Source organism: Dama dama, chromosome X (genome assembly GCF_033118175.1).
Source record: "Dama dama isolate Ldn47 chromosome X, ASM3311817v1, whole genome shotgun sequence".
In the NCBI taxonomy this organism is placed as follows: Eukaryota; Metazoa; Chordata; class Mammalia; order Artiodactyla; family Cervidae; genus Dama; species Dama dama.
In genome coordinates, this window is record NC_083714.1 from 88066943 (window position 1) to 88139031 (window position 72089).

At 35.7% G+C, this 72089-nt stretch overlaps 1 protein-coding gene across 2 annotated transcripts; it reads right to left on the reverse strand.

The window, feature by feature from the left end:
• Positions 1-6888: 6888 nt before the first annotated feature.
• Positions 6889-49298, reverse strand: CHIC1 (cysteine rich hydrophobic domain 1). 2 transcript variants are annotated; one of them, XM_061136089.1, is made up of 7 exons: positions 48911-49298; positions 36461-36515; positions 30627-30782; positions 14772-14828; positions 14470-14529; positions 14312-14360; positions 6889-13157 (listed from the first exon to the last, which is right to left on the reverse strand). In XM_061136089.1, exons 1-6 carry the CDS (start codon positions 49204-49206, stop codon positions 14334-14336), a joined length of 651 nt encoding a protein of 216 aa, XP_060992072.1. In that variant the 5' UTR covers positions 49207-49298; the 3' UTR covers positions 6889-13157; positions 14312-14333. The 2 variants fall into 2 exon arrangements, with proteins under 2 accessions (XP_060992072.1, XP_060992071.1); XM_061136088.1 differs by lacking the exon at positions 14312-14360 and having other exon boundaries at positions 48911-49296.
• Positions 49299-72089: the final 22791 nt, after the last annotated feature.

Here is a 72089-nt window from a genome sequence, read left to right on the forward strand (position 1 = left end):
AAAAAACTGGAAATAGAATTGCCATATGACCCAGTAATCCCACTGCTGGTATACACACCAAGGAAAGTAGAATTGAAAGAGACATATGTACCCCAATGTTCACTGCAGCACTGTTTACAACAGCTACAACATAGAAGCAACTTAGATGTCCATCAGATGGATAAGGAAGTAGTGGTAAATATACATGAGGGAATATTACTCAGCTATTAAAAAAAGAATGTATTTGAGACAATTCTAATGAGGTGGATGAAACTGGAGCCTTGTATACAGAGTGAAGTAAGCCAGAAAGAGAAACACCAATATAGTATATTAATGCATATATATATGGAATTTAGAAAGATGGTAACAACCACCTTACATGCAAGACAGCAAAAGAGACACGATGTAAAGAACAGACTTTTGGACTATTTGGGAGACGGCGAGGGTGGGACCAAGTGAGAGATAGCATTGAAAGATGTATATTACCATATGTAAATAGATGACCAGTGCAAGTTCGATGCATAAAGCAGGGCACTCAAAGCTGGTACTCTGGGACAACCCAGAGGGATAGGGTGGGGAGGGATGTGGGAGGGGGGGTTCAGGATGGTGGGACACTTGTACACCCATGTCCGATTCATGTCAATGTATGGCAAAAACCACCACAACATTGTAAAGTAATTAGCCTCCAATTAAAATAAATAAATTAATTAAAATAAAATATCTATGAAAACTTCAACTCCGAGTTTCCAGTTCAAGATAGTGGAGTAGAAGGACTTGTGCTAATCTCCTCATGAGAACACCAAAATCTCAACTAACTGTTGAATAGCTGTTGAAAGGAGGATGCTGGAACCACCAAAAAAAAAAAAAAAAAAAAAAAGCTACTCCAAGTCCGTTACAAAAAAGAAACTCTAATGGGATGGTAGGAGGGGGCACAGACATGATAAAATTAAAATTGGTTGCCTGGTGGGTGATCCACAGTCTGGAGAACAATAATACCAAGTAAGTTTTCCCACTGTTGTGAAGGTTCTGAACCCCCATGTCAGGCTTCCCAGCCTGGGAATCCAACAAAGGGACTGGGAATCCTCAGGAAATCTTACCTTGAAGACCAGACTTCCACACGACTGGGGGAAGCAAGAGACTCCACTACTGGAGGGCACATGCAAAACATTGTTCACACCAGGACCCAGGGGAAAGGAGCAATGACCCTACAGGAGATTGAGTTAGACGTACCTGTGAGTGTTGGAGGGTCTCCTACAAAGGTGTGGGTTGGCAGGTTTGATAGAGAAATCAAAAGCTTTCCAGGCAAGCAAAAGTTAACAGAATTTAGCATAACCAAACCAGCTTTACAAAAAATACTAAAGAAACTTCTCTGGGCAGGAAACACAAGAGAAGGAAAGACCCACACAAAATAAAAACAGAACATCTAAGAAAATGGTAATAGGATCATACATATCGATAATTACCTTAACTGCAAATAGATCAAACACACCAACCAAAAGAAATAGACTGGCTGGACAGATGAGAACATGTGCATATATGCACGTCCACTTACCATGTCACTCTACTTAACCCCCCAAATTGTATGTAATTATTTTATATTGTTAGGTTAATCATGTTTCCATTATAGTTTGCAATTGTAATTATTTTTTATCTTTTGTCTGGCTATTGACTGTGAAAACTGATAAACATCTTTTACTATTGTGATTATGTAACTATCATTCGCATACCATTGTAACATGATTGGTCAACAGAAAATAACAGAATTTTGTTTTCCAATTTCTCCATCTCTTTTGGTTGCTGTTGTTCTTACTCAAGCCTTTATCAAACATAGTAGAAAAGTTTTTGTATATATATATATATATATATATATATATGTAATGAATAATATATATTTTAATAAATTTATGAATTTTTGCCTAGCTAAAAAATTCATGACATTTTGATTCCACTTATTTGACTTAGTATGAATAGAATGCTAGATTTCTAATCTGTATTCACTGATAACTTTGATATAGTTTCATGTATTTTGGCATCTAGTATTACTGCTCAAAGTCTAAAAAATTTATTCTTAGTGATTTTAAAAAAATTTGAATGAGGCTTGAAACTTCTAATCCAATTCTGAAAACATAAAGAAATGCTATGTTGTAAAAAGAAAACCCCCAAATTAACAAGTGATACAGAATTATTAGGTACAAATTTGTTCCAATTGCACAAAATTTTGTTAGTGTCCATTATTTATTTTCATACCTTATTCAAGACTTTGCATTGTATTTAATTGCATTGAGCAGCTTCAGCTACATGCAACAAATTCTGGTAAATTTTTAAATTTTTATTCTATTACAAATATCTTCTAATTTTGTTTGTTATGTCTTTTTAGATACACCCATCATTTAAAAGTGGACATTTAATTTCCAATTATGGGATTTTGTTTAAAGTATCTTTAATGTTAATTTCTCATCTGGATACTAATTTCTCATTTAAATGCTTTCTTCTTCACAATCACCCTCCTTTTTTTTTTTCCAGTCTAACTTTATTTAGGCTTTCGATGGCTAAATTAAAGATCTCTCTTGGTAAATGGTACATTGCCCTTGAAAATGTGTGGGTTATTTTCAAATATCTTTTGATATTGATTTCTAACATAATTCCATAGTGATAAGAGAACAGACTGTATGATTTCAATATCTTTAGACCATTAAATTTTTGTATCTTGTTTTATGTCTTTAAATATGTTCCAGTGTCTCCTAGTTTATAGTCTATAGGAACTAGAATAGAATTTGTATCCTACTGTTGTGTGAAAATTGTATTAATCTTATTATGCTGAATTGGTTCACAGTGCTTTTTAGGTCTACTATATCCTTCTACTTCTCTGTATATTCATTCTATTAATTTTTGAGAGTTTGCTATTGAAACTCCAACTAAAAATCTGAATTTACTTAAAAAATAATTGCAATATATAGTGGAACTATATGTAACTGTATGTATTTTCCAAGTCTCCTGTAAATGTTATCATACTAACATAATTAAAAAAAAGACTTCAACCCTTTCACTCTATAATCCATTCATAAAAAAATATATCCAAAGGATCAGATTCAGGTAAAGATTTATGTATAAAGATACTCATGAAGTCATTATTTATAATACACAAACCACTGAAAACAGACTAAATACCAAACAAAGTGAAATTAATAAATTATGGGATATTCAGACATTGTTCTGTTATTAGTTTCAAAGAGCATATATTGATATGGGAAAATATTAAGGTGTAAAAGCAGCATACTTTGAAAAGTTTTAATTATATACACATATACATAAAAATGTAGTATATAGTAAAATTGTGGGAGATTTTAATTTTCTTCTTCATACTTCTATTTCATATATTTCCTAGTAGATGCAAGTATTTTTATAATAAAAACTAACCTTAATGGCCATATTTTCCATCCATCACACCCTAATACAGATCCTTATTTAAGCATAAACTGATTTAGTTCTGGTTGCATTATCTGAACATATTGAATCTAACTTACTCTTGAAATGTTTTTCTGAATTAAAAAAAAAATTAATATCATTTTGGTTCAACATAGTAAAAATGAGAAAAAAAAAATCAGTAGTCCTATCTAAACAAAACACAGGAGAGGTTTTATAGATTCTTACCTAGAATTCTTAACACGGTGGTATCACCTTAGGCAATGTTACTCTCAAGGATAACAAGGAAGGTACTGCATTGGGTGCATGACAAAACTTTGTTGAAAGCTACGAAGTAAAGATCAGTTCTAAAATAACGTGTTGGTCCTCCCTGCTTGTGGCTGTGTTTCACTAGATGAGGTCTTTGATGCTGTTGTTTGGAAGCCTGGTCAGTTTTATTAACACCAGCACTTCATCATCATAATCAGGCCCTCAAAGGCAAAATAATCTTAAATACACCTATGTCACAAAATCATCTCATGGACACTCAGAATGTCAGATTTAAATGAGGCTGTAACAATCATCTAGTTTATGGAATCATTAAATCAAGCGTCCATTATTACTAGGTAACTTCAATGAATGCAGTAGGTGTCAACTAAAAAAATGCACAACCTAATAGTTGAGAATTGTTTTATTTGCTGGACAAAATTGAGGCCTTAATCCCAGAAGACAGCCTCTCAGGTAGCTCTGAGGGACTGCTCTGAAAGGGAGCAGGAGTTTTGCAATAAAAACCAGGTAGCTGGAACTTTAAAAAAAAAAAAAATTAAAGAAAACCAGACATCTAAAGTTAATGAATTAGGTGCTTTTGTGTGTATGGGCTCATCAAAATCACTCTTTTGATATGCACCTTAACTCGTAGGGCCAGTATCCTGCTTTTCTCCATTGTGAATCACCTCAGGATGCACAGTTGGGGGTGGCTGCAGTGGCTGCTGGCTTGCAGGCTGCAACATCCTCCTTTGTTTACTGATATGGCAGGTGACATTTTTCATCCACATAGGTCATTAGTAAGAAAACACTTCCCTTCCACAAACAAGGCACTCTCTCCACACCTCCAACCAAATGAATATTAAATAATACAAGTAGCTACCATGGCCTGCATCTTCTCCTCAATTTTGAAAGAGATACGGGTTCAAGAAATATATTGCTTCCTTTTCAACTACATCGTAAGACAAAATAATCTGAGTTTCAGAGAGACAAGAGAGAATAGTATTACACTAGAAAAACAGAAAATAAATGCTCCAATCTCACACCAGTCAGAATGGCCATCATCAAAAAGTCTACAAAGAATAAACGCTGGAAAAGGTTTGGAGAAAAGGGAGCCCTCCTAAATTGTTGGCAGGAATGTAAACTGGTACAGCTACCATGGAGAACAGTATGGAGGTTCCTTAAAAAACTATAGAGTTACCATATGATCCAGCAATGCCACTCCTGGGCATATATCCAAAGAACATTCTACTTCAAAAAGACACATGCACCTCAATGTTCATAGCAGTACTATTTACAATAGCCAAGACATGGAAGCAATTTAAGTGTTCATTGATAGATGAATGGATAAAGATGTGGTAATATACATAGTTATAAAAAGAATGAAATAATGCTATTTGCAGCAACGTGGATGGACCTAGAGATTAACATACTAAGTAAAGTCAGACAAAGACAAAGATATCACTTATATGTGGAATCTAAAAAAATTATATAAATGAACTTATTTATAAAACAGAAACAGATTCACAGACATAGAAAACAAGCTTATGGTTACCAAAGGAGAAAGTGGGGGCGTGGGGGAGACATAAATTCAGAGCTTGAAATGAACATATACCCAACTATATATAAAACACCAAGTTCCTGTTGTATAGCACAGGGAATTATATCAATATCTTGTAATCTATAATGGAAAGGAATCTGAAAATGTATATATAATAAAAAAATAAAAAGTATACATGCATATAACTGAATCACTTTGCTGTACACCAGAAACTAATACCACATTGTAAACCAACTATACTTCAATTAAAAATAAAAGTCAAAACACAAATTGATAGCTTTGCATTGTGTAAATGTACCAAAATTTACTTACTTGGTCCCCCTTAATGGCTTTATTTTCCAAGTGTTCTGTTCTTATGCTGATGTCCATATTCTTATTGCACATGTATTTGCACAAATGCTCCCCACACCCATTTGTTGTCATTGTCTTTGCTTGTGGTATGTATAAAGATCAACTTTGCTTCAACTGTATGTGGTCAAGTTTATCAATCATTAAAAAAAGACAAAAAGAAAAAATGAATACTCCATCAAAAAGGGGCAGGTTGCTACTCAGCTCTTGCTGACTGTTCACATGTGGAATTTCTCATGAAGACAGAAATTTGGTTTTCTACATGAAACCACTTAAGTGCTGACAACTAATTCAAAATGTGTGAAAAAAAATTCTGCAGGTCAAAAAGACGTGTATCTGAGAACTGGTTATAGTTTAGTTTGCAACCTTGCTCTAACCCAACCTCCCACCTTGGGGATGATGGATAAAATCAGACTAAATGACCTGGTTTTTGCTAGAGGTCACTTGGGTGATAGAACAGGGATAACAACTCAGATTTACGGTAGTTATAACTAGAGAATTTTCTATCCCGCAGAGAATTTCCTACATTTAGGTAAGTGAAGTATCCCATAAACTGTTAAATATTATTTAATGGCAGATTTAAAGGCCTGGCTCTGCCCTCAATAATATAAAATGCAATGTAAAAGTATTTCTTACATAGCACATCCTATACCACATCCAAGAAATTATCAATGAAAAGTATAGATCTTTATCCACCCATATAGTAACATTTCAAAAAAGAATTTTAAAACAAACATGAAACTTCTCTGTAGGTTTAAGTGTGTCATCTTCAATTTAACATTTTGAAATTTATAGTCTTTGAAATGTTCAATACAATTGACAAAAATACTGGGAAACATTAAACAGTTTTTCTTGTTATGTTACATTTTGCTGTTTTGCTAAATTTGTAGAAGTTTGGAATGTTTTTAAAAATCTAGTATTATTGCATGTTAACCACCTTGAGTTAACACTTAGTGTCATATAGTCTGCTAACAAGAGTCAAAAGTTTTGCCAAGTAGCTTCACATTTCAACATTTCTTGCATTAAAACATTATGCTTAGTATGGTGAAAATCCACTTGTACTTTATTTTTATAATTAATAAATTCATAGGCATGCAAGGTGAATGCAAAGTTGTTTAGAAACAAATTCTTACTTAGTCAAATGCCAAACACTGGGCACAACAAAGGCCCACAAAACCAAGAGAGAGCATGAATTACTTAACAGAATTAGACATAACACTAGCAAATGTGGGAGGGGGCAATATGCAAAACAAACATTTTAAAAGGAATCCTTAGTTACCTTATAAGGATGAAAGGAGGGATGGAAGAAGGAAGATGCACCAAAGAATACACAATTCATTAACAGATTTGCACTTTATTGTAATTTTGCATCCTGAGATAATAAAATTTAATATCTGACAATTGAACAACGACAGAAGCAGCAGTGAAAGTTTCAGAGAGGCAGGTATCCTTCCTTTTGGCACAGCTGTATATAGGTTGAGTTTTTCCAGGAGAGTCACTCCGGAACTCAAGGGAGAAAAAATGATTCATTCCACAGGCTATACAACAATAAAAGATGCATGAAAGTTCTTGGCTTAAATGGACATGTTCACTTTTACCCTTTCCTAGTAAAACTGTCTCAACAGGAATCCTCTGCCCCAAAGTAGAAATCCTAGGTTTTTCAGACAGATATTTTGATCAGTGCCCACCTTCTAGCAGGATTTCCTGTTTTTGCAGCTGACTCGCATTTGTACATGGTTAGTTCAAGGATGGCAAACTAGCTTGTAGATCATATAATTTCAAACATTTGTAACTGGTTTCAAAGTCCAGGCATTAAATCAATTTCATACTATTTGCTTACTATAAAATGAAAAATTAAAAAATTAAGCAAAGATCAAAGCAAACAAAATAAGCAGGAATAAAAGAAACATTTGAGAAATTATTGCTTAAGGCAATAATTGACTTCATGTTGACTTTACACACAGAACTACTTTGAGACTCAGAAATTGGTGTTTACTCCAATGCTAGAAGACGACATTATAATGCTTTTCACACTTGCAATCCTGTATGTGTGTATATGTATGATTTACACATATACACCCAGATAAATTAGCTCAATTATATCATCCTGAATCAGAAAAAAACTGAAGGCAAGTTCTAACCTGAAGTTATATAGCTCAATCTAGCCAAAACACACACACATACTTTAGCATTTCATTATTTAGGGACTAGGTAAGCAACCTGTGGAGGTCAAATAATTTCGGTTCCTTTATGAAAGTGGCTCCCAACATTTCTGCCATAAAGATTCCTTTATTATTCTTTCCCCATATTTTCAAGTATTTTATTTATTAAATTGCATATAACAATAGGCTTTCTCATTTAAAAAAATAATTAAAAGCTTAACCACCATTCACAGTTTCTGATCAATATAGATAACCAGTGTTAGAATTGAAGAAATATAAACAAAATGTGTAAAAATTCTGTCTTAGTTGGCTTGTGCAGTAGGAATGTTATGGGTAAATGTATGATTTCTAGTATACTTTTTGAAATACTGAAAAAGGTTCAAGGATGACCCCACTGCTATTTTCATCTGCCCCACGTTGAGAACCACTGGTTTACATCCATGTGCTTTTCCTTCCCTAAACCAAGTATTATAACACAATATAACACAATTATAACACAATTATCCATGTTAACACGTAAGGGATTAATAACAAAATTACTACCAAAACTAGATTAATTGCAATACTCATTCTGTAAGGTTTGACTGAGAAAGGAAACATAACAACATAGATTTAAAGGACTCTATTTAGAAATTACAAAATCATGATATACAATACATCCTTCGGTCAATTTCAAAAGCACATTTATATATGAAAAAATCCTCAATTCCCCTGTGAGGTAGGTCCAGATTATTGTCCCCACTTTCACCATGAGGACATGAGGTACAGAAGAATTAAGCAGCAGAGCTAAGAATTAAACCAGAAGTGACTTGGGTTTGACTTCTATATCACTTTCCTTTCTAATATTAATTTGTTCCAACAGATGTTTTTGAGGATATGGAAATAATTAAGACACTGAAGCAGATATTGAATGGGATATAAAATTCTCTTTCACCTCAATGTCAAGGTGGGTCTTACCATACCTCCACAACTGTTGCAGCCATAATTCTTGCTCAGGTACCAACTGCATATATAGTCAGATTCCACATAGGTAAAGCCCATAGACCTCAGTCCTCAGTTCCTAGGGAAACTACAATCATTCTTATCACCAGGGAGGTGCTGAGATCTCACAGGCATCAGGTTCTTTGAGTCTGTATGATATGAACACATACCAGCTAGGTGCCTGTTGGCAAATAAAACTTTTATTGTGTGCAAGGCACTGTGAGAATTTCCATGAAGGGTAGTAGATTTGAGAAAAATCATTCTGAGATTCTGTAGAGTAAAAACTTCCTAAGGATTCCTAGTATCACAGAATGTCAGGTGACCTCTAATTTTCTGTACAGCTCTAGGTTCAATCTCATGATTTTACAGATGAAGAGACTGACATGTAATGTAAGTGACTTGCCTGGAGCACATTAGATCATTTCCTCATATAGTATGAATCTGACAAATTCCACAGAAAATGGAACATATTCCCAGGTTGCCATCATAAAAATGAAAAGGCTGGCTCAGAATCAGGAAAAGAGAAACTGGGGGTAATATAGGAAAATGTGTATATAACACACACACACACACACACACACACACACACACACATATATATATATTCCACATATTACATGGACAGGTATTATTAATAAAATCTATTCATTATTCACTTTCTATGGAAAATTTTCCAATAGTTCATCATTTAAAATAACCCAAAGGATTTAACAATTGTTACACAATGGATTAAAGTAGAATTTTATAAGCATAAGAGGACTTAATTTCAGTGAATCTGAGCATCTTATTATCAAATTAGCGAAAAGTATTCCCACTATGTGAAACTGTTCCAATTAAATGGGTGTATACAAATTTCTATATACCCTCTCAGGTCAATATAGTCAATTCTAATAAAAAAACTGTTTGGAGGCTTTAAGTAGTGAGGTCTGATTTTTTTGAGTGGTAATTTATAAACAAAATTAAAATGCTAATGATTTTTAAAGAGATTTTACATTTAAAAAAAACCCATTTGTTTGAAGGCTTACAAATGTTATGGAACTTCACTCAAACTATGATAAAATAAGAATAAATTTCATTAAAATGGTAGAGTGCTAAATAGTAACAGTTTGATTAACTGATCAGACATTAGTGTTTATAGGTCATGATAACATGAACAGTGTGTGTGTTAAATACTTTCGTAGGCTTTAGTAGAGCTTCAATCAAAGACTATTGTTTTTTCAGGACCATGCTAAATTACATGTTTACTAGCATTAGAATTATACTAGGTTTATAAGTGACTGATACTTCTGTTCTGTAATATTTTGTCACTAATACATCTCATGATTGGGGAAAACCCAGGAAATAGGCTTTAAATAAGAAATAGAAGAAATACAATATACTAATAAAATATTCTTATATTATACTTAGCTGAAAAGGATGGTTTTAATGTAATGATTTACCAATTCATTTGTTCTGCTTCCTTCAACATAAAATGTTATCTTTATTCAAAGACGACAAGGCACTTCTCCATCTACTTCTAACATTTGACTACAATGGTTTCTTCCTAGATTAACATAGAGGGTAGAAAGAGTCAAAGAATAGCTGAAAAATGTTAAAGCTTATTTCATTTTATACACAATTTATGGGGGTAGAGATGCATAATGGAAAGTCAGAGAAGGAACAGTTTTAACTTGTAACCTCAAAACTTTGTAAGATTTATATACTTCAGTAGATACATGTTATTTTCTCTGGAAACATCCATAGCAGGTTTCATAAATGAATATTATATAACAAAAAAACCCTCAAATTTGTTTCTTTAATCTAAAAACAACTAGCACAAAAATACTTCATTAACTTGATGTGTTCTATCCTGAGGATATAAGAAAAAAAGTCAGTGAGGGAGAAATTAATGTCCACAGTGTACTCTGTCATTTCAGCATGCACTGCTGCCAATATCACTGAAAAGAAAACAAATCTCTTGAAGGACTCAAAAATACTCAACTGCTAATCAGTCCCCTCCAAAGGAAAAGAGCTTGAAAAAGCAGTCATAGAAGAAAGAAAAAAATTTGGGTATTTTCTGAGTAGTTCAAGAAAATAAGTCAATCAGATTAATGAATAATAAGATAATAAATTTAAGAGTTATTAGAATAGGTTTTAAAATTAAGTTTACACATGCTGGTAAATGCTTTTTATGACAAATACTACTGTAACTTGAATTATATACTCTGTTACCTCCAGATGCACTCTATTCCTGTCTCAATATTAGTTTTATAGAAACAATTCACCACTTCCTGCTGTTCTCTGAGCAAAACAAGTGTGATCTACACATGGCAGAAAAAGTTACTATGACCATCATATGGCCAAATTCTAAGTTTACAGGAAAAAAATGAGATTTTAAGGGTTGACTCAAAGTAATTATTCTATCAGTGATAATTAGAAATTTTGTATTATGCTGGAAATCAATTTTGGTATTAAACTGTCACAAATTGAAACATAAACCTGATGATACTAGCTGGAACATAAACCACAGATACAATTTTTCCCCGAACTTATCTATAAAACAAGACATTTGGTATACATTTTCAGAGGTTTCCACTTTGTCTATAAAAATGCACCTTCAATTTTTCAGCAGACAGACAAATGATATTTGCAGGCACACACAATATATTAAAAGTTAGAGATTCTGGGTGGCATGGGGGTAACAGGGTTCTACAGAGAGAGGTGGAAAAGTTGTTCATGCAATTATAATCACATATCAAAAATCTCTTTTTTTCCCTTTTCTTTTACTCGTCCAGGACTGCAGATTTCAAATTAGGCATAAATTTTAAAAGTGGCTTTAAAAGGCCTTGTATAAAAAAATGATTGCTCTCTTCACTGGGATGAATATTTGCCTAAAAAAGCTAACTAATAGCAATAAGACTAAAATAATAAATAAAATATTATTCAGTCTCAGATACTTTTATTTTCAGCACTACAAATTACAAATAGTGTCTGCATACAGGCATAATTTGCAGTTGAACTAATGCAATGTAAAGTTTTCATTAAGTTAAAAACTCAAATTCTAGAAGAATTACGAGTGTCTGCTCTTATTCCGATGTGAAGAGAAATAGAGAAATATGCACATACCAATGAAAAGGCTGTATGTGTGGCTAATTTAGAAACTAAAATATTTTTGTTTAATTCTTGTCTTTCCTCATTAATAACATCCATACCTTTACAAAAGATCCCCAAAATGAGGATTAAGAATATTTAATCAATTATGAATCTGCCACTTTAGGTAGAGCTTTTCAATTAGCTCTCTCTCTTTCTCAAAGTGGATCATAACTCCAGAAACGGGTTAGCAGTGGCTTTCCTGGGGGTGGGGTCTAGATATTTCCTAAGACATCTGAAACTTGAGACAACCCTTAAAGGTCATAATCCTGTGTATTTCCAAGTGAAGAAAAGGATACATAAAGGGAAATAAATGAGGAGAGTGAGGCTGTGAAATGTGTCAGATGTCAAATGAATTCTTTTGTAAGTGGAGGACAAAATGGGACGTACTGAACTAAATGGAAAAAACAAGGTTCTTAGTTTCAGGTGCAATGCAGAAGGTCTCAGACAATGATTTAAATTTTAATCTTCTCATTACAAAGGGCCATCCTGCCCACACCTGAAATTTTTAACATACTTATTATGGCTTTGCCATAACACAGCATGTTAACAATCTATACATTCAAAAGGATGCTTGCAAACTTCATTCACATTAAAATTTATGCAGAATTGTTGGCAATACATTAAGAATAACAGTACATTCTGTAAACCATGGCATATCACATTTTTTTACTTTATGCAAAGAAACAATATTTACAGGTCTTTAGGAGTTTAAATATTTTATCCACTAACATAAGTGATAATTAAGCAAAGTGCAGGACAAAACCAGTGCTATTAATTGCATGTCCTTTAAAAGCAGGTAAGAGTAAAACCGTTTCTAAAAGCTACCAAAAGCTTATTTATGTATGTTCAGTAAAGGATTACAGAGCATTAAATAGCCTAGAAAAATGATGCATATTTAGAAACAGTAAGTATGAAAATTATAAGGCAGCATGCTCAGAACATGTTTTTGTTTTTTAAACACCTGCACTGATGTTATATTTAGTGGCAACTATATATATATATATATATACATATATACATATATACACACACACACATATGTGTGTGTATTTATTTAAAAATTGACAGTGCAAAATACAAGCCTCATTTAACAACAACATAAAGGATGTGCAAAATTTCTTCTTAAACCAACACAAATGAAAAGTGTGAGGAGAATATTCTACCATTATAAAGAATAAATGAACACAGCAAAGGAGACCATCTTCATTCCAAAATCATCTACAAGGCACTAAGGGTAGGAAATGACAGGTAAAACAGAAGTGACTGAATAAAATCCCTCAGTCAGGTCGGAATATGGGATATTTTGGTAAGAATTCTATTAGTATTACCTGTAAAATAAAAATAAACAAGAATATATTGACAAAATTTTCATTTACTGTAACTTATACATAACCCAAAAAGTCTATAATCATTTCTCACAGGACTATGTTTTGGTCTTATACTATAAAGCAAGTGAAATATATAAAACAGTTACAAAAGGAACTTACCACAAGTTATCATTAGATTGGCAATTAAACTGGAAAACATAATTACTTATTATAGCTAATAGTTTTTGTCTGATTTACAGTAACTGTTTAGTTAACAGAAAAGCAAACCCTATTATATTTTAATGTCTTTCCCATTCTCCCTTGGTTCCCTTTTCTGTAGCAAAGTGGAACGGATTAAATGGAAAGGATACAAATTTTATTAGAATTAGAATCTCTAACAAAAATTTATTAGGATTAGGATTAGAAAAAAATACCTTCACTTATATTACATTTATATAGTTTTCAATTAAAATAGCTGATATTGGTTGAGTATTACTATCTTTTAGAAGCTTTTTTTGTAAAAAATAGTGTTTAAATGGATTGATTAAAACATTTTAATTTAAAAAAGGTTTGGAAATAAAAACAATATATTTATAAAGCTACATAAAGTTACAATAGTTTATACAAGGTTTTACCTATAGAGAATTTTAGATTTGTGGTCATTTGCACATTATCCTCAAAACTATTCAAAGTGGAGAAAGATACATAATAATCCTTACTTATGAAATAGAAATGAAATGTTTATTATTAAATATATATCACATCAGCAACTTAAAGTTTGGATAAATTTCATATTCTTTTGTATGTTAATGATACTCAATTTGTCACATTGGCTATACATGACTTTATGCGTTGTGACTAAGATCACAGATCTTTCAGTTTAAAAAAATTAGAATCTATAGTTTCTTCACTGAAAGCTATTAATAAATACCAGCTAAGAAAAAAAAAATCCAGGAATATGAACCCAGAAGTCAATTCCTATTTTATGTAAGTTTTGACAAGATTACATTTAGAAATATTTGTTCATCTGTGCCCATCAACATGTGTTATGGTTTGCACCTGTGTTAAAAGATGATTAAGGTTTTTACCATGTTTTCATCTGAGCATACTAGCTAAAGTTTTTCTAAGATCTAAATAATTGTCAGCTTTCAAGATATTTTATGTTGGCTACAAACCTAAAAATGTGGAAGGAAACCTCTATGTTCCAAATGACAAAAGTTCAAGCTGAGAAGAAAAAAGGTAGAAAGAAGATGTGACAAATGATAAATACAGAAAAATGTAACATTCAGGATGGAATCCAAAAATATGCAATTAAAGATAACTGCATACTTACATACTCCATCATATTGCTAGTTTCACATTTCCTTTTAGTCAACTTCCAGTGCAAAGCAAGCTAAGAAGGTAAAGTTTGTTAAGAATTTTATCAACAATTTATACTAATTATTACCTACACATTTGAATAAACCACTGAACAACAATTGAGGAATAAGATACTTTTAAAAATACTTTGTAAAGAATAAATATTAAAAAGTGAGTATTCTCTAATCCATGCTTTTGTGGCCTGAAACTTTTCCATTTTTTTCAATTTATTAATGCAAATATGAATGGAATACTTATTTGCTTAAACTTTCTTACCTTGTGATACAATCTGTTATTTTCCCATTCTAACAACTTCTGAATTGATCTTCTGGTCTATGAGAAAGAATCAAGACTTTGTTACAAGATGAAGAGCTTTGTAAACCATGTGTATTCTGCTTACTTGCAAGATCCCATTATTTTCTCCTCTTGCTTTTTCTTTTCAAAACAAAATATGTACAAATTACTCTGTGTTGTGAGTCCATTAACTGGACTATATAAAAACATTACCAGTGCTGCTAGTAGTCCATTTATGAACCTAAATCTAGACTTTGGTATATCTTTTCACAAGGTTAGTTTTTTAATATACATATAATTTGCTAAGCTAATCTGATTACTCATCAAATGTTTTCCTATCAGAGTTCTTAGCACAATACCTGACAAATAGTAGTCAAGGTCTACAAGTTGAGTAAAACAAACCAACATATATCAGAATTTCCACTGAAAAGAAGTACAAAATCAGGAAGTTGAAAAATTTGTATTTAGAGGAAAAAATAAAAACAAGAGAAGCAGCACTGTCGTAAACAGGAGGACAGAGGCTGAGTTTCTCATTTGGAGTGCATGTATTTTGTAAGGAATAAGAAAAGTTTGCAAAATGTTCCAAAACATTTTAAGTATAAAATTTAAAGATTTAAGTATAAATTTAAGTATAAATTTAAATTTAAGTGTAAGTATAAATTTAAGTATAAAATTAAGTATAAATTTAAATTTAAATTTATACTAAAATTTAAAGTATAGGTATAAATTTAAATTTAAAGTTAAATTTAAAGTTAAATTTAAAATTTAAGTATAAATTTAAGTATAAATTTAAATTTAAATTTAAAATTTAAGTATAAATTTAAGTATAAGTATAAGCATAAATTTAAGTATAAAATTAAGTATAAATTTAAGTATAAATTTAAAGATTTAAGTATAAAATTAAAGACTGTTAGGCATTTTTGATTTTTAACTGAACTTGGGTCTCCTGCATTGCAGGTGGATTCTTTACTATCTGAGCCATCAGGGAATCACAATAAATGGAGAGAGACTAAATATTTTCCTCCTAAGATTAGGAACAAGACAAGGATGTCTCCTCCCGCTAGTTTTATCCAACAGCATATAGATGCTACAGCCAGGGCAACTAGACAAAAATAATAAAGGCTTCCAAATTGTAAAAGGAAACATGAAACCATCTTCATTTGCAGAGGACATGATCTTGTATAGAGAAAACCCTAAGGAATCTAAAACACTACTTGAACTAATAAATAAGAATTCTGGCCCCCATGATCTTCAATTCCTGGAGTTACACCTGTGACTGTTACACTACATTGCAAAAGGGACATTGCAATTGTAATTAAAGTTATTAATCATTTGGCTTTAAAATAGGGATATTATTCTAGATTATTTTGGCAGACCCAATGTAATTCCATGAGCCCATAAAAACAGAGAATTTTTTCCAGCTGATGGAAGAATAGCCAGAGGGGTCTGAAACACAAGAAGTACTTGAGCCATCATTACTGGCTTTGTATGACAAAACCCACTGCAATGTTGTGAAGTAATTAGCCTCCAACTAATAAAAAGAAAAAAAAAAAAAGATGGAAAGGTCACATAGAAAGTCTAAGGAGGAAATGATTTCTGAAATCTGAAAGAGCTTGGGTGTAAACTCTTTCCCAGAATCTCCAGAAAGGAATGAAGCTTTGCCAGCACCTTGATTTTGGCCTTGTAAGATTCTAATAAAAAAAATATGAAAGTGAAGTTGCTCAGTCGTGTCCGACTCTTTGTGAATAAGAGAACCCAAATAAGTCACACTGTACCTAGACTTCCGACTGTGAATTAATAAAATAGTGTTAAGTCATTAAGTTTATAGAAATTTGTTATGCTAGACAGAAAAGTAATACAAGGTTCTTACATATAGAAATCAATTTTATTTCTATATGCTATCAATGAACAATCTGAAAAAGAAAGTAAAAGATTAATTCCATTCACAATAGATTTTTCTTTTTATATATTAATCCCATCCTCCTAATTTATCCCTATTCACAACAGATTTAAGTATAAAATATTTAGGAGTAAATTTAACAGAAAAAGTATAAGATGTGTAAGGTGAAAACTAAAATACATTGCTAAAGGGAATTACCTGGTGGTCCAGGGAGCCTGGGTTGGATCCCTGGTTGTGAAACTAAGATCCTGTAAGCTGCACAGTGTGCCCAAATAAAAACTCCAAAGAACAAAAAACACAGCTAAAATAAATTTCAAAAGAGGTAAATAAATGGAAAATATCCCATATATATATTCATGAGTTATAAGACTCACATAATAGCATTTACAACATACAGATAGCCAAAAGAAAAAAGGATCCATATTTTACACTATGTACAAAATTAACTCAAAATGGATCAAAGACCAAGTCATAAGAAATGAAACATTAAAACAACTAGAAGAAAACACAGGAGTACATCTTTTAAATCTTGAGTTAGGCAAAGCCCTCTTAAAATATGATATAAAAGGTACAAGCAAGATTATTTTAAAAGATAAAATTGACTTAATCAAATTAAAAGTTTTTATGTGTCAAATATAACATCAAGATAGTAAGAGCCCACCCAGCATGTCAATGTGAGGACCTTAGAGAAACCTCTTCCCTGGAGAGACAACTATTAAGCTTATCAATATTACCAAGTACAATCATTCAAATGTTCTAGAGATTGATCAAAGGGTTTACAACAGATTGAGTAGTTATTCAACAAAATCTATGGAAAATAAGTAATAACAGTGGGAAGCCTTGGTACTGGAGCTAGAAACTATATTCATATCTGCCTTGTGGAAGAACTGCTTCAGTGTAAGGCAGTTTCCACATCTCCCAGATACCTGGAGTAGAACAGTTCTTCTGGTTAGTTTGGGCAGACAGTGAAAATAGGTAGATCCCATTTTCCATAGTTCTGTGCAATAAAAGGCCTAAATCAAGTGGGTGATGTCAGGAGAGCAGCACCTATTTCCCTACCCACAGCTTCTGAAAAATAGGCAGGATAGTTGGTAAAGAATGCAGTCCCTCTTTCTGGTACACATCTATGTTGTAGGCAAGCTGTTATAGTTGCTTTGACAAATGAGTGGCAGTTACTATCTTCCCAGTGTCCTATGGCAGACATATTCTGGGTAGATATGAGAGATGGGGAATATTAGCAGACCCCACTCTCCCTGACTTTAGGTTAAGAAAAACTCCACAACTAATATCATAGTAAATGGTGAAAGATTGAAAGCTTCTCCTCTAAGGCAGAAAAAAGACAATGATTGTCACTTCTATTCAACATATTACTGAAAATTCTAGACAGAGAAATTAAGCAAAAGAAATAAAAGGCATCCAAATCAAAGAGGAAGAAATAAAATTATCTTTCTTTGAAGGTGAAATTATATTATGTGTAGAATACCTTAAAGAATCCACAAAAAACCCTGTTAGAGCTAGCTAACAAATTCAGGAACATTTCAGAATATGAAATCAATCTGCAAAATTCAGATGCATTTCTATATAACAGTAGTAAACAATTCAAAAAAGGAATTAAGAAAACATAACATTTCCAATAGTATCAAAAGAAGAAAATACTTAATAAATTTCAGCAAGGAGGCAAAAGACTTGCACACATAAAATTATAAAATGATATTAAAAGAAATTAAAGACTTAAATAAATGTAAATAATCCCATGTTCATAAATTTGAAGACTTAATATTGTTAAGATGACAATATTATTCAAAATGATCACAGATTCAATGCAATCCTTATTAGAATCCCAGTGATTTTTTACATAGAAATAGAAAAATTCATCTTAAAATTCGCATGGAATCCCAGAAGACTCTTACTAGTCAAAAAATCTTGAAAATGAGAAACAAATATAAAGGACTCCCATTTCCTGATTTTAAAACTTATTACAAAGCAATAATAACCAAAAGAATATAGCATTGGCATAAAGATAGACATATAGACCAATGGAATAGAACAGAGAGCCTAGAAATAAACAGTCAACAGATTTCTGACAAGAGTGACAACTGTTCAATGGGGAAAAAGGACTTTTAAATAAATACTGCAAAAACCAGATATCCATATGTGTATGAATTAAGTTGAATTTTAAATTTATGCCATATGCAAAAATTAACTCAAAATGGATCAAAGAATTAAACATAGGAATGACAATCACAAAAGTCTTAGAAGAAAACAGAGGAGACAATGTTCACGACACTGAGTTTTGCAATTATTTCTTAGATATGACACTGAAGCACAGGCCAAAAGGATGGCAGAAAATATCTGCAAATCACATATCTGATAGGGAAAAATAATAACAAGAATATATATATATGTGTGTATATATACACATATATGTTATATATATATATATATACATATATATATATATATATATCCCACAACTCAACAACAAATAACTAAACAAGCTAGTTACAAAATGGGCAAAGTACCTAATATACAAATGGTCAATAAGCAAATATAAAAATGCTCAACACTACTAGTCATTAGGGAAATACAAATAAAAACCACAATTAGATATCACTTCACACTCATTATGGTGGCTATTATCAATAAAATGGAAAATAGTGAATGCTGGTGAAGATCTGGAGAAACTGGAAACCTTGTGCACAATTTACCAGAGTAGAAACACAGAAGAGGAAAACTCTGTGAGAACTAGGACTAGGATAGCAATTTTTGTTATTGCTGTTTGTTTGATATCAATACCTGAACTTTAATTGACAAACTGTTGGAAACTCAGTGGGGACAAGTTCGAGAGTTCAAAATTCCAAAGGGGTACAGTCTTGATGGAGACTCCCACACTTTTATGACTTTATTACCAGGAGACCTATCAGGTTCTCACAGTGATTGCAGAAAAATCCCCTCATCCTTCCAGCAGGAGAAAGGGAAGAACAGTTAGTCACATTTAAATATGCCCAGAACATTCTGTTCTTAGCAAAGCCTGCTCTCCAGAGAAACTATTGTACCAGCGCCTAATCTACTGAGATATTACTAGAGCCTAACCAATCTTGGAGAAGGCAATACACAACTCTAGCATCCTCTAGCTTTCCTGTCCCACCTAAAGGGGAAAACAAAACAATAAAAAATCTGAGAATACTTCTGTAGGGTACAGCCCAGGAGCACAGGCTCAATAAAAAAAAGTAAGCCTAGACATAATACTATAGAACATGGCCAGTCCCCCAACACCTTGTTTAGTCGTTAAGTTGTGTCCTACTCTTTGAAACCCCATGAACTGTAGCCCGCCAGGCTCCACTGTCCATCGGATTTCCCAGGCAGAAATACTGAAGTGGGTTGCCATTTCCTTGTACTTGGGATTTTCCCAACCCAGGGATTGAACCTGCATCTTCTGCATTGGCAGACGGATTATTTACCACTGAGCCACCAGGGAAGCCTCCTTCCCCAGCACCTTACCACTACATCAATAAGGCTTCTGTATTATAATACAAGGAATACAATTAAAAGAACTGTGCATCTCAGATGATATCTAAGAAGTCTGTAGGGAAATCCAAGGAAAATAGGCCAGAGAAAAACAAGGACACCAAGAAACGTTTAGCCTTCGATTTATAATAGCTATGTGCATGTGTGCTCATGTGTGTCGAACTCTTTGCAACCTCACAGACTGTATCTCTTCAGGCTCCAGTGTTCATAGAATTTTCCAGGTGAGAATAGTGGAGTGTACTGCTATTTCCTACTCTAGGGGATCTTTCCGACCCAGGGATCAAACTCATGTCTCCTGCATTGGCAGGCAGATTCTTTACCATTGCACCACCTGGGAAGCCCTCTAACAGCTACAGTAAACAGTAAACACAGTCAAACAAAAAAATAAAATCTCATTTTAAAGGCCTATTTATCTCAATTCCTTTTACCTAGGACATCATGTATAGCTTTCAAACAAAAATCAGAAGTCATACTAAAAGAAGTTTGAAAAGACAGAGCAAGCATTAGAATCAGGCTCAGAAATGGCAGTGATGTTGAAATGATCAGATCGGGAATATAAATCAACTATGAAAAATATACTACATGCTCTAGTGAAAAAAGTGGATAACATGAAAGAATAGATGGATAATGTTAGAAGAGAAATGGGAACTATAAGAAAAAAAATCAAAAGGAAATGGCAGAGAGCCAAAATATCATAACAGAAATGAAGAATGCCTTTGATGGGCTCATCAATGATTGGTAATGGCTGAAGAAACCACCAATGAAGACTGAAGGCATATCAGTAGAAACTTACAAAACTAGAAGAAAAAGAAAAGAAAAATAAAAACAACACAGAATATCCAAGAACTATGGGACAATTACAAAAGGAGCAATAGACCCATAATAGAAACTCTACTTCTGTGCCACCAGGGAAGCCCTACATAATAGAAATATCAGAAGGTAAAGAGAGAAAAGAGGAGACAAAATAGTTAAAGCAATAATGACAATAAAATTTCCCCGAATTAATGAAAGGCATCAAACTCATAGAGAAAGCTCAGAATACAAAGCTGGATGGTGGTGGTGGTTTAATCACTAAGTTGTGTCCCGACTCTTGTGACCCCATGGACTGTAGCCTGCCAGGTTCCTTTGTCCATAGGATTTTCCAGGCGAGAATACTGGAGTGGGTTGCCATTTCCTTCTCCAACAAAGCTAGATACATGCTCCAAAATCTATACCTAATAATCTCATATTCAAACTACAGAAAGTTAAGGAAAAATGTTCAAAGATGCCAGGGGAGAAAATATCTTACATATAAAGAAGCAAAGATAAGAGTCATATTAGACACCTCCTTAGAAACTATGCAAGCAAAGAAAAAAGTGGAATGAAATGTTTAACGTTTTAAAATAAAATACTACCAACCTAGAATTCCATCTGTGCCCAGCAAAACCGTCCTTCAAAGGTCAAAGAAAAATAAAGACTAAGACAAAAAATTAAGGGCCTCTTGCTACTAGACCCTCCTTGCAAAAAATGTTAAAATAAGTTATTTAGAAAGAAGTAAAATGCTACAAGTAAGAAATCTGGATCTACATAAAGAGTGTTAGAGAAGAAACAAATGGATGCAAAATAAAATCTTTTATTTCTTCTATTCTCAACTGATCTAATAGCAGTTTGTTAATAACAATAATGTATTCCATGATTATAGCTTATGGATAAGTAAAGTGAACGACAACAATGTTATAAGGGATAGGAGGGAAGAACTGGGAATTATTCTGTATAAGATAATTGTTTTACCTAGGAAGTGGTACTGTGTTATTTGAAAGGAGACCTGGATTGGTTTTATATGTATATATATTGCAAACTCTCTTTAGTGAGCAACCACTAAAAAGATTAAAAAGTAGGATTACTGATATAGTAAGGGAAGATGAATAATACTGTCATACAAAAATATTTAAACAGAAGGCAAAAAGACCGAAAGACAAAAATATAAACAAAGAACAAGGGTAATGAATAGAAAACAGTAACAAACATGGTAAATATTAGTCAAATTATAACAATAATCACTTTAAATAACCAAAGTCTAAATATATCCATTCAAAAAAAGAGACTGTCAGAAGGGATAAAGAAATAAAACAACTAAGTGCTGTTTACAAGACAACCACTTTAAATATGAAGACATACAGAGACTATAAGTAAAAAGATGGAGAAAGATATACCATAGCAATACTAATCAAAGGAAAGCTAGAGTCACTTCAGTAAACAAAGCAGACTTCAGAGTAAGGAAAATATTCAGACATAGAAATATTACAAAATGATAAAGGGTCAACTTTCTAAGACATAACAATTCTTAACTGAATTTAACTCAGATGACCATTATATCTACTACTGTGGGCAAGAGGCCCTTAGAAGAAATGGAGTAGCCATCATAGTCAACAAAAGAGCCTAAAATGCAGTACTTGGACGCAATCTCAAAAACAACAGAGTTCTCTGTTCGTTTCCAAGGCAAACCATTCAATATCATGGTAATCCAAGCCTATGCCCCGACCAATAACACTGAAGAAGCTGAAGGACCTTCTAGAGCTAACACCCCAAAAAGATGTCCTTTTCATTATAGGGGACTGGAATGCAAAAGTAGGAAGTCAAGAAACACCTGGAGAAACATGCAAATTTGGCTTTGGAGTACAGAACGAAGCAGGGCAAAGGCTAATAGAGTTCTGTCAAGAGAACGCACTGGTCATAGCAAACACCCTCTTCCAACAATACAAGAGAAGACTCTATGCATGGACATCACCAGATGGCCAACACCGAAATCAGATTGTTTATATTCTTTGCAGCCAAAGATGGAGAAGCTCTACACACTCAGCAAAAACAAGACCGGACGATGACTGTGGCTCAGATCATGAATTCCTTATTGCCAAATTCACACTTAAGTGAAAGTAAGGAAAGTAGGGAAAACCACTAGACCATTCAGGTATGACCTAAATCAAATCCCTAATGATTATACAGTGGAAGCGAGAAATAGATTTAAGGGACTAGGTCTGATAGACAGAGTGGCTGACGAACTATGGACAGAGGTTCATGACATTGTACAGAGACAGGGATCAAGACCATCCCCAGGAAAAAGAAATACAAAAAAGTAAAATGGCTGTCAGCAGAAGCCTTACAAATAGCTGTGAAAAGAAGAGAAGTGAAAGGCAAAGGAGAAAATGAAAGATATTCCCATCTGAATGCAGAGTTCCACAGAATAGCAAGGAGAGATAAGAGAGCCTTCCTCAGTGATCAATGCAAAGAAATAGAGGAAAGCAACAGAATGGGGAAGACTAGAGATCTCTTCAAGAAAATTAGACATTCCAAGGGAACATTTCATGCAAAGATGGGCTCGATAAAGAACAGAAATGGTATAGACCTAACAGAAGCAGAAGATATTAAGAAGAGGTGGCAAGAATACACAGAAGAACTATACAAAAAAGATCTTCATGACCCTGTGATCACTCACCTAGAGCCAGACATCCTGAAATGTGAAGTCAAGTGGGCCTTAGGAAGCATCATTATGAACAAAGCTAGTGGAGGTAATGGAATTCCAGTTGAGCTATTTCAAATCCTAAAAGATGATTCTGGTAAAGTGCTGCACTCAATATGCCATCAAATTTAGAAAACTCAGCAGTGGCCACAGGACTGGAAAAGGTCACTTTTCATTCCAAGCCCAAAGAAAGGCAATGTCAAAGAATGCTGAAACTACCACACAACTGCACTCATCTCAAACTCTAGTAAAGTAATGCTCAAAATTCTCCAAGCCAGCCTTCAACAGTATGTGAACCATGAAATTCCAGATGTTTAAGCTGGATTTAGAAAAGGCAGAGGAACCAGAGATCAAATTGCCAATATCTGCTGGATCACTGAAAAAGCAAGAGCGTTCCAGAAAAACATCTATTTCTGCTTTATTGACTATGCCAAAGCCTTTGACTATGTGGATCACAATAAGCTGTGGGAAATTCTGGAAGAGATGGGTATATCAGACCACCTGACCTGCCTCTTGAGAAATCAGTACGCAGGTCAGGTAGCAACAGTTAGAACTGGACATGGAACAACAGACTGGTTCCAAATAGGAAAAGGAGTACGTCAAGGCTGTATATTGTCACCCTGTTTATTTAACTTATATGCAGAGTACATCATGAGAAACGCTGGGCTGGATGAAGTACAAGCTGGAATCAAGATTGCCAGGAGAAATATCAATAACCTCAGATATGCAGATGACATCACCCTTATGGCAGAAAGTGAAGAAGAACTAAAGAGTCTCTTGATGAAAATGAAAGAGAAGGGTGAAAAAGTTGGCTTAAAGCTCAACATTCAGAAAACTAAAATCATGGCATCTGGTCCCATCACTTCATGGCAAATAGATGGGGAAACAGTGGAAACAGTGGCAGACTTTATTTTTTGGGGCTCCAAAATCACTGCAGATGGTGACTGCAGCCACGAAGTTAAAAGACGCTTACTCCTTGGAAGAAAAGTTATGATCAACCTAGACAGCATATTATAAAGTAGAGACATTATTTTGCCGTCTATTCAAGGCTATGGTTTTTCCAGTAGTCATGTATGGATGTGAGAGTTGGACTATAGAGAAAGCTGAGCGCCAAAGAATTGATGCTTTTGAACTGTGGTGTTGGTGAACACTCTTGAGAGTCCCTTGGACTGCAAGGAGATCCAACCAGCCCATCCTAAAGGAAATCAGTCCTGAATATTCATTGGAAGGACTGATGTTGAAGCTGAAACTCCAATACTTTGGCCACCTGATGTGAAGTACTGACTCATTTGAAAAGACCCTGATGCTGGGAAAGATTGAAGGCAGGAGGAGAAGGGGACGACAGAAGATGAGATGGTCAGATGACATCACTGACTCAAAGGGCATGAGTTTGAGTAAACTCTGGGAGTTGGTGATGGACAGGGAGTCCTGGTTGCTGCAGTCTATGGGGTCGTAAAGAGTCAGACATGACTGAGTGACTGAAGTGATACCTAACAAAAGACCATTAAACTACGTGAGGCAAAACACTGATAGAACTGCAAGGAGAAACAGAGGAGTCCCCTATTATAGCTGGCAACTTCAATAGCCCTCTATCAGAAACAGATCAAGTAGGCATAAAGTTGGTAAGGACAGAGGTGAACTGGATATATTTGACATCTACAGACTACTTCATCTAACAACAGCAAGTGATATAGATTATTCTCAAGCTGAGGTGGAACTTATACCAAGACAGACCACATTGTGGGTCATAAAACACATCTTTAGAGATTTCAAAAGAACAGAAATCATACAATATATGCTCTCAGATCACAATAGAAAGATAGTGGAAAATCCACAAACACTTGGAGATTAAACAGCACACTTCTAAGTAACACATGGCTAAGAAGAAATCTCAAGAGAAATTTTAAAATATTTTGAACTAAATATAAGTGAAAATAAAACTTATCAAAATCTGTGGGATGCAGTAAAAGCAGTAGCACTGAATGTATATATTAGGAAAGAAGAAATACCTTGAATCAACCCTATATGCTTGCACCTTAGGGGAAAAAATAGCAAACTAAAGTAAGAAGAAAAGAAACAAAAATTAGAGTAAAAATCAATGAAACTAATAATAGGATTTCAATAGAGAAAAGTCAACAAATAAATAACTGGCTCTTTGAAAAAGGAGTAAAATTAATATGTGTCTAGGCAGGTTAACTACAAAAAAAAGAAAGGAGACAAAAATGTTACAAAGTTTCAGAAACAAAATACAGGTTATCACTCCATGGACATTAGAAGGAAAATATAGGAACATTATTAACATATCTATGCCTATGAGTCTGAGAAGCTAGATGAAAAGGGCTGATTATGTGAAAGACACTGTCTACTAAAGCCCATGTAAGGAGAAATAGAAAATCTTGATAGGCTTATGTCTATTAAAGAAACCGAGTCAATAATTAATAACCTCCCCAAATAGAGAACATCATGCCCAGAGGGGTTCAAACATTTAAGGAAGAAATACCAGTGCTCTACTGTTGCAGCCTGGCAGAGCAGAGACCAGACTTGAGGGTGTGGCAAACTGCACCCTTGTGATTTGTCCTAGTAAGCATGCTGAACAGACATTCTTGGGGTGAGACCTGCTCTCTGCTCCACTTCAGTGCCTACCCCTGCATCCATCTCCATGGAAACAAAACAAGATATTCCTGATCAACAGCAGAGCCTATGCTAATCAAACTCTCCAGTATAGCTATTCCCTAATGAGCTCATGTGACTTCTGCCAATAAAAGTGCAGGCTGAAAGGAACCATTTTGTCTTCCTGACATGGAGAGCAGGAGGGCCCCCTGACTCCCTGCTTGCCAAATTATATGTGTCTATCTTTTCATTACGTGCTCAACCCCGTTTCAGGACTTTCTCACCTGTTGTGCTGGACGTGGCACTCTACAATCTCTTCTATAAAACAGAAGCAGAGAGAATATTTCCTAATTCATTCTACGAGGCCAGTATTACAGAACTAGACAAAGGTATTATATGAAAAGAAAACTGCAGACCCAATATTTCTCATGAACATAGATGCAAAAACCTGTACAAAACATTAGCAAAGAAATACAACAATATACACTACAATAAGTGGGTTTATCTCACATATGCAAATCTCATTCATCATTCAAAGATCAATTAATATGTAAGCCATCCTATCAACAGATTAAAAAAGAAAAATCACATAATCACATCAACAGAGGCAGAAAAAATATTTGACAAAATACAACACTCATTTATGATGAAAATTCTTGGCAAACTAGGAAGAGAGGAACTTCTTCAAGTTGATAAAGAACACCTTACCAAAAAACCTACAGTTAATATCATACTTGATGGTAAGAAACTCAAAGCTTTCCTACTAAGATCAGGAACAAGGCAAGGATATTCCTTCTTACCACTGCTCTTCAATATCATTCTAGAAGCCCTAGGTAATGCAATAAGATAAGAAAAAAGGTATACATATTGAGAAAGAAGAAATAAAAATTATCTTACTTCATAGATGACATGATTGTCTATGTAGAAAACCTGAAAAATCAACAAAACTCCTTGAATTAATATGCAATTATAGAAAGGATGCAGGATACAAGATTAACATACCAAAGTATATTGGTATACATGATGGGTACATATCATTATACATCGTCAAAACCCATGGAATGTACAACATCAAGAGTGAACTCTTACATAAACTATGGACTTCAGTTAGTAATAATAATGTGTCAATACTGGCTCATCAGTTTTAACAATTGTACTTCAATAGAGCAAGATGTTAATAACAGGGAAAATTGGGGGTTGAGTGAGTGCTGAACTCAATATGTCAGCAAATTTGGAAAACTCAGCAGTGGCCACAGGACTGGAAAAGGTCAGTTTTCATTCTAACCCCAAAGAAAGGGAATCCCAAAGAATGCTCAAACTACCGCACAATTGCAATATGACTAGTGTCCTTATAAAAAGAGATTTGGACACAGACATGTATAGAGGGAACCAGGTGAAGGCACATGAAGACCTAGGGAGAAAAACATCCATCTATAAGCCAAGGAGAGAAGATTCAGGAAGGAAAAAAAAAAAAGCATCAGCTTTCCAAAAATCTTGACTTCAGACTTAGAGCCTCTGGAACTGTGAGAAAATGCATTTCTGTTGTTTAAACCACCTAGTCTGTGGTACTTTATTAAGGCAGCCCTGGCAAACTAATACATTATGTTAATGACTCTAAATGCAAATAGATTAAACTCTCAATTAAAAGGGAGAGATCTGCAGCATGGATATAAAAATATGATCCATGAGTCTATAGGAAACTCAGTTTAGATTCAAGACACAAGTAGGTTGAAAGTGAGAGGACAGATAAAGACTTTCCACTGTAAATAGTAACCAAGAAAAAAAAAAAAAAAAGGGCTGGGGTAGATAGTACTGGGCAAAATAGATTTCAACTAAAGGAAAGTTACAAGAGAAAAAGATGCTCAGTATATGTCTTAATATACTCAGGCTACTATGACAAAAGACCATATTCTAGGTGGGTTAAACAATAGCTCTAAAGTATGGGAAGTCTTAGATAAGAGTATCAGCATGGTTGGTTGAGTTCTTATGGGAGCACTCTTCCTAGCTTATGGACAACTTCCTTTTTGCTGTATCCTCACACAGTAGAGAAAGAACAGCTCTCTGATCTTTTCTTATAATAGCATTAATACACCATGAGGACCCCATGTTCATGACTTTATCTAAATCTAATTACCTTCCAAGGGTCAAAATACCAACCACCTCTAAATACCATCAGATTAAAGGGGAGGGCTCCAACATACAACTTTTGAGGGAACAAAATTCCATAACAATATATAGTGATGAAAATAAAATCTTTCAAGAGGAAATGATAATTATAAACATATATACAACTATCAACAGATCTGCAAAATACATGAAGCAAAAACTGACAGAACTGAAGGGAGAAACAGACAATTCTACAATAGTAGCTAGGACTTCAATACCCCACTTTCAATAATGGATAGAACAAGTATGCAGAAGATCAAAAATGAAAGGCAGGACTTGAACAACACTGTGAAACAACTAGATCTAACAGGCATATATAGATCCTTCCACCCCACAACAATACAATTTTCTTCTTGAGTGTACATGGAGTATTCTCCAGGATAGGCTATATGTTATGCCACTAGATAAGCCTCAATAAATTTAAAAAGATTAAAATCATACAAAGTATCTTTTCTAATAACAATGGAATTAAATTGGAAATCATAAGGAAAACAACATTATTGGTTCATGTTGTAAGTCCCTTCCCTCTGAACATTCCTCTCAATTTAGCAAATATTATAGCAGAAACAAAGGTAAATGTTAAAAGTAATTTCAAATTTAAGGATGGTAGTATGCTTCGGCCTGAAAATTGATGTAATATCACTGTGGTAAATATAAGAATGGTTAAGTGAAAACCTTCATTTCATGTATCATGTAGCCATAGAATCTTATCAGAGCCAAGAGAGACTAGGAGCAGCTCAGAGCATTCTGGTTTGTATTTCTTTTCTTTCAACTAATTTGCTAGAAAAATGACCATGATGTATACTGGCAAAAAAAAGTTCACAAGGCAGACTGTTTACATAGTTCTTTCTTGGAAACATTTTATAATCATTCATTTATACAGCAATGACCTTTGACACAGGGCAGATTAATCATATTATTTCCATTTTATTTTGTGGATAAACACAGACATAACTTTCATGAAGCTAGATTCCTCATTAGAAAGGCTAGAGCCACTCTTAAATTGTTGCATTTTATTTTTTATTTCTCCATGTAGACAAAAAAAGCAGTGAGGTACCTTAAATCTCTTCATCATCACAACCACCTTAAAGTAAGTAATACTATCTGGATTTTATAGGTGAAGAAGTTGAGGCTCCAGAAAGGACAGTGTCTTGTACAAAGTTACTAGAACATGCTTGGTGCTTCATTGTCTAGTGTGTTAACAAGTTAGTATGTACAACATTGAGGGTCATTTAGAAGTTTAAGTGAATCATCAATGTTGTACAGGGAAAAGAATTGGAGGTAAATGAATTAATTTTCCTCATTGACTTGAATTAAAAAGTTTAAAGATATCTTCCCAGTGGGGAAAATATCATTCTGAAGATCAAAATAAAATTTTAAAGAAAATGAGATTAAGACAGTAGTCTTAAATCTATGACACAACGAGTAATGTCATGCCAGAATGTTGTTTCAACATGTTCAAAACTAACCAAGTTTTCCCCCACCAATTTTGTAGATTACTTTCACTTCTTCAGATCAAGAAAAAACTCTCCCATACACTTGTGACTTGGAAATAACTTTAAATCATAACTTCAGGTTTTGTAAAAAGAATAAGTACCCAAGTTACATTTACTTAAGTACTCTACTTGCTGCTGCTGCTGCTAAGTCGCTTCAGTCGTGTCTGACTCTGTGCGACCCCATAGACGGCAGCCCACCAGGCTCCGCCGTCCCTGGGATTCTTCAGGCAAGAACACTGGAGTGGGTTGCCATTTCCTTCTCCAATGCATGAAAGTGAAAAGTCAAAGTGAAGTCGCTCAGTCGTGTCTGGCTCCTAGCGACCCCATGGACTGCAGCCTACCAGGTTTCTCTGTCCATGGGATTTTCCAGGTGAGAGTACTGGAGTGGGTTGCCATTGCCTTCTCTGGCAAGTACTCCACTTACTTTGTACTAATTTAAAATAATGACTGGAACCCATATTAAGTAATAAAATGTTGATAAAGGTTGGACAAATGGCTTAATATCACTGGCCCTGAGTTTCTTTATATCTAGAATGAGGACAGCATTGCTAGGAGAATTAAACCCTGTAAAGTACTTGGCACACAGCAAGTGTTCAATAAATGTTAGCTCATTATTATTACACAATAAAATGATTACTCACTCTTTTGTTGAGACAAATAACAGGCCACAGGCTGCAACCCAATGTGCAACAGCAGCAGAGACAACCACAGAGCAACCATTTCACATTGACTGGGAGAGCCTTTTTCAAACATGCATTCACACGGCCAATGCTGGTCTTAAATTCTTCTGGGGCCACCTACAACAAGGGCACAATCTTTAACACTTTGAGGGCAGCTTTCTACTATTTATCTCTAAACCTAAATAAAATGTTTGTCTTATTACAAACACTTTAAGGAATTACACATATTTATTTCCTATCTTTCCCTATAAATAGGTATTACATGCTCTTGGATGACATTAGAAAGCAAAACAATATAATTTCATGTTTACAGAACTTATTCTGATGTTTGAAAACAATCTTCTAAAATTACCAATAATAAAATGACAACAGTAAAATTCGTAGTAAAGGATACCGTAACACAGTTTTCTTACCAGTTATTCTCATTATTAAGGCAATATTATTTATAGTCTCCAGTCACTCTGACTAAAGGTTGAATAAGACTAGAAGCATAATATAACAATAAAACCTAAATACTACTAGAGGAAATAGAATTAAATTTAGACCTCGGCAATATTCCTGGATTACTTTTAAAAAGGCAACTCTCAAATCTTTTCTCCCTGGTAAATTTGCAACATAACAACTTAAACACTTGCCATTGTTTGTAGGCAAAAGGTACATTAACAAAAGAGTGAGAAATGATCACATTAAAAAAACACTCAGTATTAGCATAAAAGGGATTCAAAACTGCTGTAAATTTTTAGAAGCTGAGAGATCCTTAAATATACAAATTTAATATTTTTAATTACTACCTCCATTCCTGGAAGTGGATGCTTATGGTTCTCTGTAAACAACGACAAAGTCAGTTCAAAGGCACGATAATGACAAGCATAATTAGATTTATACCCAAAATTCTGCTTGAAGGTTATACAATTCAAAGGTATACTAAAAATACTCTGCTTTCAGTGAAATCACATTTCTAGATCACAAAAATGATTCCCTTTCATTTAGAAAACTGTCACACTGTAAAATCTATAAGAAAAAATTCCACCATCTGCCTATGCAGGCAAAAATTACGAAATTGTTAGAAAAAATAAGTTGCTGTAAAATAAAAAACCCATTAGCATGTTTGGCATCAAAAATATAGAGCTCCACAACTCTTCTAAGTAAAAACTGTTCTACAGAAATCAAATTATTACATTTTTGTCTTTTAATAGACAAGTCTTAGACTCAGTATTATAATACATATTGATTAATGGACGTTAGAAAGATACACGACCACAGAATTCAGTACCATCATGATTAAAACATTAAGTAATTATATTAGCTTTATTAGAATTGTTCATGCTACCTAATAATGTTACTTGCTTAACCTGTAAATTTTTCTTTTTTCCTAATATGTTAACAAGTTGTGAAATTGTAAGGCTCAAAATTGTATTTACAACAGGAAAATAAATTTATTTCATTCTCCAATATGACCTAAAGACAATCACCAAGTAAAAAGAATTCCAAATAAATAACTAAATTTCTAGAGTAAATATGAAAATAAATTCAGGGAACTATGGCTGACAACTGGAAACAGAAAACACCAACAAGCTAAGCACATTAAGACAATAAATCAAGATCTAGATTCTAGTTTCTTATTAGTTATAAAAAATTCTAGGTAAGTTCATTTAATTTTTGTGAGCTTTAGTCTCCCATCTGTAAAATGAGAAAAATAATTTTTCTATTATATACCTCATGGGGAATGAAAGTTATACCTTAGAAAGAACCTCCTGACTAGAATGCTTTGAAAAAGGAAGTCAGTGAATCATATCTCTAATTAGATTTGGAGAAAAAAAGCAAGACTTTTTTTTTGCATGGAGTACCAACTGAAGGTTTGAATCAGATAACTTAACAGCGTTAAACTCCACAGGTTTCCTACACATTCTATTCTACACAAAAGGATAATCTGCTACATTTTGAATGCAAATTTAATGGTTTTCAATTCTTTAGAGAAAAAAAATGTTCTTTTTTAAAATCTAGGTACTAAGTTGCTATCTTCATTTACCTCTTAAACAGTGATATTCAGCTTCTTTTTTCCTAGTGAACCTGTGAGCAACCAAATGGAAGTTAAAGGAAAATGTATTTATATATTTAGCTCTAATCTGTAATATAACATTATCAATTTTCTTTAAACTGTGTATCTAGAAACACTAATACATTTTTAAAATATGGCAAATTTTGATATACTCATATTAAATCTGTCTATTTACAAATTTAAGTACCTATAATTAGAATTTAAATTTTGTTTAAAAAGTAAAATGTCTATATATAACTTTTATTTAAAATTGTGTAAGCACAGAAGAAAAAAAGTAAAGAATGAGGCTAACAGCCAGAAAAGAATCAATCCAAAAAGTAAAACTTGATTTTTGTTTAAAACACTGTGAATGAAATAAATTGCATGCCAAGGTATGTAAAATTTGTTATAAGATTTATCTTTCATTACATGCTTCTGGAAGTGAATTAATAAAACCATTTCTAAAATGTGACAAGTTTTCTTCTTCCCCACCAATATTTTCCACATTTAATACATAATATTCATAGCTTGTACTCTTTCACTATGGACAAATTAAAACATTCAAGTTTCTAAAAATGACAATTCAAATTTTTTGAAGTCATAACAGAAACATACTGAAAATAAAACTTTTACTAGAATTTCACACAATAAATTAAAATCTGCATTTCGACTTTAAAAGGAAGCCAGAATTGTCTTTGAAAAAAAAATCTGTATTTGAATAACAGTAAAAGTCATAAAACAGAAATAAAGGCATAGGAAATGAGAATTGGTTAACTCCCAATTTTAAACAATGTGAAAGAAATGTTTAGTTAACTGTGTGGAATCAGAGTTAATAACATTTTACTCATTTAGTTCCATATAATTTGAGTATCACTAGTAATGAAGGTTAGATGGAAGCCTTTTACTTTGTAGCTGAATGGCAGGTTGTAAAGAAACATTTAATTCCTCTTGACTTTCTTAGAAAAAAGAAAGTCACATCATGAAAGTCGGGGAAAGGGTCATAATATTTTATAACAGGATGCAAGAGACTTTGCAAACAGAAGAAAATCTAAGCAAAACCCAGCAGGACTGATTTGCCTCCTTCAGTCATGGGGAACACAACCCCATCAATCACTTGTCATACTGGATCACAATAGTAATTTTATGGTTTACAATTCCCAACACTGCACACTAATTTCCTTGTAACACCATTTAACTGTTTCAAGCTGAGGGCTGGAAGCTTTTATTTCTTTTCTGAAATTCTGTGGTTCTTTCATTTTCTGGTCACCAAAATTTGTATGTATACATCTGTTCCATACATCCTATCATGACAGGACTTATCTTTAGTGAAAGATGGAAACAATCTTTGCTTAATTTAATGTAAAAGATTATCTTTTTATTTATATTAAAAGCACTAACACATAAGAAGCACAAAATTAATACTAAGCCATAGAGCTTAACAAAATGGCTTTTGAGATTTTTGGAATTCACCCTGCAATTTTGCTTACTTTAGGCATAAAAGCTATTTAAGAATTCCATTCATGCTAGAATACTGGTTTTATAAAATGCAGATTTAATTTTCTATTTTAGCTATGCATTTATTCATTGTGAAATATATTTACACTGCTGCTCAGTCTGGAATTCAAACTTTTTTTCTTTAGCTTTTTTCTGAAACATGTCAATTATTTTTTCTGCTTCTTCTTCATAGTTATCAGAGATGCATTTTGACAATCCAAAATAACCTTTACACCTGAAATAGTGCCTACTGGAGAAAAATAATCTCATGAAAGAGAAAATAAAGAGAAAACAAAGCCACCACATGACTTTTCAAAATCAGACTTTCAGAATTCCTTTAGTGTTTTCCATCATCAAACACTAAACTAGGATCACTGTATCATTTATGCCTCATTCAACATATGAGAAATTTTGTGCATTTAAATAATGTACACTAGAATAAATATCCAGTCATTATGTGTTATAAAAATGGTCACCTGAAAAAAAAATGGTCACTTGAGAAGAATGGATGTCTTTAAGAACAGCTCATATCCAGCTTAATATTCTTGCTGCTGCTGCTTAGTTGTCTGACTCTGTGCGACCCTATGGACTTCAGCTTGCCAGGCTCCTCTGTCCATGGGATTTGCTAGGCAAGAGTACTAGAGTGGGTTGCCATGCCCTCCTCCAGGGGATCTTCCAGACCCAGGGATGGAATCCAGGTCTCCCACATTGCAGGCAGATTCTTTATTGATGAGCCACCAGGGAAGTCCAATATTCCTACTTCCCTAGTTTAAAGAACTGTACTATTCTTTGTGCTGGTGGAATTTCAGTTTTTAAAAGACTTGGAAAGATGAAGAAATATTCTGAAGATTCCTTGAGCACATAAAACTGGCCAATTTCAAAGATGGAAAGATGGATAAGTCTTATACCTGGAAACTCTACTCTCTGACTTTTTCGATTATTCAGTTTTTAGAATTACTTGGAATTGTAATTCAAACTCTTTCTAACTAAACCAATAGTAAAACTGGATGCAACTGCCCAGACAATATATTTGACAGCAATAAGGGAAATATAAAGAACAAGTTTTCCATTGGAGATATCTTTATTCACATTGTCTTTAATTTTAATATTGAATTTGCCATCCTTCTACAAACAAATTATTATTCAAGAGATTTTTTCCCCGTAGCTATTTTTCTTTGGAAAAAAAATTTATCTAAAACAAATCTAAATCTGAACTGCTGCTTAAATTGGTGAATTATTCTATATGATCAGGACAGGAAGGTAGAACATACTAGAAAATGAGGCCAAAATCTCAAACCAAAGGGCTCTTTGTAACCTAAAAAGATAAATGGCCACATATTTTCTAATGTTCACTTAGCCAGGGACTATCACTACTTGTTTATTACTGTATGGAATGATTTGATATTATACATCAGGAGAGAGAACAAATTATTGGTGGGTCTGAGAACAAACAATTACTCAGAAGAACAAGGTTAAAGTAGCAAAAGCAATTAAAATGGAAAGATGGTGAGTAGAGAAAACTGGAAAAACAATCAGGGTGAAACTAGGATATACTCATGAAGAATTGTCAGTAACAATCACAAACTTACACTGTGAAACTAATAAGTACCTGACAATACACTAGGCATTTTATATATTCTCTTTTGTATAAGAGCCTTTTCCTTTGGGCTTAGAAGTTAGCATTACTGTTGTAAGAGGATTTTCCAAACACTTTTGAATCCTAGAAGGTCTCTGAAGATTGAACCTCAATGCTAGAAGATACTACTGAGTGTACAGGAACCAGGAAACAAAAAGGTAGTAACAATTTATTGCAGTGAGTCTAATTATAGAAACTCAAACTGTCTAAAAGGCAGAAAATTTTGATTTTTTTAAATGTACTGGTATAACAAATCATATCTCAGGATACTTTAAAATTCACAGAGTGATACAAAGTTGAACAATAATTTTGTTAACTCTAAAATCATTGGAAATTACTGACCTAAATTAAAACAATTATAGCTACCAGTGCTGAGAAAAAAAGGCAAAACTGGAAAAACTGAATAGATAAGTAAATGATAGCTGGCATTATTGGACAATGAATAAAATAACTGGTCATAGGCTAGTCACGGAGACAGTTTTCAGTCACTAATGATACAGCCTAAAATTATCCTGGCCTCTTACTATTAGACTTCATTACAGTGCATCAAATCACCTGTCATAACACTAATTCAGCCAAAAACCAATGCTTTTAGAATTGAAAAGTTCAATGCAAACTCTCACTTACCTTCCCTGTTAGAACTGAGGGAAATTCAGTATCAAACTTGTTGCTCAAGCCAAACCTTAAAAACAAAGAACAAAATACATTCTACCCAACGTATTTAACTCTTTTCCTTAAAAAAGTTACAAAGCCATGCATTTTTCCTTTGATTTTGTGAACTAAAAGCATGCCTAAAAATAATTTGATGTTTATAGAAAATAAGTGTTTGGCTATTAATCCAAATTAAAAGTAAAAGGAACTTAAGGAGCCAAAGTTAAAGTAGGATTCCAATGAGAGCCATGATCTGAGATTAAAAAATAATACAGAAACACTGATATAGAACTGGAAATATTATAATTTTTGATTGAAATATTTCTGTTAAAACCCATTTTAGTTGATAACTGTTAGAACTGATGGGTTGTATGTGGGAGTGGATTGTACCATTTTTTTTCTACTTCTGTGGATATATAAAAAATTTTCCTAATAAAAATTAATGTAACTTTTGGAACTGTAGAGCTATTCAGATACTCAAAGGTTGATCATTATGAATGGCTTTTATGTACACGCAACCAATTTTAAGAAAACAGATACCAGCCTCAAGAGCTCTGACTTTCTTCAAGTACACTCACTGAAATCTGTACTATGTCAAGATGATTTTTATAAGCCTTCCTTCACCTCCTTGTTGATTTCAGTAGGAACAACAAAAGTCATTTCCTGCATGTTAGATGATATATCAGAGTGACTACAATTTATGTTAGTGTAAGCAAAAGGAAAAAAACATCCAACAGTTAATAAGAACTCATTGTGAGGTAGACAATAATAGTAACAGTTACCAGTAACTATCTATTTACCATGAGTTAGACACTGTTATAGGTAAATATATTACCTCTAAACTTTACAACCCTGCAACAAGGGTATTGTTATCTCTGTTTTACAGAGAAGGAATCTGACAGAAAATTTTTATTTCAAAAATTAATTAAATGATTTGCCCAAAGTCATTATAGTAAGAGATTGTGTTTATCTATTTTTTTGTATTCTCTTGTGCTTAGTCGCTCAGTCGTGTCCAACTCTTTGAGACCCTGTGAACTGTAGCCCACCAGGCTCCTCTGTTCATGGGGATTCTCCAGGCAAGAATACTGGAGTGGGTTGCCATGCCCTCCTCCAGGGTATCTTCCCAACCTAGGTATGGAACCCAGGTCTTCCACATTGCAGGCAGATTCTTGACCCTCTGAGCCACCAGGGAAGCAAGAACAACCAAAATTCAAATGCTAATCCTTAAGTTCTTTCTGTCCTATACTAAGCTCCTGGAGAACAAAAACTATGACTTATTTACTTTGCTATCTTCCTTTATGCTTAGCAGCACAATGGAATCTAAGTGATTAATAAAAGTTTGTTGAACAATGAGCTACTCTGTGTACTGTTTGATTCTACTGATGTATGGCATTTTGGTCTTAGGGTCACTTTATAGACATCTTAAGAATCCAATGTCCTATTAAAACTCTGTGAGAATATCATAGTCTCCTTGTATTATTTATGCTAATAGCTCCTTTACAAGGACCCAAGCTAGTTTTAAACACAAAGACTCTATACTCAGTAGCTAGCAGCAAGGTACACATCCATGCATAAATAAATTTTACTTTATATGTTTAAAATGCATTTTAAAACAAAAAATTCTAGTTTTGAAAAGAGTTGAGAAAATTAATTAGCAATTGCAAAAAGACCATAAAACTTCATTAAAAATGTCATTACTTCTCTAGGTGTCAGTACATGTAATGAAACCATAATATTTTCATAATAACATCCCCATAATAACATTTTCTTTAAGTCTTTACGTGGAGGAGTACAGCCAAACTTAAAAATAAAATGGTACTCTTGTACATGAATTTTTATGGCAAATTTCATGTGCTGTTTGAGAAATTAATATTCTAGTATTATTTACATATTTGCAATTGTGTACTAAGTGATCAGTAAACAGCAAATATTTAACAGAGCAAGAAATATTTCATTTAAATAATATTTAGATAAACAGTGGCTTTATCACTAGTAAGAAAGATGTAATTCAATTCATTATTCCACAGAGTTCTTATTGCATAACAAAGAAACAGATATAGTTTTCATGAAAATAAACATGATACATTTGAAAGTAGAGTTCTATTTCTATTCCTATATCTTGTCTTTTATTTTTTAAATCCAATTTCATTTATCTATTTATTTATGACCATGCCACCTGGATCTTAGTTTGACAGGGGATCAAACCCATAACCCCTGCAATGGAAGTGTGGAGTCCTTTTCCCTCTTGTCTTTTAGATGCAATGTTTATAATTTGTTCCTACCCTTATTAGAGATTGCTGCCATTATAGATTTTTCCCAGTTGCTATTCTTTTATCACATATCAAATACATAGAGGATATAGACATGTGTTCCTCAAAATGTATGGAATATTTCTATTATTAAAAAAAAATTAGCTTTGCTATTCTCTCTTTGCATTTATCATCAGACAAACTTTTTGCCTCTGTTTCCATTTCCTTAATATCCCATCCTTTCTTAATCTTTTGAAGTTTGTCTTTTGATATTGTTATTTTACTGAAAATAATTCCTTATTTGGCAAATTTATTTAGAAAGACAAGTTCATCTTATTTATTGCTAAATTCAATACCCTCTTTTCAGAACTTTCCCTCTGACTTTGCAGTCTGTGATGCTGTTTACCACTCCCTTCTCAACACTCTCCCATTTGTTCACTCTCTCCTAACACTTATCTTTTCCCAAAATTTAGCTTTTAGTCATCTGCTTCTCTTTCTAAAGGAAATATAACAGTTCATCTATTTTAATAGCTTTGAAAATCACTTCTATTCTGATGACCATCAAGTCTATATCTCTAATTCTATATTTCCCAACATGCTCTGGACCCTCACATCTAATTGCATACTAAAAATTTCCATTCGGAAATAATGCCTTTTGCAACAAGATAGATGAACTTAAAGATTATTTATTAAGTGAAACAAGTCAGAAAGAGAAAGACAAATACCATATGATACCACTTATATGTGGAATCTAAAATATGACACAAATGAACTTATTTATGAAGCAGACACACAGACATAGAGAACAGACTTATGGTTGCCAAGGGGGAGGGGAGTGAGGGACAGATGGAGTAGGAGTTTGGGGTTAGCAGACATAAACTAACATATATAGAATGGATTAACAAGATCTTAATATATAGCACAGGGGACTATATTCAATATCCTGTGATAAACCACAGTGGAAAAGAATATGAAAAAGAATACATACATATGTAAATGAATCACTGTACTGTACAGCAGAAATTAACACAACATTGTAGATAACTATACTTCAATACAATAAATTAAAACAACAACAAAAATAAAAATTTCCATTTGGATATCTTTATACCTCATGTGAACACATCTAAAATTAAATGTTACCTTTTATTTGAAACTGGCTCCTTCCTTTCAAATTCTTCATCTCTTTCAATGGTGCATTGACTCTCTTTAACCTAGATCCTGGTATCATTTTTGTACCTTTTATCTCCTACTTTTTGCACCTTGCTTATATCCAAGTGGTCCCAAATACTGTTATTTGTTCCTTTGAAATCATTCTCATAACATTTACTTTCTTTCCACTGCCACTGTCACTTTGGCTCTTTTCTTTGCTTATGAGGTTTCTCTTGCTTCCTCCATTCAGTTCAGTTCAGTCTCTCAGTCGTGTCCAACTCTTTGCGACCATGGACTATAGCCTGCCAGGCTTCCCCGTCCATCACCAACTTCCAGAGCATACTCAAACTCATGTCCTTTGCATCAGTGATGCCATCCAACCATCTCATCCTCTGTCATCCTCTTCTCCGTCCACCTTCAATCTTTCCCAGCATCAGGGTCTTTTCAAATGAGTCAGTTCTTTGCATCAGGTGGCCAAAGTATTGGAGTTTCAGCTTCAGCATCCTCTTCCTGGTTTTGCTTCCTCTCCCTGGTTTAAATCCAGTGCAGTCTTTAAAGCTCAAGCCAAGTTCCAACCCCTGCTACAAGTCTTCATGGATTTCTCTTTCTCTGAACACTGATAGCCAATTTTAATCTGTACTATACAGTTCAAAAGTATTAAAGATATTTTCCTTTATTCTTTGCTGATCCACATGAGTTTCTTAAAGGCAAATTTCCTGTTAACTTTGTAAAGCAAGATCTATACTTTGCTTTCTCTGTATTCTTCACACTGTTTAGCTCAGTGCTCAGGTTCTCAAAAAATTCTTGCTAAATTCACATTACAAATTTTCTTCTCTAATATAAAAAGAGATTGTCTTTTCTAAAACATAAAAAGTATGTTAGAAATGGTAAAGCAGGGAATTTCCAGGCAGTCCAGCAGTTAGGACTTCATGCTTTCACTGAGGAGGGCCCAAGTTTAATCCTTGGTTGGGGAACTAAGACCCCACAAGCTGTGCAGCATGGTCAAAAAAATTTAAAAAACAGAAATGGTAAGGGAAGGTACGGAAGTCATTTCACTTCTTAAAATACTCAATTATGGCCTACATTTATCTACTTTAAAAGGTATAAAGGTAGGCAAACTAGGCCCAATATATTCTCATAATTTTGGCTAAAAGGCAGTAGCAATTGTGTTCTTGCCTACCAGCAATTTTTTCCCTTAACTTTTACATTAGATATTAAGCACCTAAAATGAGTACTTAAATAATCCTTGGCACAACATTTTACTTAGTAGTTACCAGGAAAATGTTGAAATGGCTACTGCTAAATGATGAACATCTCAGCTCTGTTTCATAAGCAAACCATTAAGTTAATAAGATCTGTGAGTTCAGAGGTTAGACAAGCTCATCTACCCATTAGTGAGTGATCAGTGAGAGACATGAGTAAAGATGTGGAGTTTGTCAGCATTAGACAGAAGCATTTGAGAACTGCTCTCATTTTCACTCTATCAGGTTCATTAAATAAAGAGCCTATTATGTGTTTGAAGCTGACCCAGCTGGTGGTTCTTAACGACTGTATTTTATTTGTCAAGTGTCTGCAATGTCCCAAATTTTAATTTCTTGGACAATTCTTTGCAGTAAAAGAAACTGAGGCAAAGAAAGATGGGTCTTCAAGTTGCTCTTCCACTTTTCTTCCTCTTTACACCTCTCACTGTCTTTAATTCTTTTGAAAATGGCTGTATATCAGCCTCTGAAAATCCTGCACAAATTTAAGTTTATATGTTTATGTTGTTTAAGAAAACAGATAAAATGCATTAAAAGTCTGCCAAAAAAACACATTTCCCTAGAAAACTTTGCACTTGTAGTAACACTGTTTCTGAAGCATGTGCATTGAATTCTACATGTGCATTGAACTCCACATGTGCATTGAATTTACTACACCAAGAAAAAAGAAAGTCTATAACATACAATTAAATGATATTTTGAAAAATTAAATTTCTTTAATCGTCCATATGGAAATATGTCTTGCTGCTCTGTAAAATGACTAATTACTATAGCTTCAGTATTCTCAAAGCCTAAAATCTTATAAAATTTAGCTTATACAAATACAAATTAACAATGCTTCACTGTCATTTCTCAAAGACAGCTGTTTACAGAAAAGGCAACAATTGCAGTGCTATTTAACTTTTTGCAGAAATGCACTGTTTGACAAATTTGGCTATCTTTTTTCAATTCTATATGTAATAACTTCAGCTTTTTTAGATTAATTTTAATGAGAATTTTATATATCTGAGCATTGGTAAACTCTCATCTCTACTACTATATACCTCTACTATTGAGGGTAAATAATTATATATTTTAATAAAAATAAGAAAAAAATGTCATGAGATAAAATTTTTCTTGTATTTCAATACACTGGATCCAAATATTTACCCTAAAAATATCAAAAAGAAAAATGATAGATATTAGGCTACATCACTCAGATATATAGTATTTTTGAAACAACACTTACAAGAGACATTTCATTATTTCTGTTTTCTAAAACCTTAAATCTGTGGGAGCTAATTTAGCCATGTATGTATTTTTATTTGGAAAAAGATCATTAAATATCCATTTATGATCATCATCATCTCAGATTTGGAATTACAATTATTGTGGTAAGGTCATTTGACTTCTCAAAAATTATAATTCATTGATAAGTTATTAAATAACTCTTGTTAAATATATTTAATATTAATTAGAGACTAGAGATCTCTTCAAGAAAATTAGAGATACCAAGTGAACATTTCATGCAAAGATGGGCACAACAAAGGTCAGAAATGTATGGACCTAAAAGCAGCAGAAGATATTAAGAAGATGTGGCAAGAATACACAGAAGAACTATACAAAAAAGATCGTAAAGACCCAGATAACCACAATGGTGTGATCACTCACCTAGAACCAGACAGCCTGGAGTGAGTGGTCAAGTGGGCCTTAGGAAGCATCACTACAAACAAAGCTAGTGGAGATGATGGAATTCCAGCTGAGCTATTTCAAATCCTAAAAAGATGACACTATGAAAGTGCTGCACTCAATATGCCAGCAAATTTGGAAAACTCAGCAGTGGCCACAGGACTGGAAAAGGTCAGTTTTCATTCCAATCCCAAAGAAAGGCAATGCCAAAGAATGTTCAAACTACCGCACAATTGCACTCATCATACACCCTAGCAAAGTAATGGTCAAAATTCTCCAAGTTAGACTTCAACAGTACATGAACTGAGAACTTCCAGATATTCAAGCTGGATTTAGAAAAGGCAGAGGAACCAGAGATCAAATTGTCAACATCTGTTGGATCATAGAAAAACCAAGAGAATTCCAGGAAAACAACTACCTCTGCTTCATTGACTATGCTAAAGCCTTTGACTACGTGGGTCACAACAAACTGTAGAAAATTCTTAAAGAGATGGGACTACCAGACCACCTTACCTGTCTCCTGAGAAATCTGTATCATGTCAAGAAGCAACAGTTAGAAACGGACATGGAAAAATGGACTAGTTACAAATTGGGAAAGGAATATGTCAAGGCTGTATATTGTTACCCTGCTTATTTAACTTAAATGCAGAGTACATCATGTGAAATGCCAGGCTGGATGAAGCACAAGCTGGAATAAAGATTGCTGGAAGAAATATCTATAACCTCAGAAATGCAGATGACACCATCCTTGTGGCAGAAAGTGAAGAGGAACTAAAGAGCCTCTTGATGAAAATGAAAGAGGAGAGTGAAAAAGCTGACTTAAAACTCAACATTCAGAAAACTAAGATCATGGAATCTGGTCCCATCACTTCATGGCAAATAGATGGGGAAACAATGGAAACAGTGAGAAACTTTATTTTGGGGGGCTCCAAAATCACTGCAGACAGTGACTGCAGCCATGAAATTAAAAGATGCTTGCTCCTTGGAAGAAAAGCTATGACCAACCTAGACAGCATATTAAAATGCAGAGACATTACTTTGCTGACAAAGGTCCATGTAGTCAAAGCTATAGTTTTTCCAGTAGTCATGTATGTATGTGAGAGTTGAACCATAAAGAAAACTAAGTGCCAAAGAATTGATGCATTTGAGATGTGGTGTTGGAGAAGACTCTTGAGAGTCTCTTGGACTACAAGGAGATCAAATCAGTCAATCCTAAAGGGAATCAGTCCTGGATATTCATCAGAAGGACTGATGCTGAAGCTGAAGCTCCAATACTATGGCCACCTGATGTGAACAACTGACTCATTGGAAAAGCCCCTGATGCTGGGAAACATTGAGGGCAGGAGGAGAAAGGGCCAACAGAGGATGAGATGGTTGGATGGCATCACCAACTCTATGGACATGAGTTTGAGCAAGCTCCAGGAGTTGGTGGACAGGGAGGCCTGGTGTGCTGCAGTCCATGGAGTTACAAAGAGTTGGACACAACTGAGTGGCTCAACTGACTGACTGATCTTATTAAAATAATAAAACCAATGTGTAAAGGTGAGATAAGTAGACAGGGTATTTGGACACAGATGGTCTTGCTCAACAAAGCTTTCAGAGGTAAGGCCATGCCATACCCTTACCCTGAACTCCCCAATCTAGTAGTATTTTTGTATCGATGCTCAGAAACATAACTACTCTCCAGAGGATGAGTCTACTAACTAACAGAGGATGAGTCTACTAACTATTGTAGGCCCCTTGCTGAGGGCCTACAATACAGCACACACTATGGTGAGCATATTGAGTTTTACTAAAAGAACTAATATTTATTCAACTTACTTTTACTGTCTACTTCAGGGCAGGCACTGTGGTAGGCACTAAAAATTCAGAGGGAACCAGTGATTATCCTGCCATTTCAGCTTCCCATTTAGCAGGGGCAGAGAAGACTTACAGGAAGTGGTGACCACATGTGGGGTAAGAATGGTGGGTGGTGGAATTCTAGATGAAGGCCCCAGCTTGAGCAGAGGCAGAGAGATAAGAAATAGCATGCTATGAATAAGAAAATACAGCAGTAAAGGGAAATGTCAGGATATTAGGCTGATGGATAGGCAGGGTCCAGTCATATATTCCATGTTTTAGAGCTTAGACTTGATCCTACAGATGAAGAGAAAACCACAGGAGTCTTAAACAGGAAAGTGGTGTCCATTTAGCAGCAGACTGAGGGATGGATGTGGAGGTGATAAGGTGAAGACAAGATGATAAGTACAGTGGTGAAAGGGGCTTGAATCAGGGAAGTAAGTGGTGGTAAGGAGGAAAAGAAGAAAATTTTAAGCTATATATTGTTTATACCCACTGATTTCTTAGATATGAGAAGACTGAATGGGGAAGATGAACCACTCACCAGATTTAACTGATTTGGAGAACTCAGAAATAGAAGGAATTTTTTGAGGGGTTGGGATGGGGGTGTGAGGATATGTGGCAGGAGAGGGGAGGATGAGTTCTGTTTTGAATACATTGAATTTAAGATGTCAGTGAGTCATTAGGTGAGGAAGCCCATATAAGAGTCTTAGCAGAGTCTGGTATAGCAATACATATTTGGGAGACAATAGATAACTGAAACCACGGGAACCAAGATGAGACCACCTATCTAGATAGAGTAGGGAATGAGAATAGTGGGATGAAAACAAAACCCTGGAGATCACTGGTATTCAAGGAGCAAAGCAGGAAGAAAAGCCGATGAATGAGACAGTTCAGAAACAACCAGAAAAATATAAGGAGACCAGGGAGAGTAAAGTAGCCAAGAAATTCCAAATTTGTTTGGCTGGTAAATGTTTTATTTTGTTTTTTAACAGAATTTGAAACCCTTTAGGCAAAACACATACCTTCCAGTTCTACTAAGGCCCATCATTACTCAAGCTGCACCATTTTCTGTGACCTGTCTTGCCTCTGAAGGCCTGTGTATTTGTGACCCCTGTAGTAAAAGCCTCTGAGAAAGAGAGTCATTATAAGTCTCATATGCAGTACAGAGGACCAGAAAGATAGAAAATGGAAGATGCCCATTAATTTAGCAACAGGAAGGTCATGATGATCTTAATGATGCCAGTTTGTCTGAGGTCATGGTGACAAAATCCAGGTAACAGAAGGGTGAAGAGGAAATAGATATGGTGAATGTAGCTACTCTCAAGAAATCTGGAGAAAGAAAAGACATTAGACAGTAGCTAATGGGGAACATAGGTCTAAGAAGGCTATTTTATTTTTAAAGAATTAGAGAGATTCTGAATACAGTTATAGGCTGAGCTAACAGAGGCCAAGTGAGGTAGTAGTATAGAGCGGGGGGCTGCCTGGGAGGAGGTTGAAAAAGAAGGTTTTGGAAGGTATCAGTGGAGGGGTGAGCTCTGAACAAGTGGAGGGACTCCTTGACCTCTGAGAGTGGAGAAGGAGAGCACAAAATTCAAACCTAATTAAGATCCGATGCAGGTTTTTCAGCAGGAAAGTGACATTTTAAACTGTGTTTTAAGAAAATTAATTTGGCATAAGCATCCAGATGGATTGGAGTGGGAAGAGGCAGCAGACTGTGGCTGCAATTCAAGAAGATGGTGACCCCAACTAGCAAAGTGCCAGTAGAAATGGAGAAAAGTGAATAATCTAATAGACCTTTTAAAAGGCATGAAGACATAATTCTGGAACAGACTGGCAATGGACAATTCAAGGAGAAGGAAGAGTTAAAAATGACTCAAGGACTTGAAGTATTACCCGGGAAGATTGGAATGGTAATATCAGAGTCAGTAATGGGGCAACTGGAATGCACAGCCAATGTCAGGAGAGAAAATATTAGGTTTAAGATATACTGAATTTGAGGTGATGGTTCTCAAATTTTAAACTTTGAAAAGAAACAACATCCTCTAAAGAACAAGCGACTACACAAAGAATGAAAAAAATAAGGGTGGGAGAGAATAAGAAATATTTCATTCAGGTAGGGCAACTAATACTATGTCAGAAAAAAATTAAACAAAGGCTGATATATTAGACAGTTTGAAATTAAATTAACTATTTCTTAAGGACTTGACTTTATCTGTTGTAAGGAAGATTTTACTATCATAGAAAGATCAGTTTCTCAGATCCAGTAAAACTTTCTCCTAAACATTCAACCCTTTTTTTTTCCTCCAAATCTCAGACATTTAACATCAAATGTTCTTTCTAGGTCACAGACCATGTACAACTAAATACTTTTCCAAACTATGTACATTGGTTAGCAATTCAAGTACTGGTTTGCTGCTTTTCAGGTTTTGCCTTCAATTAATGCCAACAGTTACTAAGAGCACCACTATTTCATGCTCTTTATTCCATAATTTTTAAGCTAGGAGGGACATTACACTTATCAAAAGGGCCTGAGCATGGCAAGTGTCAGTGCTTTGCTTTTAATTGAAAATAGATTTATAAGTACTTCAGCATGGTTGTATGAAGAGTAAAATGAAACCACAAATAAGTTTCAGAGAACTTAAATTCTGTTTTCTTGCTTGTTCTTTGTTTTCTGAATTTTAGAAAATAATGAGGGGAAGGAGTGTTGGAATATAAAATTATGGACTAGAATAAAAAGTCTTTTTCTGTTTAGTCATGTGAAATAATCTGCATGAAAGTAAACTTTGATGCCAGAATCATAATCGATTTGAGTAATAAATTGTCTCCATAGTGATGAAAGGAATCTAAGTAAAACTGTGCAGTAAGCTGGCATCTGAACATTTTAGGTTATCTGCAAAATTCTTGAACCAAGAAAAATTGTGTTAAAATTGCCTAACCAAATGGCAGATCTAAAAATCTCCTCACATTCTTCCACAATTTCAAAATCTTTCTTAATACTTTTCATGCAAAGATCACAAAAGTATATCACAATCAAAATACTCAACATGTTAAAATTAAAAGCTAACATGATGGGGGGAGGTGGTGCATATTACATTATTTCAGATAATATGAACTCAACTGAAAGTCAAAGTGGTAGGTGAGCCATTATCAAAATTATAGGCAGCATGACTTAATAGGAAAAATAGTCCTGTTTTTTAAATGCAGTAAATGACAGCATATTTAAGATGATGAACATGATATAATACTCAAAACTTCCAAGTATTTACAGTCCATTTCATTACATAAAAATGAGAAAGCACTCTTCAAAGCCCAGAAAACCACTGCATTTAAAGGGCCCTCTCCCCTTTTAGTTTCTCAAATATGATTCAAGATTTCAATTTTTAAAAACTCTGCATAAGTTTTCAAAAAATCATTCTCAGCTCCTAGGGGATTGATGTCCATACATATTTAATGTTTGCATATTTACTATTTGCACATACAAAATCTCCTGAAGGTATATTAAATTATCTCAGAGGTAAAAGACTTTAGAAACCATCTAACTCCAAACCCCTCATTTTATGGATGGAGATATTAAGGCCCAGAAATAGGAAGTAACCTGACCAAGGTCACAGGGCGAGTAAGAAGTAAAGCTGGGACTAACATACAAGAGCCCTCACTCTCAATCTATTGCTCTTTCAACGTTTCATAGCTGCCTCTCAACCTGAACATCTAATTGTGTGATATGTCAGAGTGATCAACACACAGAAAGGATTACTGTATTCCTTTACATAAGGATTAAGCAAAAGAATGGATGCAAATGTAAGTGAGTGGATAGGCTATAACGTTATTCACAAAATATATCCTGTTTCTGTTTTGAAGAGTCCAAGCCTCGGTCTCGTCACTTGTTACAGCAGTCACCGGGTTCCACTAGACACCAATCTTAACAGCAAAGAATCCGCTGGTACATCCTGCAGTTTAGACTATTCTCGCCAGCATACACAGAAGCAAGAAGACTCACCTCTACTCCAATCCCTTTGGCTCCGAGCCCCGGACTTCCCTGTCCTATACTCACTCTTTACCTGGTGTTGGTCCATCGCATTTGCATTCTCCTCACTTCCTTTACACCTAACTCCCTCAATTTCTCCCTTTAGACCAGATGTCCTTTTGTAACTGTATGCCTCAGTCAGCCCTCCCCCACACCACACGCCCCTCGATCGCTTCATTCCTCTGTCGCCAAATCTCAGCCTTTTCAAACCCCATAGCTCCCTCTCGCTTACACAGTGATGTGGCCGGCGCCCCGCACCAATACAGGGTCGGGGGCATATCTCCGAAGATGCTCTTCGCTCACTACCCGAGGCGGGGGCGGCGTTTCCTCCACCTGCTCCTCTTCTTCCTCCTCCTCCTCTTCGTTTTCTTCTTCCTCCTCCTCCTCATCTTCCTCGTCATCGTCAGGCCCTGATCCCGACGACGACGACGACGGCGACGACGACGACGTTGCCGCTTCTTCTTCCTCCTCCTCCTCCAGTTCCGAGATGGTGTCGAACTCCGCCATGTTGGGCAGCAAGATGCTCATCACGTGACCTCTCTATCGCCGCCACCCTCACGGAGAAGAGTGTGAACCTGCTGAGGTGCAGAAAGAGGAGGGGGAACTTAATGCAGAGAAACAGGAGGGGTGTAGGGACTGGATTTAAGGAGATGCGCCTGCGTGGTGGGGTGGACGTGGCGGGGCGTGGGGGGGGGGGGTGCGGGGAGGCGGGGGCATAAGGGAGAGAGGAGAAAAATCAGTGTACGCTTGCGCGGCTCCAAGGGAAAAGGGGCGTTAGAGGTGAACTCCAGGGAATTATCGAGGTCCGGTATGCGGGTGCTGCTCTTAATACTGCTGGTTGGGCTTCTGCTGCTTGTCTCCCAGGGATGTATCTTCTGGTTTTACTTCCTACTAATTAATAATGGTATTATTACCCGCTTTGCCTCCAGTGCAGAGAAAGGATATTCTATAAAAGAGAGGTTAGAACTTTGCCCCATATATCTGAAAATATTCACCAATCCCTTACGCTTGTTCAGCATTACAGTTTAAAAGACTTTTGCTGCAGAACTTTGCCACACCCTGGGAGGCATTTTTATTAACATTTTACTGAAGGGGAAACTTTCTATTACTTCTACTATGTAATACTTATGGAGGACTCACTAAGTGTCAGGGACTATGCTAAGTGCTCTGTGTACATATCTCATTTAATGCTTCACAGCCCTATGAAATATGTACTATGATTTCATTTTACGCATGGGAAACCTAGATGAAGAGAGGAGAAGTAACTTGCCCAATGCTTCTGATTCCACAAGCCCAGCACTGTTAACTAAAGGGCTCTACTTCCTAAAGTTGTTTGGAGGGGCTTCATAGAGTGGTGCCTTTTGGGCATCTTGAAGGATGTTTGAATTTTGGAGTTTATTTTTTCTTTTTCCGCGGGGAGGAGGGAAATGGGGGGAGTAAAGGGAGCGTTCCAACCCAAGGAAACATCGATTAACATCATCCATTTTCCAGACATTGGGCTAGACTCTAACATACAATATTTCAATTAACCGTTAAACAATACTGTGGGGGTAGGCATCATCATCATTATTTTATAGATGACAAAGCAGTCTCAGGAAGTTTAAGGAATGTATTAAGGTTTCTGGTGACCTTTTGTCTAAGATTTTGTTTTTCAAACACCTCCTTCCTTCCATCTGCTAAATGTTACAGAGATCACATATTTTGAGTTTCCAAACCATGTCTCAAACTATTTCATATTTGGCAGTAGCACAAAAATTCATGCCATAATCCAAGGATCATTAAGACAATAAAGTAACACAGCTGCTAAGTAATAAAACAAATACTGTAATCCAGGTATTCTAATATCAGCTTCACTGCTCTTTCTGCTACAGGATGGCTGCATCCCAATTAGTTGGTGGGACTGAGGAAATAGATATAGCCAAGCCACACTTTAATGTAGGGTGAGTATTATATTAACAGTATAGCAGTGAAAACAAAGCATTTCGGCTGTCTGAGGGAGGAAGAAATTAGTTCTATGAAAGGGACTGATCAAACCATCATCATTATCAAGGAATTTGTGTTATTAAAATGGGAAAAAAAACTTGTACTCAAAAACTTGATTATTTTGGAACTTTAAAAATAAGTTGCAACACTCTCAGCAAAAAATCTAGGTTTTTATAACAGAGAGAACTTTATCTACTAACTGGAAATTGTAATTAAAGATGGAATGTTAAAGAATTTTATAATAGACTTCTGTTATGTCTGTTATTTTGGGCATTGATAATGTGTCATATGTCATTTATCAGAGGAAAATACCTTAGACTTAAGATCAATATTCTGCACCAGTTCTCTTTCAAAAAGCAAAACAAAAAAAACCCACAGGCTATATTAAAAAAAATTCCAAACGTCTTATATTATCCGTGAAAGTCCACTAAGTCAGTCTCTAGAAGGAAGTATTCTGCTGATGACTGCTTAACTGGTAGTTTCTTCTTTTTACCACTCAGTGTTAGACGAGGTAGGGATATTTGAAGGGAAAGGATTATACGGAGTATACTTGTGATAGGTATAAATGAGGTATTAGAACTATGGTGAAAGTGAAGACATTAAGGCTGTGGGATATGGGAGGGAAGGAGAGGAACAGTGAAATTCCGTAGTCAAGATGCAAAGAAGTCCCTGACAGTCAGATGTCAAAAGGACAAAGCAGTTAAGAGAAACGCTATGCTTTGAGAAACTCACAAGTATAGTCAAATCTGCACATCTGTTTTTACTGCATATATGGTGGGCTGAAAAGGCATATATGATTTCAAGCTTAATTTGTTTTGCAGAACTATAGGAGAATTTGGAATTGGTCAAGCTGAGAAAAACACATTTTTCAGCAAAACACAAGAACATGATTTTCAAATGATACTTTAGCTGCCATCAAGGATAGTAAAGCTAGGAGTGGATGGAGAAGAAAGCACACAACTTCTGTCCAATGTGCTAAGCAGGGCATGGGGGTAATTGTCGCATCTGATGGCAGGGGACCTGAGGCAAGAGATCAGAGGTTTAACTATTTGAGGGGGTGGATTTCAACCTTAAAACAGCTGAAACCAATTGCAAATTTGAAAAACAACTTTCTTCCTCCCTCCCTCCTTCTGTTCCTCCCTTCCTCTTTTTCTTTCTTTTTCTATTTAGATATTTATTTATTTAAGCATATGACTTGGTGATTTTAGTGAATTCACAGAGTTGTGCAACTATCGCCACCAACTACATTTAGAACTTTTCTGTCACATTCAACAGAAATCACAGTCCCATTTTCAGTCATTTCCCACTCTTTACCCCAGCCCCAGGAAATAATTAATCTTTATTAATTATTGATCTTTAATAATTAATCTTAATTAATCTTTAATAATTAATCTTTCTTTCTGTATAGATTTCTTTTCTGGGCATTTCATATAAATTGAACCATACAGTACGTGTTCTTTTGTGTCTAGCTTCTTTCACCTAGCATAATGTTTTTGAGGTTTGGTCATGTTGTGTCTTGTATAAATACTTCATTCCTTTTAATTGATGAATAGCATGCCTTTGTAAGGATATGTCACATTTGGCTTATCCATTCACCAACTGTTGACATTTGGATTGCTTCCACCTTTGGATATTATGAAAATGCTGTTATGAAAATTCACATACAAGTCCTTGTATGAACATATGTTTTGATTTCTCTAGGGTGGATACCTATGGGTGGAATTGCTAGGACATATGGTAAGACTGTTTTGAATTTAGGAGAACTGCCAAACTGTTTCCAAAGTTGCTTATTCAGTTTGCATTCCCACCAGCAATGTATGAGGATTCCATTTTTCTCCACATCCTCTCCAACAGTTGTTATTGTCCTTTCGATTATAGCTATTCTTGTGGGTGTGAAGTGCTATTGCATTGTAGTTTTACTTTGCACTTCCTGAATGACTAATGATGTTAAGCATTTTTTCATGTGCTTGTTGTTCATTTACAAATGAACTTTCTTATACTTTCTTTGATAAAACGTCTATTCAAATTTTTTGGTTCATTTTAAAAAATAAAATTTAAGATAATTGGAGATTCATATACAATTGTAAAACATAATACAGAGAAGTCCCGTTTAATCCTCTACTCAGTACCCTGAATGGTAACAACTTCCATAACTATAGTACACTATCATAACCATGAAACTAACATTGACACAATCCACCATCTTACTCAGATTTCTAGTCATACATTTACTCATGTGTATGTGTATTTAGTCTATACAATTTTATCACAGATGTAGGTTCATTTAACCACCACCATAGTCGAGATACAGAAGAGTTACATCACCACAAGGATACCACTTGTTATCCTTTTATAATCACCTTCTCCCTTTTCATAACCATTAAGCTGTTTACCACCTTTATTTATTATAGTTCCAAGAATATTATGTAAATTGTTTCATGCAGTGTGTGACCTTTGGGCATTGGCCTTTTTCACTCATTATACTTCTGAGAATCATCTATGTTATTGAGTACATCAATGGTTCATTCCTTTTTATTGCTGTGTATTATTCCACAGTATGACTGTACAGCAGTTTGTTTACTTATTCACCAACTATTGTTTCCCCACATTTTAAATATTATAAGTAAAGCTACTATGAACATTTGTGTATAGCTTTTTCCTTCTTAAGACTTTGGTTATTTGTTTACATATTATTGGGTTATAAGGTACCCGTTCTTTATTCTAGATAGAAATTATTTGTCAGATATATGGTGTACAAATATTTTCTCCCAGCCTGTAGCTTGCCTTTTCATGTTGTTAATGGTGTCTTTTGAACTAAAAAAGTTTAAAATTTTGATGAAATTCAATTTATCAATTTTTCTTTTAACACTTGTGCCTTTGATGATATATCTAAGAAATTTTTGCCTAGTGCACTGTCAAGAAATGTGATCTTTGTTTACTTCTAAAAGTTTTTCTAACTATCTGTGATGAATTTTGAGTTCATTTTTGTGTATGGCATGTAGCATGGGTCTAAATTCACCTCTAGAAGAAATGATAACTATGTGATATGACAGAAGTGTTACCTATCATTACAATGGCAATATTATTGCAATATAAATTTATGAAATCAATATGGTGTACTTCTTAAACTTACACAATGTTTTATATAAATGACATATCAATAAAAATTTTAATAAAGTAGAAGAATGGGAAAATATTATGGAAACAGCAACAATAAGAGAGTTGAAGTATCTACAGTTATACAAAAAATAACATTTTTACTTGAGATATAAAGGGATATTATATAATTATTAAGGATCAATTTAAAATACAGTCTGAAAATATAGTTACACCTAACAAAGGAGCCCCATACTACATGAAGCAAAAGCTAACAAAAATGAGTAAGAAATGGAAAATTCACCAATAATATTTGGAGACTTCAGTGACCCACTCTAAGAATTGAACAGCAAAATGAGACAAAAAATCAATGAGGATATAGAAGATATTAGAAGGCAAAAGGAGAAGGGGGTGGCAAAGGATGAGATTGTTAGATAGCATCACTGACTCAATAGACATGAATTTGAGAAAACTCTGGGAGATAGTGGAGGACATAGGAGCCTGGCATGCTACAGTCCATAGGGTCACAAAGAGTCAGACACAACTTAGTGACTGAACAACATATAGAAGACATGAAGAGCACTATAATGTACACCTAACTGATGTTTTTAGAACAATCCAACCAACAAGAGCAGAACGTAGATGGAACTTTCTCAAAAGTAAATGATATGACAGGCCATGAAACAAGTCTCAGTAAATTTAAAAGGACTGCTATCACACAATTTTTAGTCTCAAACAACACTGGGAGTAAATCAGAAATCAGCAAGAGACAAAATTTTGGAGATCCTCAAATATATGGAAATGAAACAACACATTTCATAATAACCAATGGGTCAAAGAAAAATCACCAAGGAAAGTAGAAACTATTTTGAGCTAGATGCAAACAAAAACACACAGAGAAAAATTTCTCTGATAGTTAAAGCAGTCCCTAAAAGGAAATTAATAGGAGTAAATATAATGCATATGAAGGCTCTCAAATCAATAATCTACATTTCTGTCTTAATAAACAAAAGAAAAGAGCAAATTAAACATAAAGAATTCAAAAAGAAGGAAATAATAAAAATTACTGCATAAATCAATGGAATGGATAATAGAAAAAATAGTTTAAAATCAATGAAATCAGCAGTTGGTTCTGTGAAAAGATAAACAAAATTGAAAAACATGAAAAATGAGAGAGAATATATAATTTACTAAGACATAATGAATGAGGAGAAGACTTTCCTTGTGGTCCAATGGTTAAAACTCCATGCTTCAACTGCACGGGGTACGGTTCAATCCCTGATGAGGGAACTAATCCTGCATACTGTGTGGCATGGCCAAAAGATTAAAAAAAAATTAATAAAGAAAAATAAAAAAATTTTAAAAACACAGTAAATGATGAGATATTGCTACTAAACTTACAGAAACTAAAAGGAGTATAAGAGAATGCTATGGACAATTTTAAGCCAACAAATCAGACAACTTATAAGAAACAGATAAATTCCTAGAAACACAAAAAGTACTGAAACTGATTTAAGCAGAAATAGAAAATCTGAATAGATTTTTAACAAAGAGATCAGATTAGTAACTAAAAACTACCCATTAAGAAAAAAAAAGCCCAGACCTGGTGAATTCCTTCAAACATTTAAAGAGGAAAAATAACAATTCTTCACATATTTTCCCAGGAAATAAAGGAAAAGGGAAAAAAAATCCCCAAATGATTCTAAAAGGCTATCATTACTGTAATACCAAATCCAGACCAATATCACATGGAAAAAATGGAGCCCAATATCCCTCATGAAGATAGATGCAAAAATTTAAATATTAAGAAATTGAATCAACCCACATATAAAAGTGACTATACACTAAGACCAAGGGGAATTACTCCAGGAATGAAAAGTGGGTTTAAGAACTGAAAATCAGGGAATTCTCTGTTGGTCCAGTGGTCAGGACTCCATGCTTCCACTGCAGGGCATGGATTTAATCCCTAGTCAGAGAATGAGTTCATATGCATTATATTTACTCCTATTAATTTCCTTTTAGGGACTGCTTTAACTATCAGAGAAATTTTTCTCTGTGTGTTTTTGTTTCATCTAGCTCAAAATAGTTCCTACTTTCCTTGGTGATTTTTCTTTGACCCATTGGTTATTATGAAATGTGTTGTTTCATTTCCATATATTTGAGGATCTCCAAAATTTTGTCTCTTGCTGATTTCTGATTTACTCCCAGTGTTGTTTGAGACTAAAAATTGTGTGATAGCAGTCCTTTTAAATTTACTGAGACTTGTTTCATGGCCTGTCATATCATTTACTTTTGAGAAAGTTCCATCTACGTTCTGCTCTTGTTGGTTGGATTGTTCTAAAAACATCAGTTAGGTGTACATTATAGTGCTCTTCATGTCTTCTATATGTTGTTCAGTCACTAAGTTGTGTCTGACTCTTTGTGACCCTATGGACTGTAGCATGCCAGGCTCCTATGTCCTCCACTATCTCCCAGAGTTTTCTCAAATTCATGTCTATTGAGTCAGTGATGCTATCTAACAATCTCATCCTTTGCCACCCCCTTCTCCTTTTGCCTTCTAATATCTTCTATATCCTCATTGATTTTTTGTCTCATTTTGCTGTTCAATTCTTAGAGTGGGTCACTGAAGTCTCCAAATATTATTGGTGAATTTTCCATTTCTTACTCATTTTTGTTAGCTTTTGCTTCATGTAGTATGGGGCTCCTTTGTTAGGTGTAACTATATTTTCAGACTGTATTTTAAATTGATCCTTAATAATTATATAATATCCCTTTATATCTCAAGTAAAAATGTTATTTTTTGTATAACTGTAGATACTTCAACTCTCTTATTGTTGCTGTTTCCATAATATTTTCCCATTCTTCTACTTTATTAAAATTTTTATTGATATGTCATTTATATAAAACATTGTGTAAGTTTAAGAAGTACACCATATTGATTTCATAAATTTATATTGCAATAATATTGCCATTGTAATGATAGGTAACACTTCTGTCATATCACATAGTTATCATTTCTTCTAGAGGTGGGAACAATTAAGATCTACTCTCTTAGTAAGTTTAATATTTATAACACAGTTTTGTTGTCTGTAATCACTGTAGTGTATATTATATCTCTAAGACTTACTTATTTACTGCTTTCTAAGTATGTACCCTTAAACAACATCTCTCCAATTCTCAGACTCCAACCTCTGGTAACCACTATTCTACTTTCAATTCTTTTGCGACCCCATGGATTGTAGCATGTCAGGCTCTTTTGTCCTCCACTATCTCCCAGAATTTAGCTATCATACAGTAGTTTGTTTTTCTCTGTATGACTGATCTCAGCAAAGTGTATTCAAGGTCCATCTGTGTTGTTAGAAATGGCAACAACACCAAATCTTCTTATCCACTGAACCACTGATGGACACTTAGGCTGTTTCCATATTTTGGTTATTTTGGATAATACTACAAAAACCATGGGAATGCATACATCTCTTAAATAACTTGTTTCCATTTCCTCTGAATATATACCCGGAAGTGGGACTGTTGAATCATGTGGTAGTACTAGTTTTAACTTTTTCTTGAACCTCCATATTGTTCTCCATAGAGGCCGAACCAGTTTATAATCCTACCAACAGTGTACAAGGATTCCGTTTTCTCCACATGCTCACCAACACTTATCTCCTGTCTTCTTGGTAACTGCCATTCTTAAAAGTGTGAGGTGATATCGCGTTGTGACTTTGATTTGCCATTTCCTTGATGAATAGTGATGTTGAGTACCCTTTTATGACCTACTGGCCTGTTGGATATACCTGTTGGATTCTTTGGAAGAATCTCTATGTAGTTCCTCTGCCTGTTTTTAATTAGATTGAGTTGTGTGAGTTCTTTATAAATTTTGGATATTAACCCTTTATTCAATATATGCTTTGCAAATTTTTTTTATTCTGTATTTTTCATTTTGTTGATTATTTTTTTGTGGTGCAAAGCTTTTAAGTTTAATGTGCTCGCATCTGTTGATTTTTTATTGTTGTTGTTTGTTCTTTTGGTGTCAAATCTAAAAAATCATTAACACCAAAGAGATTCTCCCCTATGTTTTCTTTTTTAAATTATTAAGATATTGTTGAATTACAATATTATGTAAATATCCAATGTACAACATAGCGATTCACAATATTTAAAGGTTACACTCCATTTATAGTTATAATAAAATATTGGCTATGTTGCCTATACTGTACAATATATCCTTGTAGCTTATATAATACATAGTAGTTTGTACCTGTTAATTCAATACCCTTATCTTGCCCCTCCTCCCTTCTTTTTCCACACTGATAACCATTAGTTGTTCCTTATATCTGAATGTTTCTTTTTTAGTATATTCACTATTTTGTTTTATTTTTGGATTCCACATATAAATGATATCATATAGTATTTGTCTTTCTCTGACTTATTTCACTTAGCATAATACCCTCCAAGTTCGTACATGTCATTTCAAATGGCAAAATTTCATTCTTTTTTATGGCTGAGCAGTATTCCATTGTGTGTGTGTGTGTGTGTGTAAAGAAGATGTACTTCTTTATCTATTCATCTGTTGATGGCCATTAATGTTGCTTCCATATCTTTGCTATTGTAAATGCTGCTATGAACATTGGGGAGCAAGTATTTGTTCGAATTAGTGGTGTTTTTTTGATATGTATACCCAGGAGGGGAATTGCTGAGTCATATGGCAGTTCTAATTTTAGGTTTTTGGTAAACCTCCATACTGTTTTCCACAGTGGCTGCACAAATTTACATTCTCATCTGCAGTGTATGAGGGTTCCCCTTTCTCTGAATCCTCACTAACATTTGTTATTAGTGTTCTTTTTGACAATAACCATTCTGGCAGGTGTGAAGTGATACTTCATTGTGGTCTTAATTTGCATTTCTCTAATGATAAATGATGCTGAGCATTTTTCCTGTGCCTGTTGACCATCTGTATGTCTTCTTTGGAAAAATGATTATTCAGGTCTTCTGCCCATTTTTCGATTGGATTGGGATTTTTTTTGATAATGAGTTGTATGAATTGTTCGTGTATCTTGGATATTAACCTCTTGTTGGTCACATCATTTACAAATATTTTTTCTCATTCCAGATGTTGTCTTTTGGTTTTATCAATAATTCTATTTGCTATGCAAAAGCTTTTTACCTGTTTAAAAACTTTTAAAAAGTTTATTAGGTCCCATTTGTTTATTTTTTCATTTCTTTTGCCTTAGGAAACTTATCCAAAAAATATTGATATGATATATGTCAACATGTGTTCTGCCTATGTTTTCTTCTATGAGTTTTATGGTTTCTGTTCTAATATCCAGGTCTTTAAACCATTTCAATTTTTTACATGGTGTGAGGGAATATTCTAATCTCATCCTTTTACATATTGCTGTCCAGCTTTCCCAGCACCACTTGTTGTAGAGACTGTCTATTCTGCATTGTATATTCTTAACCTCCTTTGTTATAGATTAACTGACTATGGGTACAGTTTCTGGGCTCTATTCTGTTCCATAGAACTATGTAACTGTTTTTGTGCCAGTACCACAGTGTTTTGACTACCATAGCTTTGTTCTTTTTTCTCAAAATTGCAGTCTTTTGTGGTTCCATATGAGTTTTAGAATTATTTGTTCTAGTTCTTTGAAAAATGTCATGAGTATTTTAATAGTGATTGCATTATATCTGTAGATTGCTTTGAGTGGTATAACCATTTTAACAATATTAGTTCAATACAAAAGCAGGGGATATCTTTCCATTTTTTGTATCATTTGCAATTTCCTTCATAAGTGGCTTATAGTTTTTAGGGTACAGGTGTTTCACCTCTTTGGTTTATTCCTAGATATTTTATTCTTTTTGGTGCAATTTTAAATGGGACTGTGTTTTTACTTCCTTTTCTGATATTTCATTATTAGTGTATAGAAATCAAAGAAACTTCTGTATATTAATTCAGCAACCTTTCTGAATTCATTTATCAGGTCTAATAGTTTTGCTGTGGAGACTTTACTGTTCTCTATGTAAAGTATCATGTCATCTGTAAATAGTGACAGTTTTACTATTTCCCTTACAGTGGGGATATCTTTTATTTCTTTTGCTTCTCTGATTGCTATGGTTTGCCTTCTTGATATTGTCTGTGATCTATCCATTGATGTTAGTGGGGTTTAAAGTCCCCTACTATTATTTTAGTTATGGCTTCCCAGGTGGCACAAGTGGTAAAGAACCCACCTGTCAGTGCAGGAGGTGTAAGAGACACAGGTTCAATCCCTGGGTCAGGAAGATCCCCTGGAGAAGGGCATGGCAATCCACTCCAGTATTCTTGTTTGGAGAATTCCATGGACAGAGGAGCCTGGCAGGCTAGAGTCCATAAGGTCAAAAAGAGTCAGACACAACTGAAGTGACTTGGCATGTAGCACTTGATTTAAATTAAAAAACTTGATTTGATAGTCATTTAAGTTCAAACACACTCTAAAAGATCTATAGTTTTAATCCCTTCCCCTACATTTTTGTTTTGATGTCATATTTTATATCTTTCTGCTTATTCTTTAACTTTTTATTGTAGTTATAGTTGCTTTTACCATTTTTTTTTGTCTTTTAATCCATATAGTGGCTTATTTAAGTAATTTTCGATTCTTACTATATATTTGCTTTTCCTATGGGGATTTTCTCTTTGCTATAGATTCTCACTTTTTCATTTAGATCCTACAGCATTTCTTCTAGGGTAGATTTAGTATTAATTATTATTTTTTTTTTTTTTTAGTTTTTGCTTGTCTGAGAAGTTCTTTCTCTCTCCTTCTATTCTAAATAATAATGTTGCTGAGTAAAGTATCCCAGGTTGCTTATTTTCCCCTTTCAGCACTTTAAATATATCATACCACTCTCTTCTGACTTGGAAAACTTCTGCAGAGAAATCAACTGATAGCATTATGCTGCTGCTGCTGCTGCTGCTGTTGCTAAGTCGCTTCAGTTGTGTCCGACTCTCTGCGACCCCATAGACGGCAGCCCACCAGGCTCCTTCGGCCCTGGGATTCTCCAGTCAAGAATACTGGAGTGGGTTGCCATTTCCTTCTCCAGTGCATGAAAGTGAAAAGTGAAAGTGAAGTCGCTCAGTCGTGTCTGACTCTTCGCGACCGCATGGACTGTAGCCTACTAGGCTCCTCCATCCATGGGATTTCCCAGGCAAGAGTACTGGAGTGGATTGCCATTTCCTTCTCCAGATAGCATTATATGGACAATTTTATATGGCTATTTTTCTCTTGCTGCCTTTGGACATTTCTCTTTAACTTTTGCCATTTTGATTGTGATATGTCTTGATGTGTGTGGACCTGTTTGTGTTAATCTTGTTTAGGACCCTTTGTGCTTCCTGTACCTAGTTATCAGTTTCCTTCTTTAGGTTTAGGATATTTTCTACCATCATTTCCTCAAATACAGCTTCAATCCCCTTCTCTCTCTTCTCCTTCTATAACCCTGTAATGCATCTGTTGACACATTTAATGTTATCCCTTAGATCTCCATGTTGTTGTTGTTCAGTCTCTCAGTCACGTCCGACTCTTTGCAACCCCATGGACTGCAGCACACCAGGTTTCCCTGTCTTTCACTACCTCTTGGAGTTTGCTCATACTCATGTCGATTGAGTCAATGATGCCATCCAACCATCTCATCCTCCTTCACCCACTTCTCCTGCTCTCAATCTTTCCCAGCATCAGGGTCTTTTTCAGTGAGTCAGTTCTTCACATCAGGTGGCCAAGTATTGGAGCCTCAGCTTCAGCATCACTCCTTCTAATGAATTTTCAGGGTTGATTTCCTTTAGGATTGGCTGGTTTGATCTCCTTGCAGTCCAAGGGACTCTCAAGAGTCTTCTCCAACACCACAGTTCAAAAGTATCAGTTCTTTGGTGCTCAGCCTTCTTTATGGCCCTACTTTCACATCTCAGATCTCTATGTTACTTTCTTTTTTATTTTCCATTTGTCTTTCTGTCTGTTGTTCTGATTGAATAATTTCCCTTATTCTATCTTCCAAATCACTTATGCATTCTTCTATGTCAGTTAGTCTGCTATTCGTTTTCTTTAGTGTTTTTTAATCTAAAATATGGAGTCATCTATTTTTGATTGAGTCTTCTTTATATTTTCCAGCTCCTTATCAAGTTGATCTCTGTTTAGATTGATTATCTTCCCTAATTCATTTAGCATTTTTATTATCAGTGTTTTGAATTCTTTATCTGATAGATTCTTTTTATTATTTTTTCAGAAGTTTTATCTTATTCTTTCATTTGAGAGTAGTTTCCCTGTCTTTTCATTTTACTTAACTTTTCCCTTCACTATGAATTTAGATGACAGAAATATGTATTGTAGCCTTGAAGCTGTGTTCTTGGGTGGAGCATCCCTTTGCAGACTCTGTGTACCCACTGTGTTTGGTGAGAGGGCTGGATTTGATGTGGATGCCAGTAATGTCTTTCCTTAGGGTGCACTGGCAACTATCATTTTTGTATTGGGTGTGGCTGTGAGGTGGGATTTCTCTATTCAGTGGCTGCCACCATCCTGTCAGGGATAGGGCCTGATTCCAGGTTGCTGGAGTGGAAGCCCTGAGAGTTGGTCTCAGGCTGGCTCTCTTTAATTGTGTATTTTTTCTTCTTCCCTAATGGGACTTTCGTGCCAAAGGAGTGGAGTGTTCAAACAAGTGGAGCTTGTGCAGTTACAGAGATGGGATGCTTTTCTTGTGCAGGCATCTGTGGTTAAGTTCAGGTGCAGCCCACAGTCACATCATTTCCCTGGGCATGACTATCCCAGATCTAGTGTTATACCATAAGGTGAAGTTTGTGGGGCTGGAGCATTTGCTTGGCTTGGCCGGAGTGCACAGCAAGGTAGATGTGAGAATTATGGTATCTGTGCTGCCATCAGAAGTCTGGGGTGCTTCTGGGACACCAATTGAGAAAATGTCCAGTAGCTACTACACCCTGTCCTGGATTATGCCCTGGGTGGCCTCTGTGTCCATAGGTCTGAGTCTTTTCCCAGGTTGTGGATGACGTAGATCCAGTGCCAAGTTGTGGCCTGGGGTGAGCAGTGCTAGGGTGTTTGCTCAGTTTAGGTTGGGCTGCATGGCTAAGTGACAACAAGTGGGTCGGTCAGACCTCTCTCTGCCCTGCCTATGGGCAAGCCAATATCCTCACACTTCTTATGAGTTCAGTGTAAGCTTCTACATCCCTTCTATCCATTTCAGTGGTTCTCTAAGTAGCTAAGGGTCTTGTCTCTTATGTGTAAGATCCCAGGACTGGGATTCCCAGTCTGTAGCTTCATCTGCTCACTCCCCAGGGAGAGTATCCACCCTTGTGATCTCCCTTTTCCTCTGTGTCCCCTACTTGGGGCACAAGTCCCAAACCAATCACTCTTCTTCTCTTCCTAATTGATTATATGTGTATCTTTCTTACTACCTTGCTTGTACAGAAGTCCTTCTGCCAGTTTCCAGTTAGTTTCCACCTCTAACTGAAATAGCAGTCCCACATGTATATGTATTTTTGGTGTGTTCATGGGGGAGTGTGAACTCCATGTCCTCTTATTCTACCATCTTGATCTCCTCCATCTAAAAACCTATTTTGATGTAGAGTTGCAATTTTCTGATTCTTTCTGTATATTTATTACATTACTACAAGTTTTGTGTACTTTTTCCTTTTTGTTTCTGGTAGAAGAACTCCTTTCAACATTTCTTGTAAGGCAGGTCTAGTGTTGATAAACTCAATTTTTGTTCTAGGAATCCCTTTATTTCTCCTTCATATCTGAATGATAACCTTTCTGAATAAAGTATTCTTGGCTGATACTTTTTATCTTTCAGTATTTTGAGAATGTCTTTCTACTCCCTCCTGGTCTGTAAAATTTGTGCTGAGAAACCTGCTTATTGTACAACAGGGGTTCTTTTGTAGGTTCCCATCTCTTTTTTTCCTCTGGTTGCTTTTACAGTTTTCTTTGTTGTGGATTTTGACAGTTTTTGATATAATGTGTCTTGAAGAAAATCTTTATGTGTTTAATTAATTAAGTGTTTTCTTAGCTTCTTGAACTTGTATATTCATTTCCTTCCCCAGGTTTGGGAAGTTCTCAACTATTATTTATTTAAATAAACTCTCTGTTCCTTTCCCCCTCTCTTCTTATTCTGGGATACCCATTACCATGATGTTACCCTTCCTAAAAAGGTAGTTCTAATGAGATTTCACTTTTTTTGAACTTTCGATTTTGTACTGGAGTGTAGCCATTTAACAATATTGTAATAGTTTCAGGTGAACAGCAAACAGATTCACCGATACATATACATGTATTCATTCTCCCCCAACCCCTTCTCCCATCCAGGTTACCACATAACACTGAGCAGAGTTTCATGTGCTATACAATAGGTCCTTGCTGGTTATCTGTTTTAAATATAACAGTGTGCACATGACCATCCTCAAATCCCTAACTATCTATTTTCTCCGGCAACCAAGATATACTGAGAGAGTCAATTCCTAGGCAGGTTGATAAGAAGTCCGGGGATCCCCAAGGAGAGAGGGGTCTGGAATTCTCAAGGAGGAAGAAAGGACAAACATTTTTACCCCCTCTATGTTCCTTAGGATTATATAACAATAATGTATCCTGCTTGAGGACAGTCTCTGGAAAAAACCTTCTGGCTAATCCTGTTATCTTAAAATGTACCTTATGGGAGTGGGTCTAGTAAGGTCTTTACAACCTCCAGACATTCTTTTGATTCACTGTAATAACTAATTAAAAGTATATAACTCCATTGCTAACAGCAGCAAGGGGGTACTCTTTCTGCCCCCTTCTGATATCTATGTCAGAAGCTTTCTCTATCCCTTTTATATTTTAATAAAGCTCTGTTACACAAAAGTTCTGAGCAATCAAGCCTCGTCTCTGGCCCCAGATTGAATTCTTCTCCTCTGGAGGCCAAGAATCCCGGTGTCTTTCGTGTTTCAGCAACAACCTTTCATCTTGGGGGCTCATCCAGGATTCTTCAGGACAAGGTAAGGATGCTTGGAGCTCTAATTCTTTGTTCTCCTAGCGAACACGTTTTCTGCTGTACTTTACTAACTCTACGGTGTGCTTGTGTGAATGAATGAAATGCCCTGCGTGAAGCAAGTGAGGAGCCCTGCTCTGTGGTTCCGTGGTGACCTCATATGGCTTATGGCAGAAACCTGTTGGGGGTTTATACCAACCTGCCAATGCCAAGAGGCACCCAATGCCTCCTTTGGGAACCAACAAGAAATGGGCAAAGTGTGTGGACAAAACTCTCCTTTCTCAGTCAAACTTTCCAGTCTCTTTGACCATTTCATAACTTCTTGGGAATTAGAGCTACTAACCTAATCTGTCGGATCATAGACTTTGAAGGGACCTATGATCTATGCTGTTACTATGTACTCTTACTTAGGCCCCAAACTTGGATTGGTAGTCAGGAAGTGCCTAGCCTTGCTAGGAATTGAAAGTTTGGAAGTAGATGGAGATCTAGCTCCAAGAGCATCTCTGATGTTAAGGGTTACTCAGGTTAGAAGTACAATGGGTTTCTCTCTTTGGTGACGCTAGCTCTTAGTGGACCAGAGGAGGCTTTCCAGTGGCTTTGGTCCCAAACTCCTTAGATATTCTTTCTGTGGAATCTGTGGGAATGAACTGGAAGGACTGGCCCTAAGAACTCGAGGACAAAAATCACTTTTTCCTCACTGGCCAGCCCTCCACCATCTCTTTTGCTGTCGCTTATACTGGTGTGGTGACACTTGAAAGGAACATATCAGTTTTATGTTCTTACCAGTCTTATTGTGGTCAGGAATATCCTCAGGGTCGTGCACAGGCACTCAGGTGACGAATGTTTCCCCCAGTGGTCTTAGCTTGGGAGGCATTCTAGAAGGTTACTCTCATTGCACCCCAGGTGGCATCAGAGGAAAGCAAGGTTTTAATGATGAGGAACTGGACTTCAGTCTGGGATGCCATCAGGTCTACCCCTGGTGCATCTCCACCCCATCTTGGTGGTAGAACTGGGAGGGACGAGTATGGTGCCTGCGTCAGTAAGGGACAGACTAAGTCCGACCAGGGAAGGAAAACTTTGGTGTAAAGTCTGTCTACACTCCCATCTAGAGCAGAGAGGGACACCTCCGGTAGAAAGATGGTGCTGGTCACTTTTTTCTCTCTTACAGATGGGAGCTAACAATTCCAGCCTCACTCCTTTGAGCTGTATCCTGAAAAACTGGGATAGATTTGATCCCCAGAGCTTAAAGAAGATACACCTGATCTTCCTATGTGATACTGCATGGCCATGGTATCCATTGTAGGACAGCAGACGGTGGTCGGTTGAAGGATCTCAATTATTGCTGTTCTACAATTAGACCGGCTCTGTAGAAAACAAGGGAAATGGGTAGAAGTAGCATATGCGTTGCCCTTTTTCTCTCTGTGAGGTATGCCAGACTTATGTCCTAAGGGTACAGAGTTGGATGTGAAACCTTCAGCTCCCTCCTGTCCTCCTACTTTGCCACTGTACTCGGAGCTCCAAACTGAGCAAACTGAAAGTCAGGGAACCTCCCCAGGAAGGGTTGCCTTGGTCTCAGTAAAAAACCCAAACTGAGATTCAAACAGCCCAAGAAGAGGTCCAAACAACTCCTGTTTCAGTACGACCTCAGACTACTCTGGTTTCAATAGAAACTCAGACAACCAAAGTAAGAAAAGCTCAGACAGTAAAAACTAAGGGTGAAATGCAGGATGAGATGGAGGACAGGAAGCAGAGAGATAAAGAAAATCAGGTTCCTCCAAAGAATCAAGGAGAATCTGGGAGACTATTTAGAGGACCCAGAAAAATATATTAGAGCTTTTAAAGGTGCTTTATGACTGCTTCATGACCTTACTTGGAAGGATGTGATGTGTACCTTGGGACAAACTCTGACTCCCGACTCAAAAAGTTGAGTTTTGGGGAAAGCAGTTGCCTATGGAGATGAACAGCTTGGTAATGAATCAGTAGGGAAGAGGGAGAATGAGATAGCTGCCCTCCCCACTGGGATTCAGGCAGTCCCAACTATAGAACCAGATTGGGACTATAACAAGGCTAAAGGAAGATGGGATCAGAGTCATTTTGTCAGATGTGTTCCTGAAGGACTCAGGCAAGTGCATGCTAAGACTTTAAATGTTGCAAAATTGGCAAACATAGAACAGGAAGAGAAGGAAGCTCCTGGTAAATTCCTACATAGACTGAGAGAAGCCCTTCGCAGGTTCACTGAGATTGACTCCAAAAGTGAAGAGGGAAGAGTGATCTTATAAGATAGATTTCTCACTCAGTCGGCTCCAGATATCCACTGTAAGCTATTAAAACAGGCATATGGACCAAATCAGTCTTTTGATAATCTGTTGCAACTGGCTCAAACAGTCTATTATGGCAGGGAATATGAAGAAAAGAAAGAAAGGCAGAAAAAGACCAAGGAACAGGCGGAATCCCTTGTAATGGCTGTCAGAATCATTCTTAAACAGCCTGAGAAAAATGCCCAGAGGGACCCAGGTGAAAAAGGATGGGCTTGCTGTTACTGTGGAAAGGAGGAGCACCTCAAGCAAGATTGCCCTCAGGCATTCTAAGCCGCCCCCAGCTCCATATCCAGTCTGCAAGGGACCACACTGGAGGAGAGACTGCCCTCCAAAGAGTAGGTTTCAGGGGTCAGACTCTCAAAACAATCAGGACTGAAGGTGCCCGGGGGTCCCCACACAAGCTCCCGTCCTAATTATACCTGAGGAACCCCGGGTATTAATAACTGTGAGGACCAATCCATCAATTTCCTTTTAGATACTGGGGCAACTTACTCTGTGCTTACTGAAGCCCCCAGCCCACTTTCTTCCTGATCCGCTTCCATAGTGGGACTGTCTGGATGAGCCAAAAGGTATTACTTCAGTTGTCCTTTAAGTTGTAACTGGGACTCTGTGCTATTTTTCACATGAGTTTCTGATTGTGCCAGAGTCTCCCTCATCCCTTTCGGGAAGGGATATACTGAGCAGGAGTGGGTTGCCATAGTGGGCATTTTCTGTCCTGTCAGAAGTGTTGCCCAGTACCATTGTTATTGCTGTTTGTGCCTCCAGGGTTATTGGTGCCTTGTTGCTGCTGGTCTCACTGCTTGAGGCCTTAGGATGGCAGGCAATTCCACTGCATTCAATATCTCCTGAGTCACAGGCTCTACCATTGCAAAGGAGGGAGGAGGTGGTGGCAGCCAGGGTCACAGGTGCCTCTAACCATGTTGGGTGTTGGCATCACAGGTGCCACCTGTGAAGGGTAGAGGGCACCTCACTCTTAGACAACAAAACAAGTCAAGTAACTTAAGACTGAAATTATATTAGGTATCTTTTCCCACCATATTGATTTAAAACCAGAAATCAATAAGAGGAGGAAAATGGAAAAATGTCTATTCAATTCCTTGCTTATTTTTACATTGGGTTATCATTATTATTGTTGATATTTTGCTATAGAATTGAGTACATTACTCAATTTGAGTTTACTTTACTGTGTTGATTATATCCAGTGTTGTGTAGAATTTTTTACTTTGAGGCAATCCTGCTTGTCTCTTTTCACTTTGGTTGACTGTTTTTCCAGAGTCAAATACAAAAAAAAAAAAGTAATAATAATTTTTTTTTCATTAATGTTCTTCTAGTTTTACAATCTTGGCTCTTATGTTTAAATTAAAAATTTTTTTTAAATTATGAAAGTGTAACTTCAGTTCAGTCGCTCAGTCATGTCTGATTCTATGTGACCCCATAGACTGCAGCACGCCAGGCCTCCCTGTCCATTACCAACTCCCGGAGTTGTATGGACTCATGTCCATTGAGTTGGGGATGCCATCGAACCATCTCGACTTCTATCATCTCCTCCTCCTTCTCCTCTTGCCTTCAATCTTTCCCAGCATCAGGGTCTTTTCCAATGAGTCAGTTCTTTGCATCAGGTGGCCAAAGTACTGGAGTTTCAGCTTCAGCATCAGTCCTTCCAATGAATATTCAGGACTGATTTCCTTTAGGATGGCCTGGTTGGATCTCCTTGCAGTCCAAGGGACTCTCAAGAGTCTTCTCCAAAACCACAGTTCAAAAGCATCAATTCTTCAGTGCTCAGCTTTCATTATAGTCCAACTCTCACATCCATACATGACTACAGGAAAAATCATAGCTTTGACTAGATGGACTTTTGTTGGTAAAATAATGTCTCTACTTTTTAATATGCTGTCTAGGTTGGTCATAACTTTTCTTCCAAGGAGCAAGCGTCTTTTAACTTCATGGCTGCAGTCACCATCTGCAGTGATTTTGGAGTCCAAAAAAATAAAGTCTGCCACTGTTTCCCCATCTATTTCCCATGAAGTGATGGGACCAGATGCCATGATTTTAGTTTTCTGAATGTTGAGTTTTAAGCCAACTTTTTCACTCTCCTCTTTCACTTTCATCAAGAGGCTCTATAGTTCTTCTTCGCTTTCTGTCATAAGGGTGGTGTCATCTGCATATCTGAGGTCATTTATATTTCCCAGCAATCTTGATTCCAGCTTGTGATTCATCCAGCCCAGGGTTTCTTATGATATACTCTGCATATAAGTTAAATAAGCAGGGTGACAATATACAGCCTTGACATAATCCTTTTCCTCTTTGGAACCAGTCTGTTGTTCCATGTCCAGTTCTAACTGTTGCTTCTTGACCTGCATACAGATTTCTCAAGAGGCAGGTCAGGTGGTCTGGTATTACCATCTCTTTAAGAATTTTCCATGGCTTGTTGTGATCCACACAGTCAAAAGCTTTAGCATAGTCAATAAAGCAGAAGCAGATATTTTTCTGGGACTCTCTTGCTTTTTCTATGATCCAATGGATGTTGGCAACTTGATCTCTGGTTCCTCTGCCTTTTCTAAATCCAGCTTGAACATCTGGAAGTTCACGGTTCAGGTACTGTTGAAGCCTGGCTTGGAGAATTTTGAGTATTACTTTACTAGTGTGTGAGATGAGTGCAACTGTGCAGTAATTTGAGCATTCTTTGGCATTGCCTTTCTTTGGGATTGGAATAAAAACTGACCTTTTCCAATCCCATGGCCACTGCTGAGTTTTCCAAATTTGCTGGCATATTGAGTGAAGCACTTTCATAGCATCATATTTTAGGATTTGAAATAGCTCAACTGGAATTCCATCACCTCCACTCGCTTTGTTCATGGTGATGCTTCCTAAGGCTCACTTGACTTCACATTCCAGGATGTCTGGCTCTAGGTGAGTGATCACATCATCATGATTATCTTGGTCGTGAAGATCTTTTTTGTATAGTTCTATGTATTCTTGCCACTTCTTCTTAATATCATCTGCTTCTGTTAGGTCCATACCATCTCTGTCCTTTATTGTGCCCATCTTTGCATGAAATGTTCCCTTGGTATGTCTAATTTTCTTGACGAGATCTCTAGTCTTTCCCATTCTATTGTTTCCCTCTACTTCTTTGCATTGACCACTGAGGAAGGCTTTCTTATCTCTCCTTGCTATTCTTTGGAACTCTGTTTTCAAATGGGAATATCTTTCCTTTTCTCCTTTGCCATTCACTTCTCTTCTTTTCTCAGCTATTTGTAGGACCTCCTCAGACAACCATTTTGCCTTTTTGCATTTCTTTTTCTTGGGGATGGTCTTGATCCCTCCTTCCTGTACAATGTCATGAAACTCTGTCCATAGTTCTTCAGGCACTCTGTCTATCAGATCTAATCCCTTGAATCTATTTCTCCCTTCCACTGTATAATTGTAATGGATTTGATTTAGGTCGTACCTGAATGGTCTAGTGGTTTTCCTTACTTTCCTCAATTTAAGTCTGAATTTGGCAATAAGGAGTTCATGATCTGAACCAGAGTCAGCTCCCAGTCTTGTTTTTGCTGACTGTAGAGAGCTTTTCCATCTTTGGTTGTAAAGAGTATAATCAATATGATTTCAGTGTTGACCATCTGGTGATGTCCATGTGTAGAGTCTTCTCTTGTGTTGTTGGAAGAGGGTGTTTGCTATGACCAGTGTGTTCTCTTGGGAAAACTCTGTTAGGCTTTGCCCTGCTTGATTCTGTATGCCAAGGCCAAATTTGCCTGTTACTCCAGATATCTCTTGACGTCCTATTTTTGCATTCCAGTCCCCTATAATGAAAAGGACATCTTTTTTGAGTGTTAGTTCTAGAAGGTCTTGTAGGTCTTCATAGAACCGTTCAACTTCAGCTTCTTCAGCATTACTGGTTGGACATAGACTTGGATTATCGTGACATTGAATGGTTTGCCTTGGAAATGAACAGAGATCATTCTGTTGTTTTTGAGATTGAATCCAAGTGCTGCATTTCAGACTCTCTTGTTGACTATGATGGCTACTCCGTTTCTTCTAAGGGATTCTTTCCCACAGTAGTGGATATAATGGTCATCTGAGTTAAATTCACCCTTTCCAGTCCATTTTAGTTCACTGATTCCTAAAATGTCAACGTTCACTCTTGCCATCTCCTGTTTGACCACTTCCAATTTGCCTTGATTCATGGACCTAACATTCCAGGTTCCTATGCGATATTGCTCTTTACAGCATCAGACTTTACTTCCATCACCAGTCACATCCACAACTGAGTTTTGTTTATGCTTTGGCTCTGTCTCTTCATTCTTTCTGGAGTTATTTCTCCACTGATCTCCAGTAGCATATTGGACACCTGCCGACCTGGGGAGCTCATCTTTCAGTGTCCTATCTTTTTGCCTTTTCATACTGTTCTTGGGGTTCTCTTGGTATTCTCCTCAAGGCAAGAATACTTAAGTGGCTTGCCTTTCCCTTCTCCAGTGGACCACATTTTGTCAGAACTCTCCACTATGACCTGTCCATCTTGGGTGGCCCTACACAGCATGGCTCATAGTTTCATTGGATTAGACAAGGCTGTGGTCCATGTGATTAGATTGATTGGTTTTCTTGATTGTGGTTTTCAGTCTGTCTGCCTTCTGATGGAGAAGGATAAGAGGCTTATGGAAGCTTCCTGGTGGCAGAGACTGACTGAGGGGGAAACTGGGTCTTGTTTCGATGGGTGGGGCCATGCTCAGTAAATCTGTAATCCAATTTTCTGTTGATGGGTAAGACTGTGTTCCCTCCCTGTTATTTACCTGGTGCCAGACTATAGTGAAGGTAATGAAGATAATGGCAACCTCCCTCAAAAGGTCACATGCTACCCTTAGTGCCCCCAACCCTGCATTAGGCCACTGCTGACCCACACCTCTGCCGGAGACTCCTGGACACTCACGGGCAAGTCTGAGTCAGTCTCTTGTAGGGTCACTGCTCCTTTCTCCTGGGTCCTGGTGCTCACAGGTTTCTGTTTGTGCCCTCCAAGGGTCTGTTTCCCCA

What these genes read in the sequence shown, in the direction of transcription:
- CHIC1 (XM_061136088.1), bottom strand. Translation starts at nt 49,206, where the DNA reads ATGAGCATCTTGCTGCCCAACATGGCGGAGTTCGACACCATCTCGGAA. An exon ending in TTATTTGTCTCAACAAAAGA is followed by an intron (nt 14,829 to 30,626) that starts GTGAGTAATCAT and finishes TCTTTCTCATAG; the next exon opens with ACCAGAAGATCAATTCAGAA. An exon ending in CTAGCAATATGATGGAGTAT is followed by an intron (nt 13,158 to 14,469) that starts GTAAGTATGCAG and finishes TTTATTTTACAG; the next exon opens with GTAATACTAATAGAATTCTT.